General features: G+C 35.8%; 4 protein-coding genes across 4 annotated transcripts in view; 1 reads left to right on the top strand and 3 right to left on the bottom strand.

Annotated features, from left to right (window-relative positions):
* dcp2 (decapping mRNA 2) overlaps positions 1-4421 on the bottom strand; it is an 11227-nt gene extending 6806 nt beyond the window's left edge. Inside the window, exons 1-2 of the mRNA XM_073829411.1 lie at positions 4099-4421; positions 1369-1520 (exon numbers count right to left, since the gene is read on the bottom strand). Of these exons, the coding sequence (XP_073685512.1) occupies positions 1369-1520; positions 4099-4151 (205 nt within the window). The 5' untranslated portion in view covers positions 4152-4421. The remainder of the gene's footprint in view (positions 1-1368; positions 1521-4098) is intronic.
* A 998-nt stretch (positions 4422-5419) lies between these two features.
* reep5 (receptor accessory protein 5) lies at positions 5420-16146 on the top strand. The gene is made up of 5 exons (XM_073829412.1): positions 5420-5674; positions 5824-5917; positions 12550-12688; positions 15319-15487; positions 15632-16146. Exons 1-5 carry the CDS (start codon positions 5557-5559, stop codon positions 15679-15681), a joined length of 570 nt encoding a protein of 189 aa, XP_073685513.1. The 5' UTR covers positions 5420-5556; the 3' UTR covers positions 15682-16146.
* Positions 16147-17798: 1652 nt separating this feature from the next.
* On the bottom strand, positions 17799-54794 carry chd1 (chromodomain helicase DNA binding protein 1). Its single transcript, XM_073829762.1, has 37 exons — positions 54570-54794; positions 53036-53161; positions 52243-52435; positions 49194-49310; positions 49050-49102; positions 48805-48945; positions 47345-47610; positions 46939-47164; positions 46751-46851; positions 46486-46664; positions 46271-46395; positions 45174-45390; positions 45008-45097; positions 44075-44265; positions 43640-43828; positions 43337-43499; positions 40494-40646; positions 40330-40401; positions 39537-39686; positions 38212-38360; positions 37930-38026; positions 36536-36631; positions 36231-36407; positions 35907-36067; positions 34973-35014; positions 34757-34890; positions 33467-33605; positions 33105-33255; positions 32876-32998; positions 31622-31765; positions 30052-30318; positions 28387-28512; positions 24747-24925; positions 24549-24648; positions 24341-24392; positions 23049-23283; positions 17799-19328 (listed from the first exon to the last, which is right to left on the bottom strand). Exons 2-37 carry the CDS (start codon positions 53086-53088, stop codon positions 19040-19042), a joined length of 5340 nt encoding a protein of 1779 aa, XP_073685863.1. The 5' UTR covers positions 53089-53161; positions 54570-54794; the 3' UTR covers positions 17799-19039.
* Positions 54795-65157: 10363 nt separating this feature from the next.
* The window catches only part of macir (macrophage immunometabolism regulator), an 18894-nt gene continuing 11962 nt past the window's right edge, over positions 65158-72089 (bottom strand). Inside the window, exon 2 of the mRNA XM_073829937.1 lies at positions 65158-72089. This exon is cut by the window's right edge and continues 199 nt beyond it. Coding sequence (XP_073686038.1) covers positions 71649-72089 — 441 coding nt within the window. The 3' untranslated portion in view covers positions 65158-71648.

Below are 72089 nucleotides of genomic sequence, written 5' to 3'. Positions count from 1 at the left end.
CTCTGTAGAGGACACTAGGACTAAAAAATAAAAAGGCATGAATAGACATCAAAAAGACACCAATTTAAGGACCAATCAATTTTTAGGTTTCAGGATTTTGCTTTCATACCAAACTTTAAGGATGATTCTCAACTATGTTAAAAACATATAACAAAAATGATTTGATAAACCATTTTGTTTCATGCAGTATGTGTGTAAAAATTTCCATAAACTTTTTTTTTTTCCATTAAACACAGTGCATCTACTCCAGGGTGTCCGTGGGTCCTTAAAAAGTCTTAAAATGTATTAAATAACGATTTCCTAATAAAAGACCTTAAAATGTGGTAATGACTGTTTACAGTCTTGTTTGTAAATTCATATTAAAACACTAATCTTATAACATTATTTATATATTGTATATATAGAATTTGTTGAATTGTAATCATTTGAAATGAAAGGTGATGCATACATTTAAAGAGTAAAAAAAAGGCCTTTATAAAGGTAAATAAAAAATATGCAGATTTAAGTATGTAAAAGTTGAACACTGATGAAAATATTGCTTATAAAATATTTTTGTGTGGAATATTGTCTGTTGATGTGGAATGTTCACTGTATATTGTAGTAATAAATATCATTCATTTTAGTTTTGACATTAAACACATTAAATATTACATATACTGTAAGTATGTAATTGAATGTGTATTCACAGGTTTAGGTCTTAAATTTCATATAAGGTGGCATTAAAAAGGTCTTAAATGTTATCTGTAGAAACCCTGTATACACTGTATCTAATTTGCATATTAATTTGTGTTGCTGTTGGGACAGGATTAAAAAAATAACAATTGTCATAATGGGAGTAATAATTGGCCAGATTTTCAAAATAATATTAGATATTTCATAAGAATATTGAAATATTATTTATTTTCCTATTCAATTGTTATATCTCCCAAAAGAAAAACATTTTCCTGAGATGTTGCTTTAACAATTTGAAAAGTATTCAGATTTAAATGACAATTACAAAATATTATCATATTTCCATTAGGATGTACAATTTTCACTAAAGTTTTTTTTAGCCATCTTTAAAGACCAAGGAGAGAGTGTGGTTATGATCAAACGTCTAAACATTTGTTATCTCTAAAAAGTCCTGAATATGCTCTGCACATGACATCAAGGTCTTAAAACTGATGCAAGTTCTCATAGAACTCACTAAAATATAAATATTCCACTACAAAGGCAAAAGCTCCATAGCTGGGTCTCAGGGGGATATTTCCTTATACTGCAGAGCTGAAAATCTTTCCTAGGGCTATTGAACACTGACAACCTCAGTGCTCTCTCTGGCCCAAGTATGCTTTCATATAAGAGCATTATAAAAAGATCGCTTTAGGATATCAGCCTTGGCAAAGTCTCTTATCCCACACTGAGGTAATCCTGGTGAATTTTGCATGCAGAAGTCCAGGTAAAACCAATGGGCAAGCTCAATCTGGAAGCAAACTCTGATGGCATTGTCCCTCTCCTCGCTGGGGATGTGAAGAATAAAGCGACTACAAGAAAAAACACAGAAAACACAGTCACAAGTAGCACAGTTATATTTGTAGCAATATCCAAAAATACATTGTATGAGTCAAAAGTATTGATTTTTATTTTTATTCCTAAAAATCTATAGGATATTAAATAAAGATCATGTTCCATAAATATATTTAAATTTCCTACTGTAAATATATCTAAATTTAATTTTTGATTAGTAATATGCATGAAAAAGAACTTCATTTGGACAACTTTAAAGGCGTTTTTCTCAATATTTTGATTTTCTTGCACCCTCAGATTCTCGATTTTCAAATAGTTGTATATACACAACAAAATATTGTGCTATCCTAACAAATCACTGAAAATATTATTTAGCTTTCAGGTAACATATACAACTCAATAAAAAAAAAAAAGGATACTTATGGATGCTTAAGGATACACGTTTTCTGACAAACTCAATCAGATCTAAAAATAAGATACCATAAAAGGCAACAATAATCTGAACTCTAATTGTTTAACTAACAAAAAAATAATCTGACTATACAACAACAACAATAATAAACATTATTATTGTTATTATTAATACAAATTTTACTACCTTGCATTTATTTTGGCACTGCACATCCTCGGTTTCACTATGGTGTGAGGTCCAAAAATGTATTAGCGAAAACATTCAGTATTCAAGACCTTGTTCACTCTTATGGGAAAAAGTACTCTTTGGCTTTACTGACTATCCTGACAAAGAGGAACAGTACTTTTACTTAAAAAACACAATTGTATGGTTTTGCTGACTGAAATATGTATTAATATCAACAGTATTTGAGACTCTGTGAATAAGAAAGCTTTAAGAACTTTGAAAGTGTGTGAATTTTAGAATATATTTATTTGATTTTGTATCTACATACATGTATGTATCTGTACCCCTGGAAAATTCTGACTTAAAGTTACTTTTATTCAACCAGCAAGTTTTTTTTGACCTGGAAATGACACAAAAAAGATAAAGATGTACAAGAGGAAACATTGTGGAAAATAAATATTTCTCAGCTTTTATTTACATTTGAACAAAAAGTGGCATGTCCAAAATTATTCATACCCTTTGCAAACTGTCAGTCTATGGGGATATCCAAAGTTCTATACCATTCCAAATAGTCTGAGCTGTTCTAAAGCATCCTAATTAGCCTGATTCATTGGGAACAGCTGTTTTAATCAACTCAACAGGTGAAAAACAGAAGCTCTCTGCTGTTGGTTTGTGAACAGTCATGGCTAAGACAAAGGAGCTCAATGAGGACCTGCGGCTGCGCATTGTGGCTGCTCACAAGTCAGGAAAGGGCTATGAGACCATATCTAAATGGGTTGAAGTTCCAGTGGCTACAGTTTAAAGTATTATAAAAAAATCTCAGAGGACGTAGTCGGAAGACAAAAGTGACAGCTGTGCTGGTCAGGAGGATAGTGAGAGAGGTAAAAAAGAATCCAAGGATTTGATTATTGAGAAGGGTATGAATAATTTTGGACATGCCACTTTTTGTTCAAATGTAAATAAAAGCTGAGAATTTTTTTTTCCCCACAATGATGCCTCTTGTACATCGTCTTATTATCTATAGGGAGAAGCCTGTGTCATTTCCGGTCAAAAAGTAAATAAATTGCTGGTTTTAAAGCTTTCTTGAATACTGATGATATAAATACATATTTCAGTCAACAAAACCATAAAATTGTTTTTTTAATAGTTAATTTACACTTATGAATGTGAAATGTGGTAAATTTTGAAATTTGAAAATATTTTTTTTTTCCACAATGTACATCTTATTATCTTTTGGGAGAAGCCTGTGTCATTCCCAGCCAAAAAACAAACAAACAATAAAAGTAACTTTAAGTCAGAATTTGCCAGGGGTATGAGTAAATTCGGGCTTGACTGTATAATATATATTATATATATTATAAATATATAGTATTTTGTTTTTTTATGTTTAATACTTTCCTCCCTCTGGCAACTTTTTTTTTCTATTTTTCTAATCTATCTTTTTTCTTTTGATTTTTTGATAACATGTTATATGTTGTTGTTCCTTGAATAAAAAAAAAGGGGAAATCACATCCGGATGTGCAGTTGCGTGAATGTTGTTACAGGAAATGAGTGAGCAGTACCAAATAGAACACGGAAGTAGTTCTACAAATAGTCAACTGACCACGTAGTTCAAAATATTAGAACATGTGAACAGCAAAAAGCATTATCATCATAATAATTATCAGACTGTGAACTTTGGGAAATGTTATTAGTGATTTTTGGAGCGTAAACACCGCCTCCTTGGCACTGGTCCAAACCCGCAGCTGACTCCAAACGCGCATGTGAAACACAAATATCCTCAGGACGCGCCAAAGATGTACAAAACTGCAGCTGACTCGGAAGCTGCCTATAAGTTACTCTAAAGACTGTCTGCCTGTTAGCAGCTTCGTAGGTTTTGCAAAGTCCGTTAAATCGCCTTCTAACAAAGACAACCAACGTAACGAGCTATTCGACCACTCAACCCGATATAAATACACACCCCACTTATAGATACTTTTAAATAGACAGTCAAATGTAAAAGTACACTCTCGGTTTACCTGCAAAGGTCATCCAGCAGCCCGTTGGGAATCTCCCCTCTTTTTGTCTCCATGTTAAGGGTAAAAACATCCCGAACAAGCAAGACTAGTGAGTTAAAAACAGCGCAAAGCTACTACACTTGCGTGCTTCGCATTTATAATAAGTGGCTGAAGTACATGGTTCTGTACTAACAATAAAAGAGCAAGCAGTGCTGTGAATTTATATCGACGACGCTGATGCTAGCATGCTAACAAGCTAAAAATATAGCGCCGCGAATTCATGAACAAGAACAACTTCACAGTGGGCGGGATTCGATGCGTCAGTCAATGATAGAGCGCGTAAACGCTGCTCTGAGAACTCTTGACCAATCACATCGCTCGCTACCTAACGGACATCAAAGATAGGCCAATCACAGTGAAGTTCAGAGAGAGAGATTTAGGAGATTAGCAAGTTTGATTGATTGCATTATAACGATCGTGCGATACATTAATATGTGCTGCGTCGGAATTCGCCTACTATACTATGACCTATAAGTATGTACTCTTTATACTTTTGAGTTTGTAGCAAAATGGTAGGCAAGCTTTGGGACATACTACTTAGTTGCTTAGTTACCTGAATCCTGTCACTGTTTAAACTGCCCTGTCAATCATCGAAATTAACATTATCTACATTTCGTTCAATTTGGTTTCCTACCGTATTAGAGAGAAATGAAGAGGCACGTTCTTTCAGGAGTCTTTCATGCCGAGAACTCTGCTCATGAGTTTGCATAATTATGATAATTATGCATTTAAAAGTCTATCATTATACAAGTTCATAATGTTGCTGCACATAAAATATAACGCGGATAGCATTAAATAAATATTTTTTATCAGGTTACACAGGTTACACCCTTTCACAGCCTGTCCGTTGGTCGCGCATATCCGCCATATTTGTAGTTTTTTAACACTTTTTATGCGTGTTTGTAGTTCTAATCGAATCCTGGTTCACCGCGCAATGTGTTGTGGGCCATATTAGCCGTTATTAGAGTGTGCACTGATCCGCACTTCGAATTCCGAAGTTAAGTAGTAGACCATCCGGGAATCTTTGGAATACTTTTTTAAACATACTACGATTTGGGACATACTAATTCTATTTTCGAATACTATTTAGGACGGATAGTATGCGAATTGGGACGCAGCAGTTACAACTGTAAAAAAAAAAAAATATTACTGGGAATAATGAATTAGGCTTTTCGTAAAGGCAAAGCTACTATAATTTGATCACCACCTTGATTTAACTTTAAATAAAATTCTAAACAAATAAAAGCCTTTCTTTGGTGTCTGTCTGTTATACTCCGCTGTGAAGGGTGTGGTTGAGGAAGTGGTTCCTTGACGTCACACCCCCAGCGTGTAAGTCACAGAGAGAGCAGCGGGAGTTGAGCTGCTGTTCATGAATTTGATCTCATATTGCAATAAATCCATCATCGACACAGACAAATCATGGCGCAGGGGCTAAAACAACGCTTCGAGAAGTTTCTTAACGAGAAGAATCTCATGACGGACGTGCTGGCGAAGATCGAGGCGAGGACTGGAGTGAACAGATCCTACATCGCATATGGTGAGATGTTAACCAGGAACACATGTGTGCTGTAATGTCGGCCACATCAGATCAGGGAAAAAAACAGCTTGCCTTTTAACCAAGAATACGCTTTATATATATAATAGAGCGAATGACTGACAGATCTGATGTTGTCTTTTGTCTTGCAGCTGTCATCGCGTTCGTGGCGGTTTATCTGGTGATCGGATACGGCGCTTCTCTACTTTGCAATCTGATCGGATTCGTCTATCCTGCCTACATATCGTGAGTTTAAACTCTATTCTTTGTTTTATTTCTGGCATCACTCGCAGGTTATTACGTCATCTTCGCGGTTACAACGTATTGACGTCATCACAGCAGGAGGAAGTGGGCACTGAGAAAGAACTGCTTTCGAAACGTTGTTTTTGTTCATATGGTTATTATTAGAGATTATTTTGAACATTTGATATGTCATTATGCCATCTGTGCTGTTTCACAACAGTCATCATGAATAAGTAATATTCTCTTAAAGGAGTAGTTCACTTTCAGAACTAAAATTTGCAGATAATGTACTCACCTCTGTGTCTTCCATGATGTTCATATCTTTCTTTCTTCAGTTGTAAGGAAATTATGTTTTTTGAGTAAAACATTTTAGGATTTCTCTCTATATAATGGACTTCTATGGTGCCCACGAGTTTGAACTTCCCAAATGCAGCTCTAGACGATCACAGATGAATAAAGAAGGGTCATATCTAGCAAAACGATGGGTTATTTTCTAAAATAAAATTATAATTTATATACTTTTTAACCTCAAATGCTTGTCTTGTCTAGCTCGGAACTAGACAAATGTTTTTCTCAAAAAAAAAAAAAACACCATTTCCTTACGATTGAAGAAAGAAAGACATGAACATCTTGGATGACAAGGGGGTGAGTACTTTATCCGTAAATTTTTGTTCTGAAAGTGAACTACTCCTTTGAAGGAGTCATGTTCATGTATTTCATGAAATTATGTTTTTTGAGGAAAAAATTTCAGAATATCTCTCCATATAATGGACTTCTATGGTGCCCACGAGTTTGAACTTCCAAAATGCAGCTCTAGACGATCACAGATGAATAAAGAAGGGTCATATCTAGCAAAACGATGGGTTATTTTCTAAAATAAAATTATAATTTATATACTTTTTAACCTCAAATGCTTGTCTTGTCTAGCTCGGAACTAGACAAATGTTTTTCTCAAAAAAAAAAAAAAAACACCATTTCCTTACGATTGAAGAAAGAAAGACATGAACATCTTGGATGACAAGGGGGTGAGTACTTTATCCGTAAATTTTTGTTCTGAAAGTGAACTACTCCTTTGAAGGAGTCATGTTCATGTATTTCATGAAATTATGTTTTTTGAGGAAAAAATTTCAGAATATCTCTCCATATAATGGACTTCTATGGTGCCCCCGAGTTTGAACTTCCAAAATGCAGCTTCAAAGGGCTCTAAATGATCCCAGCCGAGGAAAGAAGGGTCTTATCTAGCAAAACGAGGGATTATTTTCTAAAAATTAAAATTTATATACTTTTTAAGCTCAAATGCTCAGTTTTTCTAGCTCGGCAAGACGAGTATTTGAGGTTAAGAAGTATAGAAATTGTCAATTTGTTTAGAAAATAACCAAATGTTTCGCTAGATAAGACCCTTCTTCCTCGGCTGGGATCGTTTAGAGCCCTTTGAAGCTGCATTTAAACTGCATTTAGGAAGTTCAAACTCGTGGGCACCATTGAACTCCATTATATGCAGAGAAATCCTGAAATGTTTTACTTTAAAAACACCATTTCTTTACGACTGAAGAAAGAAGGACATCAACATCTTGGATGACAAGTGGGTGAGAACATTATCTGTAAATTTTTGTTTTGAAAGTGAAGTACTCCTTTAAGGCTGCACATACAAGAATCATGTCATAACATAATTTTTAGCATCATATGGAAAATGAAAGTTCATATATATCATACGTACAGCACTTAAACAAATAATTCAACAAAATGTAAAGAACATGTGACCCTGGACCACAAAACCAGCCATAAGGCTAATTTTTTTTTTTTTTTTTTAAGTTGTTAGGATAGGACAATGTTTGGGCGAGATACAACTATTTGAAAATCTGGAATCTGAGGGTGCAAAAAAAAACAAATACTTAAATCACTTTTAAAGTCCAAATTAAGCTCTTAGCAATCATAGTACTAATCAGAAATTAAGTTTTGTTATATTTACAGTAGAAAATTTACAAAATATCTTCATGGAACATAATCTTTACTTAATATCGGTGCGGTGCCCCACGGTGCGGGGCAGCCGTGGCCTAATGGTTAGAGAGTCGGACTTGTAACCCAAAGGTTGCAGGTTCGAGTCTCAGGTCCGGCAGGGATTGTAGGTGGGGAGAGTGAATGTACAGCACTCTCTCCTCCCTCAATACCCACTGCCCACTGCTCCGGGTGTGTGTTCACTACTCTGTGTGCACTTGGATGGGTTAAATACAGAGCACAAATTCCTAGAATGGGTCACCATACTTGGCCTCACATCACCTCCTCCTGTCCTAAAGATTTTGCATAAAAGCATAAAAGCAAAATCTTTAATTTTGACCCATACAGTGTCTTTTTGGCTATTGCTACAAATATACCTATGCTACGTAAAACTGGTTTTGTGGTCCAGGGTCACATATAACCTTCTGGTAAATAACATAATTTGAATATAAATATATAATGTAATATTATGAATAAATAACAAATATAATATTCGTTTGTGTTTGGTTTACTGATCATGTAAGAACATTTATGGTGAAAAAGAACAAAAAAATCATGTTAAAGAATTCATAAAGGATCTGAAATTTCTTGTGTGTTTATTTTCTTTTGTAGTGTTAATGAGGTTATTCATGTGATATACAAATCAGTTTTAATTAAACAATAAAACGTTTTTTTTTTGTTATTAAACATCCAATACAAGATATCAGTACAACCAGACAAACACTGTATTTTTGCATTAAAAGTACTGCTGTCAAACAATTAATCGCATCCAAAACATAACATGTTTTTCTAAAATATACAAATGCATGTCTGTGTATTTATGTATACAATCAAAGCAACATTTATTCAGACACCTTTAACATTTCTCAGATTATTACAGTTTATTCGCTATATTTTTGCAAATGGTAATAAAATATGACAAGCGCTCAAAGTTAAACTGTCAGAACAAATTCATCTTCTTGATAATGTTAGAAAGGTAAGTGACAAAACATGGTCAGGTCAAAGTGTCAAATCAAATTTTTGGTTCCAAATTTTACTGGTAGTCCACTGTATGATGAATTTTTGGGTATAATATGTCACAGTTTACTTACATAAATGAACTATAGTGCCTTGTACCTATTAGTAAAAAATATCAACAGTTATATCTGGTGACTGAATAACCTTTGGCTTGACTGTATATGATATATATATATACATACACAGTACACACACATATTATGAATATGTGATTAATCACATCCAAAATAAAAGTAATTTTATATGCTTATAGCTTATATATACCTGTCTTTGTATAATGTATGCATTTGCATACAATATATTAACCATTTATATTCTAAAATTACAAAACAAATGTTTTCGACATCTAATACTGCACACATTTGTCCTGCAGTTGATTAAAAAACAATCAGTAAGTTTATTTAATAAATGTTAATGCTGATCAATCAGTCAACAATAAATCATCCCTAGTGCAATCATTTATAAAGATTCATTTAGAGCAAAACACCCCTGCTATCCTGATAATCCTGATCTGGATTTGTTGGCAACTGTTTTCTTTAGTAGAGAGAAAATGGACAAAGCGTGTTAACGTTTGTTATGTAAATCTGAAATCACACTCACAGTCTCTTGTTCTGAATATCTTGTTCATGGCTGTCCATCTGTTGAAAGTCCAGGCAACCAAAATGTTCACGCTTTAAAAAGTTAATAGAAACTATGAATGAAGTCTGCTGGAGAGACACAATGACTATATAACTATATAATAAACAAGACTAGTTTAGGTTGTTCCTCACATAGAAAGACTGATCAACGCACACACATAAAGCACACCAAACATTGTTGAAAGGAAGCCGAGATGTGTTTGCTTGGCACGCAGGAATCAGTGAGGTTTGTTGTTGCGTGTCAAGGATGCACGCTTTCACTTGTTATCTCACAAAAGAAAAACCTTTTCAGGAGACACTGAAAGCAGCTTCAGAGTTCAGCACATTAACACTGTAATGCATGTAATTATGAACAGGATTATAAGAGAAGATAAGAGTATAAATCCACCATCATGTACCATCGTCAGATGAAATGCTGATGGCAGTTTAGGGTTAAAGATGGCAAACCACAGAAGGCCGTGTGACTCATTCTTCTGCTCACTGAACTCCTTATGCTCACGAACCCAGATATCACACACAATATTAACCCTGTAAAACCCTTTGCTGAGGCCTCTAAATTATCAGCGTGATCAAAACTTTGCTGAAAAACCCGTTTTACATTATCTACTTCGGATAAAAAGCCTTGTTTAATACTTCAGATCATGCTTCATGTGTCTTTTAACTGTGAAATGTTTACTGGTTTTATAAAGTAAATGTAAGAATAACTTTGGGTCACACTTTATATTAGGTGGCCTTAACTATTATGTACTTGCATCAAAAATAAGTACAATGTACTTAATGTGGTCAAATTGCATTGCAAAACACTTTTGCTTCTATTAAGGTGGGATATGGGTAAGGTTAGGGGCAGGTTTGGTGGTATGGGTAGGTTTAGGGGTGGGTCAACAGTGGTAATTACAGAAATTAGTTACAAATGTAATTACATATAGGTTTTTTAAAAAAAGATAAGTACAATGTTAAAACATGTATGTACACAATAAGTACATTGTATCAAATTATTCATTTAAATGCATAGTAGTTAAGGCCACCTAATGTAAAGTGGGACCTAACTTGGATATTATTAGTAATATTTGAGATAATCATTTACTAGACTGAAGCAACTTTTTAAAAAAATTTATTTAATTTTTCATTCATTGAAATATGATTGAGGAAAATATCTCAATCATCATAGTATTGCATTGAATTATGTTTTGCCTCCCCACATTTGATGTAAGTAGTCTATTATACTGTTATAAACATTTAATTCACTTACATTAAACACTGAGAATATCATCTTACTTTTTGGCCATATAAATAGCAACATATGCATCAAACTTTGGTTGTTTTCTTTCTTGAGTATAAGCTCCATATTCGCATTATGTAGTACTACAGTGAGGGAAAATGATTCGATCCGCTGCTAATTTTGTACGTTTGCCCACTGACAAAGAAATGATCAGTCTATAATTTTAATGTTAGGTTTATTTTAACAATGAGAGACAGAATAACAACAACAAAAACAGAAAAATGCATTTCAAAAAAGTTATAATTAAATATGCATTTTAATGAGTGACATAAGTATTTGATCCACCATCAATCAGCAAGATTTCTGGCTCCCAGGTGTCTTTTATACAGGTAATAAACTGCGATTAAGAGCACTCTCTTAAAGGGAGAGCTGGTAATATCAATTTGTTACCTGTATAAAAGACACCTGTCCACAGAAACAACCAATCAATCAGATTCCAAACTCTCCACCATGGCCAAGACCAAAGAGCTGTGCAAAGATGTCAGAGACAAGATTGTAGACCTACACAAGGCTGGAATGGGCTACAAGACCATCACCAAGCATCTTGGTGAGAAGGTGGCAACAGTCGGTGTGATTATTCGCAAATGGAAGAAACACAAACTAGCTGTCAATCTCCTTCGGTCTGAGGCTCCATGCAAGATCTCACCTCGTGGAGTTTCAATGATCATGAGAACGGTGAGGAAACAGCCCAGAACTACACAGGAGGATCTTGTCAATGATCTCTAGGCAGCTGGGACCATAGTCACCAAGAAAACAATTGGTAACACACTACGCCATGAAGGACTGAAATCCTTCAGCGCCCGCAAGGTCCCCCTGCTCAAGAAAGCACATGTACAGACCACATGTGAACATCTGAATGATTGAGAGTAGAACTGGGTGAAAGTGTTGTGGTCAGATGAGACCAAAATCCAGCTCTTTGGTATCAACTCAACTCGCTGTGTTTGGAGGAGGAGCAATGCTGCCTATGACCCCAAGAACACCATCCCCACCGTCAAACATGGAGGTTGGAAGATTATGCTTTGGGGGTGTTTTTCTGCTAAAGGGACAGGACAACTGCACCACATCCTAGGGAGGATGGATTCAGCCAGGACATTGAAAATGGCTCGTGGATGGGTATTCCAGCATGACAATGATCCAAAACACACGGCCAAGGCAACAAAGGAGTGGTTTAAGAAGAAGCCTAGCCAGTCTCCAAACCTTAATCCCATAGAAAATCTGTGGTGAGAGCTGAAGCTTCAGGTTGCCAAACGTCAGCCTCAAAACCTTAATGGCTTGAGGATCTGCAGTGATGAGTGAAACAAAATCCCTCCTCAAATATAAGTACTTAGTAGTCATGTTTTGTAAAGGGTTCAAATACTTATTTCACTCATTATTTCACTCATTAAAATGCAAATCTCTCACTATTCAAATAAACCTATCATTAAAATTATAGACTTATCATTTCTTTGTCAGTGCGCAAACGTACAAAATCAGCAGGGGATCAAATAATTTGTTTCCTCTCTGTATATGGGCCAACAAAACAAAATAGTTTCGCTGGTCTTCTCACAAGACTAAGAGAAGCGGTTATCTAATGCACTAAATTAACAATCAGATCCTTTATCTTCTGTCTGTTATCCAACATTAGTAAATCTGAAATTACAGACAGTGTAGAGAAAGCAGACATCAGGCCATCATATCAGACTGTGTGACTGTTTGTGTATTTGCAGAATCAAAGCTATTGAGAGCGCAACCAAAGAGGATGACACCAAATGGCTGACCTACTGGGTGGTTTACGGCGTGTTCAGCGTCGCTGAGTTCTTCGCTGACATTTTCCTCTCCTGGTTCCCGTTCTACTTTTTGGGAAAGGTATTATACAATTAATGTTAAGTTATAGTTAAATGCATTTTGTTGTAATAAGAGCATGTTGTCAGTCATGTCAAGTTGATTTTGGTGCATTTTGAAAGTAACACTGGAAACTATATTTACCCTGTAATAATGCTCTCTTTTATTATTATTTTGTTTTTCATTTAATAAAAAATACAGACCATTTATTTACATTTTTTACTGGTGCATGAAAAGAAAGAGGGAATTTTGGCATGACATAGACCTTAATAAATAGTAAAACTATATTTTAACTATTGATAAACATCACAAATACAACAAATAAAAAGCATAACAGAAAATATTAGATTAAAGGACCAGTTGTCATTAAGTCAGTGCAGGGTCAGTATGAAGAAAACATTAATATTAAATCATAAATACACAAATGGCCTAAATACAAATTTAATTACCTGAAGGTGTTCCCAAAGTTGTTCACACGGTAAGCGTTCTTGCATTCAAAAAGTTTATATTTTAATTTATAGAATTTAATTCATTGAAGGTACAAATTGGGAAAAAAAAAAACATTTTTAAGTTTATAGACCAAAGGTCTCAAAAGTTAACACTAATGGAAAAGTGTATATTTGATCTGGTTGGTGTTGTTAGTATGTATTAGACCCAAGATCAGTAGTAAGTTGTACCCTAATAAGTGTGCCACACCGTTATTTTCCTATTAACAGTTTACAGGCGTAACTAAGTCTTTTGGAAATTAAATTTAAAGATGAACATGTTTTTTAACATTAGTAATTTTATTGACCTATTGAAATGTGTTGCACCTCTTTAGATTGAGGTTTACACTGTGCATAATTATTAGGCACGTTGATATTCTGGTCATATTTTTTTCCAAGTACATTTTACCAATTCCAAACCACATCAATCTTGAAAACTACTATTAATTTTGTATTTTATTATTTATAAGTGAGATATATATATATCTGTCCATGAAGTCTGGACGTGAAAAACTCCTTATATTCAGGTGTGCATAATTACGTTTTCTTTAACAGATAAAATGAGCCAAAAGAGAGATTTAACTTTGCTTGAAAAGTCCAAAATTATTAAATGCCCATGAGAAGGATGCAATACTAATGCAATACTGGAATTTGCAAGTTCTTCAAGTTAAGGCATGACCACTGGACAACGAAATGCTAGTTGGGTCTGCATGGTCAGAAAAACAGGTGGAGAGGAAAAGATGCATGTTAACTGCAAAAAATTAAGAATTAGGTGTGAAACCATCAGGAACCATTTAGTCTCCAGCGCCACCGTTGTCCAGAACTGCAACCTACCTGGAGTCTCCAGAAGTGCAATGTGTCAGCTTCTCAGAGAGTTCGCTTGGGTAAAATATACTAAAAAATGACCCTCACTTAATAAGAATAACATTCTGAAATGTTGTGTAATACATGAAGACTGTTTTATCATAGGCTTTATAGACAGATGAGTTAAGAGTGACTCTTGAAGGACCAGCACCACATCCTTTTAAACCACTCTTTCAAGAATTTATCCTCCAGAATCTGGCAGTAACTTTTAGGAATTAATTTTAGTCTATCTCTGCAAGACAGCCTTTTTAAGATATGAGACTAAAACATGAAGTCCCCAAACTTACTGGCAGATTCTAGAGGATAAATTCTTGAAAGAGCTGTATAAGAGGATCTCAACTCATCTGTCTATAAAGCCTATGAAAAACAGTCTTTATGTAACATTTCAAAATGTTATTCTTATTAATTGAGGGTCATTTTAGGATTTTTTCCCCCAAGCAAACTCTCCGAGAACCTGACACATTGCACTTCTGGAGTCTCCAGGTAGGTCTCAGTTCTGGAAAATGGTGGCAATGGAGATTAAATGGTTTCAGTCCTAATTCTTCACCTTAATTCTTAATTCTTTTGCAGTTAATGAGTCCTTACTTCTCCATCTGGTTTTTCCGACCATGCAGACTCAACGAGCATTTCGCTGTCCGGTGGTCATGCCTTAACTTTGCAAATTCTAGGATTTGGATTAGTATTGCATCCTTCTCATGAGCATTTAATAATTTTTGACTTTTCAGTCTGAGTTAAATCTCTTTTTTGGCTCATATTATCTGTTAAAGAAAATGTGACTAATAATCATACACACCTGAATATAAAGTTTTACTCTTCCAGCCTCTATGGATGATTATATATCACATAATGATTAAATACAAAATGAAGCCCTAAAAGAATAACAGTGTGAATGGATTTAAGACAAAACGTTATTTATATGTAAAATACTATTACACCGCCAAAATATCTAAAAATTCTTAAATCAAGAAGGATTTTCTAGACAAGTAAAAGTTATTGTCTTGTTTTCAGGAAAAACTAGTCAAAATTGAGTGAGTTTTTGCTTAGAACAAGCTAAATAATCTGCCAATGGGGTAAAAAAAACCAAGATTATTTTGCTTCTTTCAAGCAAAAACACTTAATTTTGTTGAAAACAAGACAATACTGTTTACTTGTCTAGAAAATCCTTCTTGGTGTAAGAATTTTTAGATATTTTGGCTGGAAAAAGACAAAATCTAAGTAAGAAAGACATTTTTTGCAGTGTGATGTGTTTGATTTTTGTATTATGAAGTAGACAGTAATGGTTTTGTTTCTCTTTTGGCTCGCTAGTGTGCTTTCTTGGTTTGGTGCATGTCTCCAACTCCATCAAACGGCTCCGTTCTGATCTACACAAGAATCATTCGGCCCTTCTTCCTGAAGAATGAAGCCAAGATCGACAATGTGGTGAAAGACATCAAAGATAAAGCATCAGATGCGGCAGACAAGTTTAGAGATGAAGGTGAAACCCAGATGCATTTCATGTTTTTGGAGGAATAGCAATCAAATGTGCATTTAAATATGTTGTAAGGCTTCTAGAATGGCTAGCATTTGTCATTTGAAGTTATGAACGGTTAATAATCCAGTGTTTTATTTTATCTTCCAGCCAAGAAGGCCACTGCCAACCTTATATTTGAGGAGAAAAAGACCTTCTAAAATCCACAGCCATTTCAACTGCTTCCTGTCCTGCAGGACGCCACTTGCCTGAATAAATGTTGCCTTTATATGCTCTTATTTTTTCAAACAACTGGAAGTGGGCTGATTATTGTTACTTCCTTAGCCTGTGCCTGTTTTTAAACCTGTGGCAGCCATATTAGATTACATCAGACAGCCAAGTTACGCTAGTTGTTTAAGCGGGTAAGACTTAGATCACGTCACAAGACGACGCTCACCCCGCAATGCTTCAGTCTCAGTAAACATCCTTATCCTATAGAGATCATAAGCCTTTGGCTTGTATAGGGTCATAAAATAGTTTATCCTGCATCTTGAGGTCATTTAACATAAGCGTTCTATGATATATTTATGTGTGATAAGATTTTGTTTTTGTCTGATAACATCAGTGGAGCTGTATGCATATGAATCATACATTTGATGTTGACTATTAAACAAACTATTGGAAGACATGGCCTTCTCTCAGTCTGTTTGGACTACAAGTGCATACTAAACGAGATGCTGTAAGTTGGGTTAAAGGAGTAGCTCACTTTTAGAACAAATGTACTCACCTCCTTGTCATCCAAGATGTTCATGTCTTTCTTTCTTCAGTTGTAAGGAAATTATGTTTAGTGAGGTAAACATTTCAGGATTTCTCTCCATATAATGGACTTCTATGGTGCCCTGAGTTTGAACTTCCAAAATACAGCTTCAAAGAGCTCCAAGTATATACTTTTTAACCTCAAAGGCTCATCTTGTCTAGCTCGGCAAGACAAGCATTTGAGATTAAAAAGTATACAAGTTGTAAATGTTTCTAGAAAATAACCGATCATTTCACTAGATAAGACTCTTCTTCCTCAACTGGGATCGTTTCGAGCCATTTGAAGCTGCATTTAAACTGCATTTTGGAAGTTTAAACTCGGAGGCACCATAGAAGTCCATTATATGGAGAGAAATCCTGAAATATTTTCCTCAAAAACACCATTGCCTTATGACTAAAGAGAAAAGAAAGACTGTAAATTTTTGTTCTGAAAGTCAACTACTCCTTTAAAGGAGTCATGTTCTTGTCTGTCTTTGTTCAGTCGTAAAGAAATTGTTTTTTTGAGGAAAACATTTCAGGATTTCTCTCCATATAATGGACTTTTATGGTGCCTCCGAGTGTGAACTTCCAAAATGCAGTTTAAATGGCTCTAAACGATCACAGCCGAGGAAGAAGGGTTTTATCTAGCAAACCGATTGGTTATTTTCAATTTTGACCTCAAATGCTCATCTTGTCTAGCTCTGTGTATTCCAGTTCAAGACAGTTCTGTCGGGAAAAAACCCTATTTCTTTTTTCTACCAACTTCAAAATCGTTCTACCTTTTTTTTTTTAAAAGGCCATTTGATCTTTGCATGTTCACTTTATAAACACTGGGTCGGTACTTCTGCAGCGATGTAGGGCGATTTTGAAGTGACCCAAACTTGGGGGCACCATAGAAGTCCATTATATGGAGAGAAATCCTGAAAAGTTTTCCTTAAAAAAAAAAAACAATTTCCTTATGACTGAAGAAACAAAGACATGAACATCTTGGACAAGGGGGTGAGTACATTTTCTGTAAATGTGTCTTTACTCCACTAGTGAAAGCATGCTGTGTGATCAGCGATATTTTCACTTCTGCCCATTTCTCTAACCACACAAGTCAACTTGTGCAAGAGGACAGAATACATACATTTGCAGTTGAGTCTGAAAGTGATAGTTCTCCTTTCTTTGGAGCAGAAGTGACAGTTTGTCTTCTATTCAAGTTTCTTTGAATTAAAATTTAATATACTGTATGTGACCCTGAACCACAAAACCAGTAATCATAAAATAATCCATAAGCTTTCTATTGATGTATGGTTTGTTAGGATTTGACAATATTTGACCATTCAAAAATCTGAGGGTGCAAAATAAATCTAAATACTGAGAAAAATCACCTTTTAAGTTCTTAGCAATGGATATTAATAATCAAAAATTAAGTTTGGATATATTTACGGTTCAACTCAATGGAACACAATCTTTCCTTAATATCTTACTGATTTTTGGCCTAACATCACCATTAGCAGTTTACCCAAAATGCATTGGCACAGACAAACAGCAACCCACCTCAGTCTCAAATGCTTCTTAATTGTAAATCTATTTTGAAAATGACTGCTTGAAAGCACAATTACATTAAAGCCAGATTACAGGTGAAAACAGTGATTTGAGTTTAATGACTTTATAAACAATTATATAAAACAATTACTTTAAAAATCCATGCATTTTCAGTGTAAATTTGGATTTGAAATATAGAAGGAGATCTATATACATCAGTACGTCCTGTAACAGCATTCTGACTTACTCGGGCCAGTCACCAGAAAAACACTCGGGCTGCATAGAAAATATTACATTATTGCCAACATTTATAGAAAACAAGAGGAAAGATTATCATGGAAATGTTCTAAGGAGAGCTCATAAGTGCCTCTAGCTATGATCGACCCTTTCATGTCTTTTTTCTTTGTTACACAGTTCATATTTTTTTGACATGATTCTGTTATAAAGTGAGGCCAGTTCACTTACAAATAGAGAGAAACCAAACGATCCTAGAGAATGAATATTTACCCCATTTCATGATTCAAAACTACCCAGATTAAGAAACGTCCAAAAAAAAAAAAAAAAGGAAAAGGAGAAAATAGCCTGAGTTGATGGGGAAATAGTTAAAAAAATACCAGCCTGAGAAAAGCCCATTTGATTTACTTTATACAATAATTTACAGTAGTACAATGTGAAAAAGTGACATTATCAGATGCGCACTAAAAATAGTCCAGATTATTTTACAGCCGAGACAGATTTAAATAATTCAAGCATGATGGAAAGAAAAAAAAAAAATTACAGATAAAAATTGGCAAAATGGTCACAAAACACTGTAAACGAGGTACTTTGGAAGGTGAACCCCAGTCCTTCAGGAACAGAAACCCCTTTATGTCCTCTCCACACGTTTGTAGCATCCTTTCACTCAACACTTCTTAAATAAGCTGCGTCGCGTTTATTTACGGATGTGTATGTCCGGATCCAGTGTCGCACGTGAGAGTGAAACATGGATTCGTCTGTTTCCAAGTAAAAAACAAAAAACAAAAAAAAAAAAAAAAAGGAAAGTAGTCAATTTATAAAAATAATAATTAAAAAAAATTACTCTGCAGCACCTACGAAAGAATGCAGCTAACTCTTAAATACAAAAATATGTGATCTGTGTTTCCTCCAAGGTGAGTAGGAAAGGGTGGCACTCCCAGAGCCCCAGTGCAGCGGCCAACAGTCCCCTAAGGCATTTCCTGTGTGTTTTGTGTGTCTATGGCTAATCGGAGAGGAGCGTTATGTCTTGCGGCCGCTCCAGACCTGTTCGGGTGTGCTTCTGTGGTCGGACGAGTACTCGAAGGGCGAGCGCTGGTCTCGGGGCGAGCGCGGCCGGTGCTCCATCTGCCAGTCCGAATGGTAGCGGTAGTCCCGGGACGATTTGTGATGCGTGTAGTCGGAGGCGGGCCGGTGCTCAGAGTGGAAGCGGTGTTCGGAGTGCGTCCTGTCCTTGGAGTTGCTTTCTGATCGGTGCTCTCGGCCGGAGCGGTGCTCGTCCAGCTTCCTGTGCTTGCTGTCGCTGTAGTATCTGCAAAATGAGTCATTTAGACACGTTACGATTGGAAATCAAGATGATACACATCCAATGACCTTTAACCCCTTAACTGTCACCGTCCACCCTGTGGGATGCCCAAGTTTACTTCACCATTTTACAAATAAATCCTAATCTAATCATGGCAAACTAGATATCGTTGGAAAGGTCTAAGGCTCTGTAATAGATATGACATTTTTTGTTTCAAATTATGTAGGAAAAATAATAGATTAATTTATGTCAAGAGTGCACCTCGAAAATCTACTTCATAACAGGAATTATCACACTTTAGAAATCATAAGAAATGATATATCAGTTGAAAACTTAATTTTACAGTCAGACATTGCATCAACATGGAAAATGTAGATCAAAGTCATATTACAAAATGTTTTTGTTCATGAATTATAAAAATGTAAGTTTTAATTCTTCATTTTCACATCACTGTTCAAAAATGGGAGTGACAGTTAAGGGGTTAAATCCTAAAACAAACAATCTGAAATTCAAAAATTGCTTAAAACATTTCGTATGTTTGATCTCAGACTGTTATTTATGCTTTTCTTAAATCAAGAAGGATTTGTAGACGAGAAAAAATTGTCTTGAAAAATGCAAAAAAAAATTCTGTTTGAAATCAGATTTTTTTGCTTACCCCATTGGCAGATTATTTAGCTTGTTTCAAGCAAAAACGCACTTATTTTTGATTCATTTTTCTGAAAACAAGACAATTTTTTCTGGTCTAAAAACTCCTTTTTGATTCAAGAATTTTTAGATATTTTGGCTGGAAACAAATCTAATTAAGAAAAGCATTTTTTTTTTTTTGCAGTGTGAACATTATTTGTTGTATATTTAAAATCCAAAACTTAGTTTTTTTTTAGTTTATTATATGTGACCCTGGACCACAAAACCTTAAGTTTTAAGTAGCACAGGTATATTTGTAGCAATAGCCAAAACTAAATTGTTTGGGCCAAAATTATTATTTTTTCTTATATGCCAAAAATTAGGATATTAAGTAAAGATCATGTTCCATGCAAATATTTTGTACATTTTCAACAATAAAAATATCAAAACTAAATTTTTGATTAGCAATATGCATTGCTAAGAACTTCATTTGAACAACTTTATAGGCGATTTGAGTATTTTGATTTTTTGCACCCTTAGATTGCAGATTTTTTCAAATAGTTGTATCTTGTCCTATCCTAACAAACCAGACATCAATGGAAAAAGCTTCTTTATTCAGGTTTTAAATGTATAAATCTCAATTTCAAAAAATTGACCCTTATGACTGGATTTGAGGTCCTGGGTCACATATTACAAATTCACTTTTAATGGTAAGGAAATTTAACCTTGCACATCTGGGAACTGCAGGAAAACCACTAGAACATCAGATGTAACTATAGCTATTGACTTCCATAGTGTGGAAAAAATGCACTGGAAGCCAATGGCTACCAGCAACTGCAGTGTAATGACCAACATTCTTCAAAATATCTACTTTGTTCAGCAGAAGAAAGAAACTCAAACAGGTTATGAACAAGTGTTGGAAACGAACAGAAATTCCTTCAAGGCAATCTGCCAATATTAAATGAAATTGAATATTTTACACGTAAGGGATAATGTACAGGCAGCCGGTAGTTATCGCAGAAATAAGCCCCGACAGTGTGATCAGGACTTGTCTTGTATCACACTGAAGGGGCTTATTTCTGCGATAACTACCGGCTGCCTGTACATTATCCCGCTTATTACACGGATACTTGCCACATAAGGAAAAAAACTGGACATGAATATGAATTTGAAACCTTTTATTGGCATATTTGTTTTAAATTAACATTTTTATCCTTCCGCGAAACGATATAGTACCACGTGACTAACCTTCAAACTATGTACGTTAGTAAGACAATTTAAATAGATTAATGTCGAAATTTTCCATTGTTAATGTGGTTGTCCAGTGTTTGTCACAAGATGGCGCCAAACGGTAATCTTTGTTGGCACGGAGGGATTTTAAACATACAAGTAGTACCGGCTATGCGTTATTACTTTGGAGCGGTGATTATTTGAAAAGAACGAACCTGCAAATATCTCAACTGACCAATCAGAATCAAGCATTCCAAAGAGCCGTGTAATAAATCATAACAAATAAGCTTTCCATTGATGCATGTATTTGTTAGGATAGGACAACATTTGGGCTGATATACAACTTTGAATATCTAGAATCTAAGGGTGCAAAAAAATCAAAATATTGAGAAAATCGTTTTTAAAGTTGTCCAAATGAAGTTCGTAGCAATGCATATTACTAATCAAAAATTAAGTTTTGATATATTTACGATAGATACAAAATATCTTCATGGAACATGATCTTTACTTAATTTCCTAATGATAATCCTAATGCATTTCTGGATATTGCTACAAATATATCCATGCCACTTAAGACTACTTTTGTGGTCCAGGGTCACATTATGCTTCTTGCATTCTAACTTAGTTAGGGGTGTAACGGTACGCTAAAATCGTATTCGGTTCGGTACAGTGTCTTGGAGAGCTCGGTTCGGTTCATTTTCGGTACAAAAAAATAAGAACTTACAAAATCTTTATTTTGAAAAGCTGCCAATACACAATAGAATTCTTGCATAAAATAAATAAAAGCCACACATTTGGGTGATATTTTACATAATGGTTGCAATAAATGTTGTTATTATTATACAAATTAGAGTGTTTATGAATGGTTATGGCGATTCATGTTACATTTGCATGTTGTATTTTATGAATGAAAGTAAAACTGGCCAGGTGAATCTCTTGTTTTATTTAATGTTATCACAGGATAGTTAAATATAGGCTGTGTGTGGGGAAAAAAAGTGCGTGAAATAAGACCACAAAAATCTGTTAATGTGTTAACGGTCTAAACATATGCATTTGGACTATATTTTTTAGATACATACGTTTATATGTATTTAAATTTGAAAGTAAAATAAATAATATTTATTTATGTTAAATCATAATCTGCGTGACCGTGACATTTGCTTTGATGACGTTCCAGGGCATTCCAAATGAGCGATTATTGTCAGCGAAGTCCACTTCAACGGATATACCGTGCTGAGGGAGTAGGGAGCAGTGAACACTGCGTAGGGACCCTGTCGATCGGAACACACCCAAAGAGTATTTGCGCACCTGAACCAAAGTCCTTTTGGTCTTTGCCTTAACTGTGCGTGTGTTACTGTGCGTCACTCAATAGCGTCCGTGCGGAAACTCGCCTAGGAACATTGTTCCGCTGCGCTTAATATCACGCTAATAATAAATTTACATTATTTAATGAAAAAAATATACCGAAACGGTACGCAAGTGGACCGAACCGAACAGGCCGTACCGAAACGGTTCAATACATCCCCGTGAACCGTTACACCCCTAAACTTAGTCCACACATAGCATTAATAAAGACATTTTTGGCAAGAAATAGCATAATCTGTTCTCACAACTGTTTCCATGTCATAGTTAAATCATGGTTAGGCTTTAGTCATTTTTTCCCTTGTTTAAATTTAACTAAAACAACGGAACAAATTAGTACAACATGGTCACAAAATGAAGGAACAAATTATTTTTTGACCTCGAAATTCTTTTTACCCCTGCATGCTTCATACAGATGAAGACAGTTGCATTTGTACCAGTGACGGTGTATGTGAAGGTTGCTAATGTCAAAACCACTTCTAGAGTGAACAGAAAAGCATGTGTACGGACCTGCTGTCCTGTCGTTCTCCTCTTTCTCTGTACTGGTCTCTCTCTCGCTCTCGGTGATCTTTGCCGTTGCTGAAAGAGGAGTAGGGTCTCTTCCTGGAATCGGAGCTCTTCCTGTATGAGTCTCCAGTGTGCCGATCTTTGCTGTGTTCGTGGTAGCGAGATGAGTGGTGTCTGTCAGAGCTGTAGCTGTCTCTGCTGCTGTCGTCCTGCTGTGACTCCTTTATCCGCTCAACATCTGCAAAAACAACAGCATTCAATGTCATAGATGAGCAGAAATCGGCCATTATCCACAGGGGTGGGAAAAAAAATAAAACAATAAATTGATTCTCAGATGCATCGCGATTCTCTCTTCAACGATTCAGAGCTTGTTTTTTTTTTCTCAATATGGCACATGTGCACGGTAGAGACGCGGCGAGCTTCATTGCACAGAATTTGCACTGTGAGACACGTGCGCATTGCTTGACAGTGTGTGCTTCCACCCGCTGTTTTATTTTAGATATGCTTTTATTTATGCCGGTTGGAATGCAGTACTATTAAACTTGGTTTATCCATCGGTTGTTGACTGGACAGAAGCAGATCTAAAATGAGAGCTCACAGAAGACATTCAAAAAGGGGTTTAAGCAGACTAATGGCAAGCCATTTTAACCTAAAATATATTAAGCATTAGTATTAGTACAATTCAATTAGACAGCTCTATAATCCAATTCCTACTAGTAACAATGCCAAGTAGAGAGCTCTTTAATTAAAGTCTTACTAGTAACAATTCCAATTACAGAGCTTTACAAATGAATTTTTACTAGTAAGAATTTCAATTAGAGAGCTCTACAATTGATTTATTACTAGTAACAACTCCATTTAGAGAGCTCTCTAATTCAAGAACTGAATTAGAGAGCTCTTTAATTCAATTACAGAGTTCTGCAATTAAACATATCTTTAATGTGTTTTTTTACTAGTAAAAATTGAATTGTAGAGCTCTGTAATTGCATTTTTACTAGTAATAATTAAATTATAGAGCCCTCTAATTGGCATTGTTACTAGTAAAAATGCAATTACAACGAGTAACGCTTTAGTATGTTTTAGGCTAAAATGGCTTGCCATCAACTAAATGATTACATAAGTGCAGAATATGTTACATCAGATTATCAAAATGTGACATTTACAAGGTCAAACAAACATGCAAGGCTTAATGAATCATTTACAGTTTAGAAAATATGGTGATTTTTACATTTTATGAAACTTTAACATCCATGCATATTATCACCAAATGAACACAAAATGGAGAGCAGACATACCTGCATGTTTAAAGCTTTGCGTATTTACAGTGCTAGTGTTCTGTTCCGCTGCCTGAAATGAAATAAACATCATAAACTTCAATTATAACATCCCAAACATAATGATTTAAATAGTTATATTTGGATGTTTTTGCTGGATTAACGCCAATTGCTTTATAATAATAAATGATCATAACAGAATCACCGAAAAAAAAGTGTCCATACATACCTGAGCATTTTCTTGCCTTTTCTTAATGGCGTGTTTATACAGCTTATGCAGTTTCCGTGCATCAAATTCCGTGAATTTTGAAACAAAGATCCACAGATTTCTGGAATTTGAGAATAAACGACGTATTGATAAACTCAATATTAACATATTTAACAATTACATATTCTGCGAACTAAGCTTGTGATAAAATGACCGTACTTCCTCCACTGTTTGATCAGTTCGGGGTTGGTGTACTCTCTCAGACACTCAGTGATGTGATCTCCTATTTTGATCAGGCATTGGCGCGTGTGCTCCAGCTGCTCGCGCTCAGACAGACCCTTCTCTGGGCGATCCAGCTGCTTGAGCGCTGCCTTCACTGGCCGCATGCGCTCCTTACACTGAAACACAAAGTCACAGATCTTCATTACAATGCAATCATCTCACATCAATGTTATTTATAAAATGAGAAGACAGCTCTGTGCAAAACTGAGATCTGGCAGCAAAAATTGAGTAGTTTGCATCTAATAACCATTTAAAGGAGTAGTTTACTTTCAGAACAAAAATCTTCTAAAAACATTTACAATTTATATACTTTTAAAAACGAGCATTTGAGGTAAAAAGTATATAAATTATCATTTTTTTAAAGAAAATAACCGATCGTTTTGCTAGATAAGACCCTTCTTTCCTCGGCTTGAATCGTTTAGAGTCCACTGAAGCTGCATTTAACCTGCATTTTGGAAGTTCAAACTCAGGGGCACCATAGAAGTCCACTATATGGAGAGAAATCCTGAAATATTTTCCTCAAAAACAATTTCCTTATGACTGAAGAAAGAAAGACATGAACATCTTGGATGACAAGAGGGTGAGCACATTATCTGTACATTTCTGTTCTGAAAGTGAACTACTCCACTAAGTGCAAGTACCCAGGAAGAACACTTGGTTACAAACAGTGTAAATTATTCGTCAACATTTTTTCACCGACAAAAATGAGACGATAATGAAACAAAAATTAGTTTTGAAAGACAAAAACTATGATAAAGATCTATTGATATTTTGTCAACTAATAAAAATGAGAGAGAGACAATTTAGGAAGATTTCATTCAGAATGAATCTGTTGCGCAGTTTGGAGGTTACAGTGCTCCAAAGTGCGACCATTTCCCTCGCATTTGCCACTGAAAATTACGAAAAAATATTTAGGAGCACCCGTGCGACTGACCCGATCAGCATATTTGTGTTTGAACTCATGGGAGCTTCAAAGGTTTCTACATGTTTTTGCAACAGTAATGCATCTTAGACATATCTCACAAATCTTTTAACAAACAAAGTGTAGAGAGAGTGTAAATTAAAGATTGATTGCAGTATAGAGAGCTTCGGTGATTATAATAGAGATCACGATGAACTAAGATGATTGACAGCTTTTAATGATCTTTAAGGGACTTTGTTAATGAGATATTGATTACAACAGTTAAATAAACATGAAGTTATTATTAAGTGACTTGCATTGTCTGACTATAACACTCTTGCCTGATTTTGCTCTATTTCGTCGTCAAAAATGGTCTGAAACAAGTCACAGCTGAGCCGCCGCGTATCTCCATTCAAACGCAGCGGTGTTTTGTTATGAATGAATGTGAGCTTTTAAATGAATCTAGTGAAATGATTCAATTTCCCATTCATAAAGACAGTCACTTGCTTTATTCCTGAATGAATCAGCTGTTCGAATGAATCAAATGAATGATATGATTCAGTGATTAAATCAGTGTCTTGCCACCACCTGCTGGCAGATCTTTTCAGTATTTAAAAAATTTAATATTTCTGTATTCAAAATGTTATATTTAAAACATTAATCTCAACATTTATTGCATTCATGCCACCTCTGAGCCTCATTAAACATGAAAAGGTAAAACAAAGGTAAAAACAAAATTCCCCTGTAAATAACTGAGTCGAATTTCACCTCGTAATGGGAAGGCTAATTTTTGATCAGATTTTTTGATTATGGATTAGAATGGGCTCCTAAAATTTTGACTGTGCTCCTAACTTTAAAGTTAGGAGCACAAGTGATTTTAACAAGAAAAGTAAGCATAGATCTCTGGGTTAGATGCGTACATACAAACTGTATCATAGCCTATTGATCTGTCCTGCAGGATAGATCATAAACATAAGCTGGCATACATTTGCTGCAAGTCTCATAAAATATTCAAAAACATCAATATCTGGGAGTAAGAGAAGAGCAGACATGGATAAATTTGACGACGCAAAAGAGAACTCAATTCGATCTGGTTTTTTGAGCACCTCTCACAGTAAGTTACTCTTTCACGTCTCATGAATGGAGAAATGCACAAAAATTGATCAAGTTTTGATGAGTATTTTTCGTAAACACAATCGATTACATCTTAGGTGAACGTAAACAATTGAGAGACTATCAGACGTGTATCAGTACAGTGCATTTATGCGTTCGGTTTTAAAGGGACAGCAGCCTAATTTAGTTGCTCTCTGTGGCACTGATGTTAATTAGGCAACAAAAGAAAGACAGAAAATCACTCACTGCTCTTGACGGAGTCACTTCAGTAGCCCTAATAAAGATTCATCTAAATGTATTTATATAAATAAATGTCTGCTTGAAGGAATGAAGGATGTGGTTAACAAGTTATAATGTATAATTAGCCTAGATGTTCTTGTTTCTTTTTGAGAAGTGGTTTCATTTAATTTTAATATAAAGGCATGTTGCGTGTCACAGCAGTTAAATCTGTGTCTATCATGATAAAACCTTAATATGAAACCTACATAATGAGTTTAGTCATTTTAGAGAAATGTTTAATAAATGCATTACACACGAACTAAACCCATTAGATTTTAGCCGACTAAATCTACTGTAGATTCAGTCGACTAAAACTAGACCAATACTAAAAACAATTCAGATAACTAAAACTAAATGGCATTTTTGTCAAAAGACTATGACATTGCTGTCACTAGGGTTGTAACGGGATACCGGTTTATTGCGATATTGACATGTACGATTATCATATCATGCATATTTACTTATCCACGGTTTTGAAAAAAAGAAAATGAAACCAGATCTCACCCGCGCTGCTGTGTATATGCTACTGCTTTCCACTTGACTGCTTAGACTCCACCCATAACGTTACCTGTACAGTACAGATTTTAATCTCCCGCCGAAAAAAAAAAAAAAGACAATCTGCAGTATGGGAATATTTTGGGTATCCGAAAAATGATCACGGGGTTGTCCTTGAAGATGGATATCCAGTTTGCAAGAAATGCGGACGAAGAGTGGCCGCAAAAGGAGGAAATACGTCGAACATGTTCTCCCATATTTGCAAACACCATCCCTCCGTGAAGATAAAGCTAAGTTAAGGCCGTATTTTTATTTTTTTTTTCATTAAAAAAAATTTGTTACAATAAACCATGTTCAACCAAAAAACATATCTCTTTTTATTCATTTAAGGGTCATTGTAGCTGATGATTATAATAATAATAATAATAATAATAGTTTAATACCGTATACCATGAAACCGCGAAACCGTGATACGTTCTGAGACGATTATCATACCGTGAAAATCTCATACCGTTACAACCCTAGCTGTCACAATTAACACTGGTTACAAAATCACTATATAGCTAACAATCAGTAAATTTTCTGAGGAAAGGTTTGGATTAGATGCAAATACGACCATGGTTTCACAGTACTTCAGAATGCACCCCATCAGCTTCCAGAGATATTATCCAAGGGGGAAGTTGATAAGAGTTATCTAACCACAGCTACTCGCTTAGTGACACCTTCCAGAATTTGTAAATAAGGCTTCAGCCTGAGAATTGGTCGTCTAGTGAGATGCCACAAACTCACCACGCTGAAGGTTTTCTGGTCCAGTTCCTCAGACTCCTCAGACAGTGGAATTGCGTCTCCTCCTGTGGGCGTGTGCACAGGGGTGTCTGCCTTCTTCTCCCGCACTTCTGCTTTCACCTCTACAGCCTGAAAATGCAGTCAACGGCTTTTGAATAATTCATGCAAATGTTCTACCCAGTAGTATATTTGAATAATGACAAAAATGTCTCTTGCAATCTTTGGCAAGTGACTCCTGAGGGCCCATTAGCTGGCATTAGACTATTTGTGTCAGTGTGTCGCATTAATTGCCTATTTTTTATAAAATCCGTCACACTCATTGATTCAGAATAGAAAAAGAGGGACTGACTGAAATTCTTGGACACTCCAGACCAATTGTCAATGTACAGTTTGCTAAAATAACATATACAGTTTATACATCGACTGCTATGAAAAGCATTAAAGAGCTATGATTATTAAAACGGTCATAGAATAACGCCTAATGAAAGACTGAGAGCATGCATGTTTGAATAAGCGAGACGGAGCAATGCAAAAGTGGACATTCCATAAAAAATATAGGTAACACTTTAGAATAGGTAACACTTATTCACTATTAACTATGACTTATTAGCATGCATATTACTAGAATATTGGCCATTTATTAGTACTAATTAAGCACATATTAATGCCTTATTCTACATCCCTAATCCTACCCAATACCTAAACCTAACAACTACCTTACTAACTATTAATAAGCAGCTAATTAGGAATTTATTGAAGGAAAAGTCGTAATTAATAGTGAACAAGTGTTACCTATTCTAAAGTGTTACCAAAATATAAATAAAAATCAGATAATTGGATCTAAGCTTGACTTAAAATGCATCTCTGATTTCCAAAAATGCTGTCAATAGGTTTTTAAAATAAGGGCAAAATTAACCTCTCTAGCATATTTTGGATTTTGACATATCTGAATTTACAACAGTGCCCAACTCACATACACTGGAGTAAATTGAAAAAATGGTCTCGTTTCACAGAAAATACCCAAAATTTTAACACATGGGTAGAATAATTTTAATTGTATTTTTTCATAATTTAATGATAAACACAAATAAATCAAATTCTGATATTTTTAAGTTTAAGTTTTTAATTGAAAGTCCCATCATCCTGCAGAAGTATTTTTAAGTTATTGAGATTTGTTTGAATGGAGGCAATATGTCCTCCTCCTTTAAAACAGTGCCCTACTCACATCCATTGGAGTAAATTGATAAAAATTGTCTAATTTCACAAAAAAAAAAAAAAAAAAAAAAAAAAAATATTGGAATTATTTGTTTTTATTTAAGTTTTTAATTGAAAGTCCGTTTTTTTTAAGATCTGTTTGGCCCATCATCCTGCAGAACATTTCTTTTGTTTTCACTAGGTGCCAGTCAAAGTTTTTGTAACTTTTTTATGTTATTGAGATTTATTTGAATGGAGGCAATATGAGCATAGTTTCATTTTAAAGAGAACCTAATCTAAGTCCTGCTATATAGTTTGTGGCCACTTTTAGTAATCGGAGCAGGAATGTGACGTACATGTTTATTTGTTTGCAGAAGTTATTTCTATTGTGACGCAATTCCTATACGGTTTGGGTATTATGAGTTTAAGGGGTTAAGAGTGTGTGAGAGTTGTATCATTATGAGCAATAAAGACCTTCTCCTCAAGAGTCTCTTCTTCAGGCTCTGACTTTATCTCCTCTTTTGGTTCCCTCTCTTTGCTGTCCCGACCCTCCTCTTTCTTCTCCTTCTTGATTTCTTTTTTGACCACTTTCTCCGTTATGTCCTTCTCTTCGGGCTCTTTATCCTCAGGCTCGTCCTCTTCAGAATCCTCATCTTCGTCGTCCTCCTCCTCCTCCTCCTCCTTTACCGTCTGCTCTGGCACTCGTGCTCTTCTGTTGGCCGGCTTAACTGGAGGAGTTTCCTGTAAGAACACAAAAAAATATTTAGCACAGGAGTCTAAGACTTTTTCAAAGTTGTCAAACTGTATTTTTAAAATATAACTTAGATGACTATTTACAATGTCCCACTACTTCTTGACAAACCATTTTGTTCCTATAACTTCATGAAATGGCTTATGGTCAGGGAGTATCAGACCACGTTCACACTTGGTATTAAGATCTGTCCTCAGGCTTGAGTGGATGCATTTCTGACCACATTGCCTAAGTGCACATCTTACAGCAAAAGTCACCAGCAGATTTGCATTCAGAGCATCCCATCGTGAGAAACCACACTGTAAAGGCTTTACTGCTCTTTTTACTGACGATGTACCTTGTGAAAGTGCATTCTCAGCATGTACTAGCATGAAGAACAAATATAGAGAGACTGCACATGCAAAATGAGTAAAAAACAAAAAAGGAGTTACTATAGTATAAGCGAGTAAGAAGTGTACACAGAAGGATGTTAAATGTCTGGGATGTAAGGCTTTATGCCACTGTATACTGTTAGGGAACCACTGTTTTAGCACATTGTTTCGGCATGACAGCCTCAAAAAGCTTTCAATAACCTTTAGCCAGAAAGGTTTGGACATAATGTCAAGTTTGATGATAATGCAATAAATTTAAAAGACAGTGGTTCAACCGTTTTCACTCTAATTATAGGAATACAAAATTATAGGAATATTAAAATGTATTATATTTCATTTAAATCAAAACCATTTAATTTCATAGTTTCAGAATCAAGGACTTATCAAAGTTCAGTAATGAATTTATATAACTTCTACTTGTTTATAATTATAGGGTAAGTTTTCAAAATGATTTAACTCACAAACAATATATTCAATTTTTCTGAGTTTTTAAGATCTGACTAATGTCCATGACTTTAGAAATAGAAATTCCTTTACATCCAGGTTTTCTACAACCACAAGTACTCTGGCTCCTAAATTTACTAAATACTCCTAAATACACCTTTTGGTGTAAAAAGGCTTTTACATTTGCCAAAAATGTAACTTTTTATATTAAAAACAAACAAGCAAACCCTGCCCAGATTTAAAAAGTAACGCAAAAGTAATGTAACGCATTACTTTTCATAAAAAGTAACTGAGTAATTGTAATTAGTTACTTCTTCAGGGAGTAACTCAATATTGTAATGCATTACTTTTAAAAGTAACTTTCCTCAACACTGCTTGTAAGTGCGCTGAAGCCCTCGTGGTTAAAAATCACTGCTCTGATTTTGACATAGTAGGCTTTTCTAAAATGAAATACCAGCACTATCACTGCAACACAAACCTTTTCCTCTTCCTCCTTCTCATCCTCTTCTTCAGAGCTCTTATCTGATGGCGGTGCAGAGGACAGACTGTTTGTCACGTCATCCATCTTCGGTTTTACAGCTTTATTTTTCTTGCCCCGTGGTTTTCTCTTGCGTGAATTTGCCTTTAGAGCAGAAAAGACAGAAAATCAGTGATCATGTCGTATGATCAATAAATCTCTGAACATCAAATGAAAATGTATGATCAGTGGTGTATAAAGTACCTGAAAGCCATACTTAAGTCCAGATATCTTACCAGAAAACGACTTTGGTAAAAGTTGAAGTCACCATTTAGAATATTACTCGAGTAAAAGTCTTTAAGTATGTGACATCATAAGTACAATTATATTTTATAATCCTAAATGTATTTAAATATTGAAAGTAAAAGTATTTTGCAATTACAAGTTTATATCATCCATTTCTGAGAAAAAACATCCGAATTATCAGTTTATATTGCAATTCTGACTTTATTTCTCACAATTGTGAGTTTATATCACCCAACTCAGAGAAAAAAAAAAAGAAAAAAAAAGAATTTAGTTTTTTTAATCACGCAATTAAAAAGCCAAAAAAAAGGCCAGAATTTCCTGAAAGTCAGAATTGCGAGATACAAACTCAAATTTGCGAGAGAAAAAAAAAAGTCAGAATTGCGAGATAGAATTCACAATTCTGACTTATTATCAGTTTATAAACATTGTGTTATAAAAAGGTGAAGGAAAGAAAACTAAATTTCAATGCAAATGCAAAATTGTTTTTGAGAGTAAGGCAATAATTTTGTGAGCAAACACTTTCTAGATAGAACGCAACACTATTGTGAGATGATTTTTTTTTTCTTCATATATTTTCAAAATTAAGAAAAAAAGCTTTTTTTCTCACAGTTGTGAGTTTACATCTCGCAATTCTGACTGAGATCTTCTGACTTCTGACTATTTTGTAGTGAATAACGAATATGCTTCGGGAAATGTATTGGAGTAAAAGTATACATTTTAATTAGGAAATGTAGTGGAGTAAAAGAAGCCTGAAAAATCAAAACTCAAGTACAGATACTCCCAAAAAATACTTAAGTACTGTAACAAAGTATTACTCGCTACACTGAGGTGCTCAAAAACAATGTTATTGTTGTAAGTTATAATTTAACCACTTCACAGAATCCCGCTTGTTGCTTACGTCAGCTATTAACGAACCAAATAATGTTTTGTAGTAATCTTTGAGGATTGTGTTTAATCTGCATGACTCACTGTGCCGGCCTGTTTCTGTGCTTCCTTCTTGGCGAGGTCTTTGCTCAGTAATTTGATGAGGTAGTCAGCTCGTGTCTGCAACTGTTTGGCCTGTGGCTTCTTGTCGGGATCATCTGGAAGGAGCTGCAACCAGCAACAATTTGTCATTTAAATGCTATGCATGATCACTAAAACAACAGCGTAATGGCATATCAATCAAACACCACTGTTTCTCCGTGCGTTTCTGCACCTTGTGTGTGAGGTTGAGGTCTGGGTCCATCTTGATCATCTCCCAGCTGCCATATCCATACTCATAAATTCCGATAAGCAGGCTGGAGTCGTCCTCTTTACCCCAGTCAATGTCGAAATGAGCTGCCTTTGAGTGGCATGGGATTATATACCTGTAAACGTTCAAAACAAAACAGATTTTAACAAATTTTTCTGCCTTTTCAAAGTATAAAATGACAAAGCGGCATAATGCAGTGCCTTTGTGGCTTTTTTAAAACTACTAAAAGTGTTATGCTGCTATGGCAATGCTAAGAAAAAAGCAAAACTAAAATTGTCAAAATCAGACTAGGGTTGCATGAATTCCAATGCACTAATGTTAATTACCTCTTCCTCTCCTCAGGGTCAGCAGGAATGGCCTTGTGTAATGGTGCAAGCTCCTCCTCATGAGAGATCACCAGTTTAGCATTAACCTGAACCCCTGAGATCCTGAAGGTGGGTCCTTTCACCTTCCCTCGCCTGCCTCCTAATATAAACAAACAGAGAATACAATCAAGCTTTTCTCTTACTCATGCCATTTAATGACATCCAAAATGTTGTAACTGCTCCCCTGCAATTGAAGGATTAGTTCACTTCCAGAACAAAAATCTACAGATAATTCACTCACCACTTTGCCATCCAAAAGTTCATGTCTTTCTTTCTTCAGTCATAAAGAAATTGTTTTTTGAGGAAAACATTTCAGGAATTATCTCCATATAGTGAACTTCTATGGCTCCCACGAGTTTGAACTTCCAAAATGCAGCTTCAAAGGGCTCCAGGGTGTTTTCCAGTGAAACTATCGTCATTTTTGAAACAAATTGACAATTTATATACATTTTAACCTCAAATGCTCGTCTTGTCTGGTCTCTGCCATGCGCATGTGGAGTCTGTGTAATCAGGGTCAATACAGTTAGGGTATGTCAAAAAACTCCCAACTTCAAAATAGCTTTAAATCGCTGTTTTACCTTATTTATATGTTTTTTTGTAAAGGGTGTTTGATTTTCTTTACATTTTTACTTTGTAAACACTGGGTCAGTACTTCTGCAGCGATGTAGGATGATTTTGAAGTTTGGGGGGAAAAACGAGATAGGAGTTTTTCAACATACACTAACTGTCTTGAACCGGAAATAAACAGTTCACGCAGACATAGACAAGACAATCGTTTGAGGTTAGAAAGTATATAAATAGCGAATTTGTCGAAAATGACCAATTGTTTCACTTGATAAGACCCTTCTTCCTCGACTGGAATCGTTTAGAGTCCTCCGAATCTGCGTTTAAACTGTATTTTGGAAGTTCAAACTTGGGAAACCATAGAAAACAACTATGTGGAGAGAAATCCTGAAATGTTTTCCTCATGAAACAATTTCTTACGACTGAAGAAAGAAAGACATGAACGTCTTGGATGACAAGGGGGTGAGAACATTATCTGTAAATTTAAGAACTACTCCTTTAAATGTTAAGGTAAACTCATCAAGGGTGGAAAAGGATGACAACCCAGAGGCAAGAATGTCTCGCAACAGTTTATGTGGAATGAGTGAAATGCACAAAACTCAACCCAACCACAATTTAATGTCCTCCAGGCTATAGTATATACAGACACCTCAGTAATCAGTCAGTGTAATTTTGTTCTGCTCTTGCCTGAGGTTCGTTCGGGTCCACAGGGGTTCTCCCTTAGCGTTTTCAAACAGCCATTATGTACAGTCTCAGCCAGACGCCGCAGATCATGCTCTGATTTATCCACCAACTCAGCATCACGTGCGATAGCATCAAGCCTGAAATACAAAGACGGTCACATCAATGACAGAGACCAAAGCGCAACCGTTACATATGAAGCTATGAAAAACAGATACATACCTTTCTAAAGGGCCACCAAACTTTTTATAACTTTTGATAAACCTGCGTGGGGAAAAAAGGTGATAGTAAACAGTATTCATACAAAATTAAGTCATTTTACATTTAGACGAGACACTGCAGGTGAATAGGGTAAAAAATTAACTAATAGTTATCACCTTAGTTACCCAGTTGATTGATTACATTGATAATTGCAAACATTGTTTGTATTACAAGTTTTCTAAAATGTTAAGTTTAAATATTCAAATGGCACACTGTTTAATAAAATATGTGCTAATTTGCATACATTTCTAGTACAAAAATCTAAACACCAGATAAAATCAGTTTTAAAGTAGTCAAATGTTTTTACAGAGGGATTTTTGGGTAATCTCATATTGTCATGACATAATTCAGAAAACAATGTATTTTTGGGGAGGAAATGTATAAAATCAAGCAAATTATATGAACAAATCCCTCTGTAAAAACCTTCAGGATATAGACTGGAATAAAAATGTAAAGTTTGGTGTGTGTAAATGCTACTGAAGTGGGGATTTATGGCTCAGTGTAGAGGAAAAAAATATTTAAAGAAAACTGCCTTTAAAAATACGCATTGTTATTGTATCTATTGACACAAATAGATAAAGTGCTATGAAATAAAGACTTCACTGTGTCTTTTGGATGTTTTCTTTCCACTAGTCTGAAAAAAACACTTTATGAAACACCAAAAAGCCCAAAATCTCTATCTTGACAGGTGCAGTGTCTCAGTTTTAAAGTATAATCTTGAATTACTGTCTTAAAACATATTAAGGTTACTTATATATGTATATATATTTTGTCTGAAGAAAAAAAATAACACATTTCACAGTGAAATCTCACTAGAATATTCAAAAGTTAAACATGCTTTTTTCAGAGATTTTCACCTCTAGTGTTGAATTTGCTAAACTGAGCACAGCTTTACCTGCGTATCTCAGCATCTGTGAAACCTTTAATGTTCTCTCTTGGAATAGTTCGAGGTCTTCCTCGTTTCTTGGGCCTCTTTCTGTCAGAGACAGAATCGCTGTCTGAACCAGAGTATCGTCTGTTCCGGCTACGTCTGCCCTCGTTTCCATTAAAGTTGATCTGTCATCACAAAAAAAGGACATGAAAACAGTACAAAGAATTAGGTGTGCATGTTAGTTTGTCTCATTTATCTTTTATAGACAAGCAGAACAATCAACTAATTTTATATAATGAATTTAGTTCATGATGTAACCCAAGCATTTGACATGTATAACTGGCTAACCTGTTTTGCACATTTCCTCATGCGGGGCAGTAAATAGATCTCTGCTAGCTCTTTTTGTCTCTCCTCTTCCTCGAGTCTCCTCCGCTGCTCCTCTGGGATAATGTCATCCCAATTCCTACCATCCCTCTCGGTGTCCATGTCAATTTCCTCTTCATCCATCATGGAGAAATTTGCCACCTGCAAGATGAAGCAAGCATTGTTTAATTGTGTTAATCTTGTGACTGACAGCCTCTGGAGTAGATCCTCCACAGATGTGAAAGATTACTGATGTCAGAAGTATTTGCAGTGAGGTTTAAAGTGTATACCTTAAATTGTGAGAGGAGCTCTTCTCCTACAGTCGACGGTCCAGGATCGTTCTCTCTGGTCTCTGCTCTCTTCAGGATTTCGTCAATATCCATCTCCTATCAGATCAACAAACATGTCAAAACATAAGTTGCTGCATAGAAGTCCATGACGATACACTGACAAGCATGCTTGTGTTAAATAGGGGTGGGCAATATTCGGTATACAGTCATTTCAGGGCTCTAAGGTGCGACCATTTCATTCGCATTTGCATTTGCATGAAAAAATATTTAGGAGCACCATGTGCGACTGACCCGATCAGAATATTTGTGTTATAAGGAGAGCTTCAAAGGTTTCTAAGTGTTTTTGCAACATTGAGTAATGCATCACAGACAGATCTCACAAATCCTTCCATAAACAAAGTATAGAGAGTGTAATTAAGAGATTGATAGTACAGTAGAGAGCTGCGTTGATTATAATAGAGCTTTGTGATATCGCAAACTAAGATGAGTGACAGCTTTTAATCATTTATAAGGGAGTTTGTAAATAAGATTGATTTAATACAGCAGTTAAATAAACAAGTAGTTAATATTAAGTGACTTACATTGTCTGACTATAACACTATTGCTTGGCTTTGCTGGTTTCCTCATGAAAAGTAGTCTAAAACAAGTCACAACTGAGCCGCTGCGCATCGCCACTCAAACACAGCTGTGTTTCGTTTATGAATGAACGTGTGTTTTTAAATGAATCTAGTGAAATGATTCAATTTCCCATTCATAAACACAGTCACTTGCTTTATTACTGAATGAACCATCCGCTCAAATTAATCAAATGAATGATATGATTCAGTAATTAAATCAGTGTCTTGTCGCCACCTGCTGGCAGATCTTTTCATATTTCTGTATTCAAAATTTTATATTTAAAACATCAATCTCAATATGAATTTATGAATTTGATTGAACTCATGCCACCTCTGAGCCTCATTAAACATATGAAAAGGTAAAAAAGTTAAACTAAATTCCCCTGTAAATCACTTTAAGGAGTCAAATATCACCTCGTAATGGGAAGGCTAACTTTTTAATAAGATATTTTGATTATTGTTTAGAAAGTGCTCCTAAAATTTTGACTGTCCTCCTAAATTATTTTAGGAGCACAAGGAAAGTAGGCGTAGAGCCCTGCATTTGTGCATAATATCAAATGATATCAAAATCAAACCATTTCAAAATCATATTTCTTGCCACCAATTTCAATATCGTGTGTAAATTAAATGTAGATTTATTCCTAAATTTACAGAAGTGATTCAGTCAAAAGCAGTAAGATTTTCTCTCTTTTGTTGATTAACACTAACACAGACAGCACTGCTTTTAAGACCACCTGCACAGTACATCGCCCACCCCTAGTGTTAAACCCCACAGACCTGAGGTTCCTGCTCCTCTCCTTCTGGCTCTTTAAAAAGTTCTTCAGCACCAAACTTCAGGATGGCTGACAGTTCCTCCTTGTTGAATGGAGTGGAACTACAGACGAATCAAACAATAATAACCCATTATTATTTATATGTACTCACTATAAACATAACAGATTTTTTTTTGGCTGAAAAATATATATTACATTAATCAACCACAATCAATTTTGTGATTATAGAAGTTTCAATAATACAAAAATTATGAATTATAAAAAAGGTCAAGATAGGTAGCTGTACCTGGAAGGAGCAGCCCCCGTGTCAAGGACGGTCTTTCCAGTGGTGTCCATCCTCTGAATCACGAGATGGTCCAACACCATTTTTTTCTTGGCTCTCTCAATAATGTCCTCCTCAACCGAGCCCTTCGTCACCAGACGGTATATATTCACCTGAAAGAGAAGATGTAACAAACTTTTACAGTAATGGACTAGATTAAATATAAAAGGATAAATCTATAGAGACAGAGGGGGGAGGAAACCATCCAACGCTCTCCATTGACTTTGTATTGCGGGAAGTGGACTCCGTCATTTTTTTTGACTTAGAACAAAAAAAACAGAACAATGTCTAAAAGCTGCTATGTGACAAGGTGTACAGTAAACAATCTAAAAAAAACACAGAACTACATTTTTATAAGCTGTTGATCCAAAAAACTAGTGTTTAAGGATGCAAATTTGTAGTTGTAGATGTCAGGGTATTTCACATCGGGCCATTCAGCTGGATAATTTTTCCAACAAAAGGAAGGTAAGGAAAAGGAGCACTGACATAGATCGACAAAATGTCGTTTCTCAGTATATATCCTTCTTTCAGGTTTACATAGGGTGGTGAAATAATCCTTTGACATGGTTAAAAATAATCAATGTTTACTGTCGCCGTTAAATTTCCCTCCATCAGACATAGATCTTAGAGTAATGACACATTGCGCTCTACTTTTGTGTCCTTAAACGCTTGTTTTTTTAGGTCAACAGCTTATAAAAACGTAGTTCTGTGTTTTTTAGCTTGTTAACTGTACACCTTGTCACATAGCAGCTTTTAGACATTGTTCTGTTTTTTGTTACGAGTCAAAAATCACAAGGAGGCAGCTTCCCGCAGTCCAAAGTCAATGGAGAGCGTTGGATTGTTTTCAGATTATAATGCATCTCTCTCTGTCTCTATAGATTAATTCATGCAAATAAACAAGTTACGATGTATTATTCGTTTTATAGTGCACCTTTAAGCATTTAAAAAGTTGCAGTGCACAATTGAATTTCCACAAAACAATATTTGAACAATTCAAGAAAAAAAATAAATCATCTGGTTTTAATAAGACAAGCCGTAGAATAATGATTTTTCACTAGTACTACTAATAATATTCATTTCACTACTATTATTATTATTATACACTCAGAAGTGGTGACGTGATGTCAACATGTGATGAGTAAGTCAATTCAGTCAGTCAAAAGACTGTCCATAATTGCCATATATTGGTATTTGAAGTGCAATAGTTTATTCTTTTTACTAATATATTACTTATGTAACATATGATGGTTTCACTGCTTGTAGTATGTGGAGTTAATGTAGAGGCTGACCTGTTTTTTCTGACCAATCCTGTGAGCTCTAGCCTGGGCCTGCAGGTCATTCTGAGGGTTCCAGTCAGAGTCAAAAATGACCACTGTATCCGCAGAGGCCAGGTTGATGCCCAGACCACCTGCTCGCGTGGACAACAGGAAGCAGAAATCCTGCAAAGAGACAATTGCAAACATTCAGCAGTTAAACTTAATTATTTGCCATTCAATGACAGACTGTGAGGCTAAATCCTAATGTATTATTTTAATAAATGTGACCCTGGACCACAAAACCAGTCATAAGGTTAAATTTGACAAAACTGAGATTTATATATCATATGAGAGCTCAATAAATAAGCTTTCCATTGATGTATGGTTTGTTAGGATAGGACAATATTTGGCCGAGATACAGCTATTTGAAATCAGAAATCTGAGGATACAAAAAAATCAAAAAGACTGAGAAAATCACCTTTAAAGTTGTCCAAATTAGGTTCTTAACAATGCATATTACAAATCAAAAATTACATTTTGATATGTTTACAGTAGGAATTTTACAAAAAATCTTCATGGAACATGAACTTTACTTAATTTCTTAATGATTTTTGGCATAAAAGAAAATTTTTGATTTTTGACCCATACAATGTATTTTTGGCTATTGCTACAAATATACCCCAGCGACTTAAGACTGGTTTTGTGGTCCAGGGTCACAAATATGCTGCAAAATAATTTAATCAAATCAAACAGTGACCTCACAATGCATCGCAATGATAATGCAATCAACACCGTAACAAATAAAAACCAGTGATTTCACACAAACCTCAGAGCCCTCTGCATTGAAATGATCTAATGCCTGCTTCCTCATCTCACCCTTAATGGACCCGTCCAGTCTCTATAAAAACAAATACACCCATAAGTCACACCTGAGTCACAAACAATGCATTTAACTTCTGATTACTTGCAGTGAGTGAGTCGCGCCATCACCTGGAATAAGAACTGCCGGTACTTCAGGTACTCAGCTAGGATGTCCAGCATCCGAACCATCTGGGAGAAGATAAGCACACGGTGCCCTCGTTCCTTCAGCCGAACCAGCAGTTTATCCAGAAGAATCAGCTTCCCACTGCTGCGAATAAGGTGCTGCAGAAAATATTTCAGTTCAGTCTGTGGTTATATGCAGGATGAGCTTCTCCTCCAACAAGATCCTTACTTGCCCTTAGGCATGTGCCGGTATCAAAGTTTCATGCTGCGATTAATTGATTGAGCTTTTATCACGGTATACGGTATTATCACAATATTTTAATTGCTCAGGAGAAATGGATGGAGTGGTGGTGGTGGTGGGGGAGGGAACAACTTGCATTAAAAAAACAACTTGCATTACAATAGGTGTAATTGCGATTGTCAAAACATTTGGTAACTAAACAGAATTTTACACAATTTTCATGATTTCAATTCTTGGGATTTGATTTCAATCTTGATTCAATATTGACTCTTTGGATAAAAATTAGGTAGGCTACAGTAGATAGCCAACATATAAATTTTTCTCAAGAAAAAAAATATATATCTCACATAATGCTGTAAACAGACAGAGAGCCCTGTTAGCTGGTATTATTAAAGGTTAAAAATTAACAAATTAAATTAAATACAATTTGGCTTTCATTATAATAACAATTATGACAAGTAAAAATATAATACAAATGTAATATAGTGCATATATTTAGCAAAATACTCCTCTCTATAGCTATTTTTTTTCTAGTCAACTAAGGTAAATGTAACGTTCTGTGACATAATTGTTCACCTGCAGTTTTATTGACCTTTTTCCGTGGTTGAAAAACACTGATCGAAATTATGTAGGCATATCTTTCGGTAAGTTGTACTGTATCTTTAAATAAAAAGTAACAGATGATCGGTTTACTTGAACTGAAGCGCTACAGCGATCGGTCACGTCACATTTACAAGCACCAAAACGGTATTTATTGTCTGAATTTCGGAATAAAATGGACAGAACCTGAGAGCTGAGAATTTTTTTAATATCAAAAGTAACCTGCTCTGTTCTAGTAGTCTGTCGGTCTCCATGTTCTCTTTGCTCCGTGATTTTTCTCTGTGTGAGAAAATGGATGCGTGGCGTGAGAGTGTGTGAGAAGTGTAAATTGCGTGAGTCTCGCGGTGAATGCGTAGAGTTGGCAGCCCTGCTTTTAGAAGGGGGATAAATCGTCGGCAGTGTTCCTCCTTCCGCCATGCTTCTTCTCCATGTGAGGATTGTTTACATTAGACTAGAGTGCGCACTGCGCCGCATGCACACAGTGCTTCTACATGTGGGGATTGTTTACATTCAGAGTGCGCACGTGTTTCGCGCAGCATATACACCGTGTTTGTTTAAGCGGTTGACGGAAAATAAGCTAATGCGCGTTCTATAAATATAAATTCTGATCTATTATTTTTCACGGTATTTTGAAGTGCCCACGATAACAATATCGTGCATATTCATTACCGCGATTTATTGCATTACCGAATACCGGCACATGTCTACTTGCCCTTTAACTGAACCCCCTAAAGCGCAAGTTTTTCCTAATACATTTATTAATATTCTGCCACATTGGTTTTTCTGGGATCTTGATTAGTGACAGTTAGTGAGAAATTATAATTTGGATTAGAGTCTGATTTTTTTCTTTAAATATATTAATTTATTTTTTCAAATACTTTCATGTCATCCTATGCCATCTTGAAATTTTTGGACCTCCAGTATTTGAACCAATGGACCGCCAGAAACACAGCCTTAAAGTGACAATTTCGCAAATGCACAAAAAAACATTTTATTTGTGCACAGAAAAGCACTAACTTTTTTTAATATAGACGTTAACATATAGACCTCATGGTAGCTCAAATGGTCACTTTAGGGGCTTTGGACAGCTGATAATGTAAAAAATTTAGAATTTGAGAAAAAAAAAAAAAAAAGATATAGTGCTTAAGGTGTGAGACAACGAATTAAGCAATAAATCACATCTTTTGCATGTTTATATTTTATCCAAACCATGTGAGACCATTTGTAGAATTTTTTTTTTTTTTTGCTGTGAAAATATTAGGGCTGTCAAGCGATTAATCACATCCAAAATAAAAGTGTGTGTGTGTGTGTGTATATATATATATATATATATATATATATATATTTAAACAATCTTACTCTTCTCATTCCTCATTCTGCTCAATACCGGTGATGTCAGTTCCCTAAACTATGCTATAATGGAATATTTCACATCCAGAGATGAAGAATCAGATAAAGTCACTAAAGAGGAGGAGTCTGATGACAGTTTGTTATATAAACAGTGCTCAAACAGTTGCGCTGTGCTATCTTTACAAAATGTAAACTACAACTACAAGGTACATTATTTGTGCCATTTAAACTTACAAGGGGTGATCAAAAGTTCAGAGACTATGCCCATGATAAACAACAGTAAACATACGTTAGTCTGTTTGTGTAATGATGCTGCATAGCGCTCATGACTTGCCAGACAGGTCTTGTAAAACCCGTGAAGCGAAAGTAAAACCTGTCTCACTTTAAACCTGTTTTTCGCAAAATTCCATTCCTGAAAATCATAGCCATAATTTCTATGGCTATGGTACAGTATATATACACATTTTTTAAATATATACACACACACACACACGTGTATTTATATATACCTAAATGTACAGCACACTCACATGATATAAACAAACTATTTTTTAGATGCAATTAATCATTTGACTGCCCTAGAAAAAAAAAAAAACTAAATAAATAAATATAAACATACATGCATACATACATATAATTAATTGATTGATTAACACACCTGTAGGCCTTCTTGTCTGTTGTAGAACTCGTTGTCCTCAGGCGATTTAATGAGGTAGCAGTGGTTACAGCATTTCTTCAACTCCATCATGACGTTGAGGAAGCCTGACCTGCTTCCTTTAGTGCCTTTACTCAGGGCTTTATAGTTTCTTGTCAATATCCACCTAAAAAATGGATTTAATTGTAAAATTTGACATGAGTGGATTTTTCTTTACATGTTAGAATGAACACATCTTGTAAAAATGTTTGTGCAGTCTTTCTATTGTACTCATTACATTACTCTAAATGTTGCAGGTTCTCTTACTTGTAGTACTGTTTTTGCACAGCGCTCATCTCCACCCTGAGGATCTGCTCTACCTTGGCAGGCAGTGATTTCTCCACATCCTTCTTCACTCTGCGCAGCAGGAAGGGCTCCAGCTCCTTATGAAGGCTGGTGTATCCAGAGTCTCTGCCTTTGCCATGTTCTTCTTCAAACAGCTCCCAAGAGTGAAATCTACCAACATGCCAGCTTACATCAGCCCTTCATTCAGTGACATCTGACTATACCATTGTAATAAACTAAGACAGGAACATGGTTAACTCTTCTCTCTAGGGTACTCAGCTTTGACGGTTGTCAACAAACCACAAAGCGTTACAAAAGCTACCAAAATACCACATGAAAGTTCACTTGCATATGTTAGTACTGCTACAATAAAGCCTGTGGCTACATACTGAACTGAAACAACACGAGTACACCTACTTTTCAGGCATAATAAAATGTAGCAGAGACCAGAGCTCTTTGAGTGAGTTCTGGAGGGGTGTGCCAGTGATCAGGAGTCTGTGGTTGGACTTGAACTCAATCATAGTCTTGTAGAGGAGAGAGTCGTCGTTCTTCAGCCGATGGGCCTCGTCTACACCAATAAACGCCCAGCTTACATTTCCTAAAAATGACTGCAAGAGAAAATACAACTATGAGCTCTCTGTTCTGGTAAACTACACAGTCTTTTCTCTTTTACATAGATATTATTAAAGAATTAGTTCACTCGCCCCCTTGTCATCCAAGATGTCCGTGTCTTTGTTTCTTCAGATGTGAAGAAATAGTTTGAGGAAAACATTTCAGGATTTCTCCAAAACGCAGTTTAAAGGGCTCTAAACAACCCCAGCCGAGGAAAAAGGTTCTTATCCAGTGAAACGATCAGTTATTTTCGAAACAAATTGACAATTTATATACTGTTTAACCTCAAACGCTCGTCTTGTCTAGCTCTGCGATGCGCATGTGTAATCTGTGTGATCCGGGTCAATACAGTTAGGATATGTCCAAAAACTCCCATCTTGTTTTTGTCTTTAACTTCAAAATCGTCCTACATGTGCATCACAGAGACAAGACAAGACAAGCATTGGAGGTTAAAAAAATATATAAATTGTCAATTTATTGCAAAAATAACCGATTGTTTCACTAGATAAGATCCTTCTTCCTCAGCTGGGATTGTTTAGAGCCCTTTAAAGCTGTTTAAACTCCATTTTGGGAGTTCAAACTTGAGGGCACCATAGAAGTCCACTATTTGGAGAGAAACCCTAAAATTTTTTTACGACATGAACATCTTGGATGACAAGGGGGTGAGTACATTATCTGTAAATTTTTGTCCTGGAAATGAACTAATCCTTTAAACTCAGCTTTTGGCTCAAGCCGTACCTTATCCTTCAGGAGAATTTCATATGTAGTAAGCAGAACGTTGAACTTCAGTCGTTTGGTCTGCGGATGCATCCATTCATGTGTCCGGATCTAAAAAGAAAAAAACAGATTGGTGTTACACTTCTGTGCACAAGAAATCTAGGATCAGCATTATTTAAAATCATACCATGTTCCTGCTGTTGATGTCTCCCAGGTACACCACAACATTAATCTGAGGAGCCCAGAGCTGGATCTCCCTCTGCCAGGACGTGAGGGTAGACAGAGGCACCACCAGAAGGAAAGGCCCATAAAGCTGGTGCTCATGGAACAAGTAATTGAGGAAGCTGATAGTCTGGATGGTTTTGCCCAGACCCATCTCATCTGCCAGGATACAACTGTTTCCTCTGGGAAAGCAGAAGAATATGAGTGATGAAGATGACGAAATTATATGGATTAGGGCTGCTTGGTCATGGCAAAAATCATAATCACGATTATTTTGATCAACATTGTAATCACCATTATTTAACATGATTATGACAGGGTCCAAAACTTTATATTACTGATTCATTTAAAGATAGCAATACAACAGAAAAAAAAAAAAAAATTGTGGACTGTATGCAAGTCTAAAGTAGTCTAACAGCCTACTACATAAATTAAATGTAATTATTTGAATGTAAAATAAAACAGGGTCTTCTTTGTGCAAATTAAACATGCTTCGTTTCTTATTAAAACTACAAAAGTCAAAAGCATTGAGTGATTTTTTTGCATTTTTACGTTTTATTAATATTAAGCACAGAGACGGCAGAAAGAATATTATTTGTTGCTGCTTTAAGAGCCACACAGATCCAATATACTTTTACACAGGTATTTTCATTCTCAATGGTTTATGATCATTTAAGACTGACAAGGGTTTGCATGAATAATCACCAAGCGCCTTATTTGAAATATTCTAGCGTGTATTTGACCATTTAGGTGCGCACCTTGAGCTAAAAGATAACTTTACATGTCCGTGTTCTGCTCGCTTTTTAAAACACAAAGAAACATTTATAAATCAAGCACGTCCCATTTTATGAAAGTCATGATTTTGCTGATTTGCATGTGAAATTAACCTTTTATGGAGGAGCGAAAGTGCACCACTGGAGGCGGACAGGGTGCAATAATGGTTTCCTCTCAATTACTGTATTTTCATGATCATTTGAAGGCGAAATCAAAATCGAAACTGAATTTCGATTGATTGCACAGCCCTAATATGGATGCTCTATAAATGAAACCAAGCTGACATACTTGCACCAAGAATGGGCCATCCAGTTCAGACCCTCCAACTGATAGTCTCTCAGCTCCAATCCATCCGCACCAATATAGTGAGGCTGCTTCTTCATGGGTACAAACCGTGGCCTCTGCTTTAAAACCTACAGAAAATCAAACATTTAATTGGTTGGAACACAACCGGTTTCATTTGCTTAGATGTCCATTCATGGTGCTGACTACAGAGCTGTTACCTTGCAGTCTCTGTAGGGAATGGTTTTGCACTGATTCCGACTCATGTATTCATCAATGCACTTTTGAAACTTCCTGGCAATAAGAGCACCGTCTTCCCAACTGCACTCGGAGTACGGCAGCCCTTGCCATTTACAAAGGTAATCTGGATAACCTGCGGCAGACTTCTGATTTGAATGTCCTGCGAGATCCAAACAACAGTGAAGGTAAATAAACGCTTCCAACAACTGAATGAAACAAAGACAATGGAAGGCAGGATCCCCTTACCAATAATTCTTTCCACAAGCTGATATTGCGAATGCAAGTCATCCATGAGTTCCTGCTGACAGTTGAAGTACTCCACATCCTCAGGTGAGGCAGCTTTAAGCCTATGGGCAGCATTGCAAAAAAAGATTAGGATCTAAAGGCATGTTGACTCTAGGAAATTACTGGTGGGTATCTTTTAGGATTCATACCATTTCTTTTTCTCCTGTTCTTTTTTCTTAAAGTTGTCCAGCTTCTTCATGCCCTTCACGTTCTGTTGTTTGAGTGTCTCCTCAGTCTCCCAGGTGTTGTGAATGTGGGACCAGTTCTTCCATTTCATCAAGTATTGCACCTCTCCTGGATGTCTGTTGGGGTCAAAGTTGGCGTTGGGGTCTCCATCTGCCTCTACTGCATACACTGTGGTTACGGCCCCCGTTGCTATTAAAGAACAAGACAACACCTTAAGATATAATGTCTTCTACATTATTCTCCCAAGCTGACAGTTTTGGCACATCTTGCTCTGCCTTGAGAGAGACAGACTGAACAGCCGAATAGCTGTCAAGTGCAAAAATTTGCACAATGCTATGTTTTGTGCACTATTTCTTTCTTTTTTCTCACCTCCTTTCCGGCCAATCCTAATTTCCATAACTCTCTCCAGTGTCTCAAACTCGTCTTCCTCTGGTGGTGGGACGTCCTCTCCACACACCTCCACCAGGTCATCTGAATCAGTCTTCAGTTCCTCATCTTCTTTGTAGCTCACGTTGACTGTGGCCTGCCGCCGAGGTCCCGCTAGAGCTTTTTTATAATCGTCCTCTTCATCTGAGGAGGAGTGGGAGGGCTTCTTCTTGGGAGCTTTGTTATTCCTTCCATTCCTGGCATTGGACCTGAGAGATGAGCAGAGACTAGTTCAGTAACAGAAAAATAAAAATAGCCACAGGCACCAGTCATTAGGGTCAAGGTAAAGTGAACTCTTGCAATGACAAAAATTTGGTATGTGCCCCCTTAAATAATTCCACTGCCCAAGTGCACTATGCTTTTGTCACAAGTATGCGCAGAAAATATGCAGGTAAAAAAAAAAAAGGAAAAAAGTTCTATTAAAAAAAGGAGGTTAAGTAGGTATTAAAATCAATTACTCATCATTACTCAATTGACCTTTGAAAAAATTTAACAAATCAAAATCATTCTAAAAAGATTAAGTAAATTTAGATATTTTGAAAAGGAACTGCATAATGTGGATTTTCATGCTAAATAAAACGAAATACTCAAACTCAAAATCTTAATTGACCTTTGAAAAATGTAACAAATCAAAATCCTCCTGAAAAGGTAAAGTAAATTCAGATATTTAAAAAAGGAACTGCATAATGTGGATTTTTTGGATGCTAAAAAAACTAAAAACTTTTATGACTAAGTAAAAAAACAAAAAACAAAACAATTGTTGACAATTAGTATTTACCCATCAAAATATCAAACCAAAATTCTGCAGTGTGCCGAATTTTGTGAGAATCGGCAAAAAGGTGACAGTCATAAGGTTAAATTTCACAAAACTGAGATGTATACATCATATGAAAGCTCAATAAATAAGCTTTCTATTGTTATATAGTTTGTTAGGATAGGACAATATTTGGCCGAGATACATCTATTTGAAAATCTGGAATCTAAGGGTGCAAAAAAATCAAAATACTGAGAAAATCACCTTTAAAGTTCTCCAAATTAAGTTAATGCATATTACTAATAAAAAATTACATTTTGACATATTTACAGTAGGAATTTTACAAAATATCTTCATGGAACATGATCTTTACTTAATTTCCTAATGATTTTTGGCATAAAAGAAAAATCTATAATTTTGACCCATACAATGTATTTTTGGCTATTGCTACAAATAGCCAAAAGACTGGTTTTGTGGTCCAGGGTCACAAATGTGTGTTTTTTTAATTAAAGAAAGTATTAATAGAAAAGTGAATTATGATTTAATATTGACTTTGGAAAAAAAAAAAAAAAAAAAAAACGCTAAACAATGGAAGAATTATGAAAAATATCTTGCATAAGTAAACTAAGACTAAGATGTAAAACTGTACTTGTTTGAAGGTTTCCTGCTCTTGACTTTATGACTGGGCTCATAGTCTGACACTGACTCGTCACTGTTCACTTCCTCCGCTGCTGAAGAGTCAGACGAGCCACTTCCTGATCCAGAGCCCGAGTCAGAGTCAGAACCAGACCTACACACAGAACACCGGAGTAAATGCTAAATGCAGAACGAGAGCGTAATCTCATGCGATGTACCAAAGCAGATGGTTTCCAAACCAAACAAATATTCACTCACCCTTTACTCCTGCTCTTTGACTCATCATCTGACTCATCACTACTGGAAGAGTCCTGCAGGTAAGAGCATAACACAGACTTATAAACCTTGCAAATCTGTGATCATCGTTATGGAATTCATTTTCACAGTAAGAGCAAGCAGTACCTCGTCTGAGCCAGTGTTTGAGGAGCTCTGCTGCTGGAGCTGCTGCTGTTGAAGCTGTTGTTTCCTGAGCATGGCTGACCTTTGCACTGTCAGGATACTGGGATTGGACTTCCAAAACTACGAGGAGTTATAACAGGGACATTTTTAAACACTTAGACACAAAGGCTCTGTTACAAAATCGTGTGAAGTGCCTACTTAGAGTTTCCCATTAGTTATACTCTGGCGCCTGCTATGGTCTAATCTGTCCCGCCAGTTTCACAACAAACCGAAAACATTTGACACTTCTCATAACAACCTAAAACGCCTCTTAACAGTGTGTTTTGTGCCATTGCTTTGGCAAAGCAAGCATCTGTCACGAAAACTAAAATCAAAAGCACAATATGGTTAGTGCCCTTAAATTGCATGAAGTGGCAGTTTATTTAAATAGATATATAGTCTGTTACATGCTTCAAAGTGCACAATTTTTGTCTGCAAGGTAAGCATGTTTGCAAGGTAACTGCATCCTATGTATTATGTAAATGTAATGTTTATTTAATGCATGTTGACATATCAGGTGCTTTGGCAGAAATGTAGCTATATCGAATGAGCGAAGTGCAATAATTCAGAAAATTCTGAAATTCGTTACTGAAATTGCTTTACAATTCTACATGCAACACAAGAAATGGGATAACATGTGATTGTATATAAACATAAAAAGTTTCTTATTTTAACAGGATAAAGAAATGCCATTAATGAATGTTCCTGTAGAACATTCTACCTCTTTTCAGTTAAAGGAGTAGCTCACTTTCAGAACAGAACTTTACAGATAATGTACCCCCTTGTCATCCAAGATGTTCATGTCTTTCTTTCTTCAGTTGTAAAGACATTATGTTTTTTAAGGAAAGATTTCAGGATTTCTCTCCATATAATGGACTTCTATGGTGCCCCCATTTGAACTTCAAAATGCAGCTTCAAAGGGCTCTAAACGATCCCAAACAAGGAAGAAGGGTCTTATCTAGTAAAACGATGGGTTATTTCCTAAAAACACTTTATATACTTTTAATCTCTACACAGAGTACACAGAGCTACACTGTAAACAAAATCTGTAGAAATTACAGTATTACTGGCAGCTGGTTGCCAGTAACTTACTGTAGATTTAAATTTATGCTATTTACTGGCAACAGTTTGTTCAAAGTTAATTGAACATTAAACATTAACAAGTGTTTATCTTTACAGAATAAAACTAAAATAATAGCCTCATGCAAAGCATTCTGGGAACCAAAATCTGAAGGAAAAAAACAGAAAAAGGTTGATGAAGGTTTCTGGTTCCCAGAATGCTTTGCAGTAGGTTGTTATTTTATAGTTTTATTCTGTAAAGACAAAGACTTGTTAATGTTCAATGTTCATTTAACTTTGAACAAACTGTTGCCAGTAAATAACATAAATTAAAAATCTACAGTAAGTTACTGGCAACCAGCTGCAGAATTACAGCAAATTTTTTACAGTGTAGACAAGACGAGCATTTGAGGTTAAAAAGTATATAAATTGTAATTTATTTTTAGAAAATAGCCAATCGTAAATGTTTAGAGGTGATAAGGACCTGTTCAGTTAATAGTAGACATCAACTGATCCAATTTAAGGTTGTCCATCGCTTGCATTACACTAAAGCCAAGCTGCATCAAATTTTTCCCTCTGTGTCGCCTATGTGTGATAGGTGCAAAGTGACAGAAGACACAACTTCTCATGCTTTATGGATTTGTCCTCTGTTGCATACATTTTGGTCAAGTATATTTGACTGGTATCCTAAAGCTTATAATAGTCCGTTACCACCTGATGCAGAACTTGCTATTCTTGGTTTCTCACAATACACTTCTATCCTTCCAGAGGCACTCCAGCAGTTTTTAACTTTGGGTATGACTGTGGCTAAGAGACTTTTGCTCAAGAACTGGAAGTCACCTTTACCCCTTCGTTCCAAATGTGGATTACAGATATGATTTTGGTTATACAGATAGAAAGACTGAGATTTTTGAGAACTTACTCCATTGAAAAATTTTCCAGCATTTGGGGGTTTATTTCTTGAGCACTTCCTCTGAGACTTAAATTGTCAAAAATTATCTCTTTTTTGGCACTCTAACTGGTCATTTTACAGCTTCTAGGTTCTCCTTTTTTTTCTCTCTCTCCCTTTAAATCTGTAATGCTATATCGTTACTGTTGCACTGTTTATAGATTCATAGTGTGACTTTTGTCCGAGACAGAATTGTGTGTTTTGTGTGTGTGCTGTGTTTAAAACTGAAAAATTCAATAAAATAAAATATAAAAAAAAGAAAGAAAATAACCAATCGTTTCGCTAGATGAGACCTTTCTTTCCTCGGCTGTGATCATTTAGAGCACTGGTCTCAAACTCAATTCCTGGAGGGCCACAGCTCTGCGCAGTTTAGCTCCAACCCTAATCAAACACACCTGATCCAGCTAATCGAGGTCTTCAGGATTACTAGAAACTTCCAAGCAGGTGTGAGTTGGAGTTGGTTGGAGCTAAACTCTACAGAGCTGCAGCCCTCCAGGAATTGAGTTTGAGACCTCTGGTTTAGAGCTGAATTTTGGAAGTTCAAACTCAGGGGCACCATAGACGTCCATTATATGAAGATAAATCCTGTAATGTTTGCCTCTAAAAACATTTTTTTTTTTACGACTGAAGAAAGGAAGACATGAACATCTTGGATAAAAAGGGGGTGAGTACATTATCTGTAAAAAAAATTTTTTGAAAGTGAACTACTCTTAACATTTAATTTGTGTCTTTGTTTTTCTTTACCTTCATCTATAATTTAATCTGTCACTTTCTTTTAACTCTCACTGTTCTATAACGTGATGTTTATATTGCAAACCCTGTATAGTGCGTGTATAGTGTAATGTACAGCCTCCGTACTACATTTATATTGGTTTCACTTTGTACACTGTTTGGAGAACAATATTTGGCAGGATGTCTAACAACGAGGTCAATTTTGAATTCATGTGGACTTTAAAGCGTTAAATTAGCACTGATAAATTTACACAAAAGCTTTATGAAGCTTACCGCTGCTCCGTCGAGTTTGTTGTCTTGATCATTCTTTTCCTTGGATTTCTCAGAGTCTGAGTCCGATTGGCTTCCAGAATCCGAGCCGCTTCCTGAGTCACTGCTCCCTGATTGGCTACTGCTTGAACTGCTACTGCTTGAACTGGAGCCCGAGCCAGAACCGGATCCTGACCCAGACTCATCATCTGAATTACTGAGACACACAAACATGTAGATGGATCAAACGGATGAGTCAAAAAACAAACAAACATAGGATTTACAATTTACCCCAAAATGTTTCTCTCATAATTTACTCCCTATGAAGTTCCAAACATATGTTTTTTTCTTTATTATTGTTTATACATTAAAACATGTAAACAGAGGAACAGACTCAGAGCTACTGCTAACTAAAGTAACAATTATTGTGACATACAAATCAACCCTTTAAATCCCAAAAAGCATCATGTTGATAGTATGTGTGAACAAACAGCTTGAGGAGGTTAGAATGCTCTGATGTAAAACGTCTGCTGTCAAACATCCTGTCAACATCAAGATGCAAGTGGTACATCAAACATAATTGGATTTGATCATAATTTTTAAACTGTCTGCACTTAAGTTTTTTCTGAAGCCGGACAGTATGACTAAACATTCAGTTTTTCAGTATGGAAAATGAAGCTTAGATATTCTAGCTAAAATCATCTCTTTCACAGAAAAATATAAAATGGGTTACAACAAGATGACTCAGAGTAAACGTCACAATTTTCGTTTCTAGGCAAACTATTACTTTAATATGTTTTTAAAGCACTCTGATTACCTGGACTCTCCACTGCTGTTGCTTACACTTTCATCCTCACTGCGTCCATCCATCGCAAACAAATATTAAAGATTAGTCCCTGATGAGATCCTTGCAGTCTGTGCGCGCCACTTCAGAGCAGCTCACCTAAAAAAGAAAAAGTTGTGATTAGAAATGAAATAGTTTTAATCAAAGTGACTTATGTCTGACAGTAAACATTTCTGCCTAATGTCTAAGACAACAGTGTAAAGAAGTCTGAAAGTCTGAGAAACTGAGGTGTAGACAAAACATTACTGCTGAAACAACAAAACAGCTGATATTCAGAAATATTACACTATTTAAAAAAACATCTGTGTTGTTTGTCATTGCATCCACAGTCGCAGGAATGCATATGTGTGTTGGAAAAGCATTTGTTTGCATATACACGGTGTTTTATTAGTTTATTCTTCAATAGTGAAGTAAACTGTTTCTTAGAGAGGATTACTTCTCTACTTCCCCTCAAAACATCACACCAATAAACGATATAACTGGCTAAATTTACTTCAGCGGCAAACCAGAGGTTTGGATCCCACGTACAATAAACATGAATCGTACAGAACTCTTATGTAAAGCAAAATATTTAGCACAGCTTAATGAATGAGAGTAATCAGTGAGATATTGACCGCAAAGGCCTCTAGGGTTCAGGCCTAAAAAGCCGCGGACTTTCCTAAACTCAGCGTCGACCTGAAGCAGCGCCATGCTCGGGCACAGACGAGCAATGTCGCGGGGTCACCATTACATCCCGGAGTGTTTACAAAAACTTATCTTTAAGCGTACCCAGTCTTCAAATGATGTTTCACACCATAACACCACATTTCAAGACTATGTTTTGATCGTTCGCCCCACTAATAGCACTGGATTGGCGGTACATTTCAAATCTTTCATCAGTCTCTTTCTGTTGTAGCCGGACAGGCTAACTTAGCTTAGCATGCTAACCCACAGCTAACGTTAAGAGAGAAGCGTGTGTTAGCTGTTTGGCTACCGGTCGCTAACACAGTCCCGCTATTGGAGTGCACTAACACATAATCTACATTAGATTAACAATATAGTAATCTTCAAACCATATTTCTCGAGAATCCTTCCGGTTTAACATATTATTTGTTTGTTTATCCATTTACCTCGCGTGCTAAGCTAAATGAGCAGCCTCACTCAATTTGAGTTAGATTTTTATGGGACATTCTGCTCTGAATTGATCTGGCTCGTCTTAAGCACTCAAAACAATCAGTTATACTAATAAACTTGTCGGGTTTGTCTGATTATCAGAGGTTCCGACTGAATTTGGTCTGTTTTTAGTGTAATATTGTCTGGTCATCATGCTGTTGTTGATTCCCGCACTGCGCTTCTGTAGATCCGCCGCTCAGTTTGTTTTCATTAGCCCTTAAAACTGACAAAACACCATCGCGAAGAGCACACAAGACATCTACCATTGAATACCCATCCAGGATTGGTTTCTCAGCGAGGTCAGTGCCGTTGTACACAAGAGTGCAGTCATATTGAAGGTGTTTTTATCTGTTACCTGTCTGCCCCTGCGCTGCTTTCGGGCTCTTTCTGCCGATAGCCGCTGTCGCTCGAGAACTCCACTGAAACAGTCTTATACTTTATTCTGAGAGGTGAGTTTCTGAGTTTTCCCCTCCACGGTCGAGAGTGCCTCGGGTTTAGACTCTAAGCAGTTTTTTGTATTCCATGTGCCGGGAAAACAGATGCGATAGCAGGCATATTTCAGCTGTAAATCCTACACCAGCCGGCCTCCGCCATGACGCTCTCGAGCACAGAGAGAGAAACCCCGGGCTGTGACGTCACCACGGCCGCACTCCCGCTAAACAGCACAATCAATATTTTGATTCTGAGGAACCCAGCCGTAGGGCTGCTCGATGCCGAAATTTTGGAATAGATTCCGATTCCTGGTTCTAGAATCGATTGGACATGACATGTCTAAAATGACAAAATTAGCAAACACTGAAACAAAATAAACAGAACTTTAACAACAACAACATACAGAGACCTCGTGGCGTAGCTGTCAGTCAGATGCGCTCTCTGCGTTTTCTCTCATTTGCTGATAGAACGGTTAGAAATATCATTTATTTAAGATGTAAATAATATCAAGGCCCTCGATCACGTCATGATCTATTCTGTCGTGCAGCGCTCAAAATTGTGGACAACAGGAGCCAGTTCCCCCATAAAAAAAACTTCGGAATCGTTTTTCTAACTGGTTAATTTAAATAATCTATCCAAACGATTTTTTTGTGGAAACGAATCAGACTTATAATAACTATTAGCGAGCAAGAGGCAAATTGCATGCGTCATTAAAGTTTAGAAATGACTCGTTTTCATTGGTGACCGAGATATGCAGCCTTCCGTTTAAGAGGCACGCACTTATTTATAAGTTTTGCTGAAATGAAAACGGCTCTGAACGAGGAGTCGATTCCCCTTAATGGGGTCGATTCCAAACGTTGGAATCGACTCTCGATTCCCAATGCCTCGGAATCGATTCTTTTTGGAATCGATTCTCAGCCCTACACAGCCGTAGTAAACCCCTTTGCCGTGAAGATGCTTCTCTAAACAAATTATATGTATGTTTTATGTAAAGTAAGCAAAGCTTTCATCTAATACGCCCAAGTAGCCCATTCTTTGTCTGTATCTGTGGTGTATAAAGTACCTGAAAGTCATACTTAAGTAAAAGTACAGATATCTTACTAGAAAAAGACTCTGGTAGAAGTTGAAGTCACCATTTAGAATATTACTGCAGTAAAAGTCTTAAAGTATGTGATATTTATTGTACTTAAGTACAAAAAGTATTTTTTTAATCCTAAATGTACTCAACTATTGAAAGTAAAAGTACAAGTACAAGTAAATGCGAGCTTTTATCATCCATTTCTGAGAAAAAGCGTCTGAATGATCAGTTTATATTGAAATTCTGACTATTTCTCACAAGTGTGAGTTTATATCACCCAATTCAGAGAAAAAGGTCAGATTTGTGAGATTCAAACTTGCATTTGTGAGGAAAAAAAGTCAGATTTGTGAGATACAAACTAGAAAACAGAATTGTGAGGGAAATTATTTATCACAATTGCGAGTTTAAATCATCAATTTCTGAGAGAAAAAAGTCATAATTCTGAGTTTAATTTTTCGCAGTTCTTTATTTATATCACCCAATTCAGAGAAAATAAGTCACAATTGGGAGATACAAACTTGCATTTGTGAGGAAAAAAGTCAGATTTGTGAGATACAAACTAGAAAACAGAATTGCAATTATTTCTCACAATTGCAAGTTTATATCATCAATTTCTGAGAAAAAAGTCATAATTCTGAGTTTATATCTCGCATTTCTGACGTCATTTCTCACAGTTGCATGTTTATATCACCCAATTCAGAGACAAAAAGTCAGATTTGTGAGATACAAACTCGCAATTGCGAGAAAACAGAATTGAGAGATCCAAACTTGCATTTGTGAGGAAAATTATTTCTAACATTTGCGAGTTCATTTCATCAATTTCTGAGAAAAAAAAGTCATAATTCTGAGTTTATATCTCGCAATTCTGACTTTATTTCTCACAGTTGCAAGTTTATATCACCCAATTCGGAGAAAAAAGTCAGAATTGAGTTATTTTATCACGCAGTTTGGGGGAAAAAAGCCAGAATTTCCTGAAAAGAAGTCAGAATTGCGAGATACAAACTCGCATTTGCGAGAAAAAATGCCAGAATTGTAAATTTGATTTCGCAATTCTGACATTTATCTCAGAAAAAATAATTGCGAGATGAAATTCACAATTCTTACTATTATGAGTTCATAAACTTTGTATTTTTGTGAGCAAACACTTTCTAGATAGAACGCAATACTTTTGTGAGATATTTTTTTCATATAGTTTTGTACAATTAATAATTAAAAAAAACTTTTTTCTCACAGTTACGAGTTTACATCTCGCAATTCTGACTGAGATCCTGACTTCAGACTATTTTGTAGTGAATAACGAATATGCTTCAGGAAATATATCAGAGTAAAAGTATACATTTTAATTAGGAAATGTAGTGGAGTAAAAGTAAAAGTAGGCTGAAAAATAAAATAAAAATAAAAATACTTAAGTACTGTAACAAAGTATTATTACTTTGTTACATTACCACTGGTCTATTTATTGATTTGTTTTTTTTGTTTTGTAATTATAGTGTTCATATATTTGATTACTTTACATTTTCTTATTTAGCAATAAAAAACAACAGCAATCTTGACATTTTTTTTTTTTTTTGTATTTGGTTATCTGCAGTTGGTTATTAATATGACAGACTTTTAAGAGCACCTTACACTTTAATTTTTAGACAAAAAGAGTGTAATAATGCTACAGTAAAACCGGTAGTTTGTCAAAAGTTTATGTACATCTTGCTGAATCTGCAAAATGTTAATTATTTTACCAAAATAAGAGGGATCATACAAAATGCATGTTACTTTTTATTTAGTACTGACCCGAATAATATATTTCACACCAACATTTACATACAGTCCACAAGAGAAAATAATAGTTGAATTAATAAAAATTACCTTGTTCAGAAGCTTACATACAGAATACTGTGTTGTTACCTGAATGATTCACAGCTGTGTTTTTGTTTGTTTAGTGATAGTTGTTCATCATGAGTCTCTTGTTTGTCCTGAACAGTTAAACTGCCAGCTGTTCTTCAGAAAAATCCTTCAGGTCCCACAAATTCTTTGGTTTTTCAGCATTGTTGTGTATTTGAACCCTTTCCAACAATGACTGTATGATTTTGAGATCCATCTTTTCACACTGAGGACAACTGAGGGACTCATATGCAACTATTACAGAAGGTTCAAACACTCGTGATGATCCAGAAGAAAACAATGCATTAAAAGCCGGGGAGTGAAAATATTTTAACAGAATGAAGATGTGCACATTTTTCTTATTTTGCCTAAATATTATATTTTTCATTTAGCACTGCCCTTCGGAAGCTAATAATAATATTTGCACATGTCCTGCGTGATATTACTGCGCCTGCTGTGTCCATATTACGGCAGCAAACTTCCTTGACTATTACGCCGGAATGGGAGTGTAGTTCCTAATCTTATCGGCCTAGAAAATCACAGCTTTACATTTTCCACCGGTATTATTACACAATATACCTACAGAAGAGTCAAGTAGATTATACTTAATTTCATACTTCAATTATACTTAAACAATATGCATGCAAAAACTTGCAGTAAATAAAATGAAATAACTTTACTTATAGTTTTTTTTTTTCAGTGTAGTGGTCCTAACAGAAACTTTTTATTATAGTCTTGCTAGAGTTACTACTGAAACTAGGATCTGACTCCAAATCACACCAAGATTACTGACTTTTATGACCCTTAAGGAACATGTGTATTTTTCAATTACGATATTGTAGGATTGCAGAAAATATATGTGACCCTGGACCACAAAACCAGTCATAGGGGTCAATTTAAAAAAAAAAAAAGAGATATCTGAAAGCCGAATGAATAAGCTTTCCATTGATGTATTGTTAGGATAAGACGATATTCGGCTGATAAACAACTATTAGAAAATCTGGAATCTGAAGGTGCAAAAAAATCTAAATACTGAGAAAATTGTCTTTAAAGTTGTCCAAATGAAGTTCTTAGCAATGCATATTACTAATCAAAAATTAAGTTGTGATGTATTTATGGTAGGAAATTTACTAAATCTCTTCATGGAACATGATCTTTACTTGATAGTCTAATGATTTTCAATAATTTTGACCCATACAATGTATTTTTGGCTATTGCTACAAATATACCCGTGCTACTTAGGACTGGTTTTGTGGTCCAGGCTCACACACACACACACACACACACACACACACACATATATATATATATATATATGTGTGTGTGTGTTTATTGAACATTGATGCATCACTGAAAAAAATGATTCATTGAATTTACTAAATGAAGTAAATTTACTTATTGTTTTTTTTATTTTTTCAGTGTAGTGGTCCTAATAGAAACTTCTTATTATAGTCTTGCTGATATTGCAAGACTAATGCAGAATTATGCAGATTCTTACTGTCATGCCTGTCAAACTCTATTTGCATCTTGAATATTAAAATGATGACGAAAAAAAAACATGGAAAGACAGACAGAAGTGATTATAGGGTCACATTACGTGCAAGGCCTCTGCACACTATTGCCATTCACAAATCACGCCAGTCACATCATTTGTCCTACATTTCATTTGGTTTTTGCTAATGTTCCTTTAAGGAAGCCCTTATAAAGTCAGAAGTGTTATATTGCAGCACATCATTCAACAATCAGTTTATTTAAGTTTAATTTCTTACATTCTGCACAAGACTAATTTAGAAATCATTTTTTGTTGACACACTACTTACAACAAGATTGACATTAGCAGCGAAAGATGCATCAGAAATAAGTGGAAACAAATGTAGTTTCTCTTTAAGATTAAAAACACCCAAATTAAGATTTGAATACAGCAACTGGTGGAGCACATCTGATCTGATCTGGAAGCTGGATTCAGTGCAGGTGGAATAATAGCTCAAAGCAGACCTTGTTTTGAGTGAACCATTTGTATTTCTGACCATTCAGATCATAAAGATCAAGTCAGGAATGGTCTGATATTAGACCCAGAGCTTTCAGTAGTCATGTCAAAGCAATAACTTTTAACTTACCATCTTAAAAAAATAGTGCAAGGAAAAAATATATTGCAGTAGCCTGGTTTCTCTAAGTCTTGACTGGAAACATCTAACTCTTGCAATATTGATCAAGATGATAAGTTAGAGATGATAAGATAAAGTTATTGCTTTGACATGTCACATGACCACTGAAACTAAGGTCTGACTCCAAATCACACCAAGATTACTGACTTTTATGCCCCCTAGATAGTGGGGCTAAAGGCACACCCAGTGGTGTAATGTAACAAAGTAATAATACTTCGTTATTTTTCAGCCTACTTTTACTTTTACTCCACTACATTTCCTGATTAAAATGTATACTTTTACTCCGATACATTTTCCCAAGCATATTCCTTACTTACTACAAAATAGTCAGAAGTCAGCATCTCAGTCAGAATTGCGAGATGTAAACTTACAACTGTGTTGTTAAGAAGGCTTCAGGGCGTCCAAGAAAGTCCAGCAAGCGCCAGGATGGTCTCCTAAAGAGGATTGAGCTGCGGGATCGGAGTGCCACCAGTGCAGAGCTTGCTCAGGAATGGCAGCAGGCAGGTGTGAGCGCATCTGAACACACAGTGAGGCCAAGACTTTTGGAAGATGGCCTGGTGTCAAGAAGGGCAGCAAAGAAGCCACTTCTCTCCAAAAAAAAACATCAGGGACAGATTGATCTTCTGCAAAAAAGTATGGCGAATGGACTGCTGAGGACTGGGGCAAAGTCATATTCTCCGATGAAGCCTCTTTCCGATTGTTTGGGGCATCTGGAAAAAGGCTTGTCCGGAGAAGAAAAGGTGAGCGCTACCATCAGTCCTGTGTCATGCCAACAGTAAAGCATCCTGAGACCATTCATGTGTGGGGTTGCTTCTCATCCAAGGGAGTGGGCTCACTCACAATTTTGCCCAAAAACACAGCCATGAATAAAGAATGGTACCAAAACACCCTCCAACAGCAACTTCTTCCAACAATCCAACAACAGTTTGGTGAAGAACAATGCATTTTCCAGCACGATGGAGCACCGTGCCATAAGGCAAAAGTGATAACTAAGTGGCTCGGGGACCAAAACGTTGAGATTTTGGGTCCATGGCCTGGAAACTCCCCAGATCTTCATCCCATTGAGAACTTGTGGTCAATCCTCAAGAGGCGGGTGGACAAACAAAAACCCACTAATTCTGTCAAACTCCAAGAAGTGATTATGAAAGAATGGGTTGCTATCAGTCAGGATTTGGCCCAGAAGTTGATTGAGAGCATGCCCAGTCCAATTGCAGAGGTCCTGAAAAAGAAGGACCATCACTGCAAATACTGACAAATGTCATGTAATTGTCGATAAAAGCCTTTGAAACGTATGAAGTGCTTGTAATTATATTTCAGTACATCACAGAAACAACTGAAACAAAGATCTAAAAGCAGTTTAGCAGCAAACTGTGTGAAAACTAATATTTGTGTCATTCTCAAAACTTTTGGCCACGACTGTACAATGTATTTTGGCTATTGCTACAAGCCTAATATACCCATGCTACTTAAGACATATACTTATGTATATGTTTTATTGAACACTGATGCATCACTGAAAAAACTTATGATTTTCTTTAAGGTAAGTGGTTGCAATCAATTTATTTTAGATGTATTTAAATAAAAAAATGTTGAAAGTTAGTAAACTAAATTTGCTTAATTAAATGTAGCTAAAACAAATTGGTTGCAACCACTTACCTTAAAAAAATGTAAATTCAGTAAATCATATTTTTGTCATTGTGCATTATGTGGGAAAATAAATCATAAAAGTGGTTTGCTTAAGAAATATATATAAATATATGAGGTGGTAATTGGGGTAAAAGGCTCACCAGAATAAGAAAAAAGGCACTCAAGTACTTATTCAAATACTTAAATAGATAAAGTAATGTTTTGAATAATATCTTGTTCAAAACCATCACTTTAGCAACATTCATACAGTTATATTTATTTTTATTAAAATGTTTTAAAATACAGAAATTAAGTAAAGATTCTAAAAGCTTAGAAGGATATCCCATTATAATTTAATATAGCTCAACAGTATATATGATATATGATATGACACGATCTCTAATTATCTTTTATTATCTCTATTTATTCTAAGATTGACACCTAAGTTAATTAACTATTATTATCTAACAATATCAAGTCAACAAATGTACAATTATCATTATTCGCTATCATGTTAATTATTGTGCCCTTATCCTCAACAGCTGGGGCTACTATACTTTTAAATTATTTTATTATTGAAAAACTATTGATTTAATTGAACAAAAGTGGAAATCATTTGCAAGACCTTTTGTCTCTTCATTTCAGTGATTCAGTTTGATTTCTTGACCCCTCCAGCAATGGATATTCAAACCAATAATTAAAATAGGTTTTGAATTAAATTAAATCGTTAACCTATTTTTAATTATACATACTTCTGTCATCCTGCAGACCTCTAGAAAGTTAGCTGAGGCCCTCTAGTGGACCCCAAGGACCCTCAAGGCTGACTTGAGTCTTTCTTAAAAACATCTGGGAAGGCGTTTGCACTTGGTTTCACAATATGAAGAGGCTAAATGTAAATAAGGCCATATTCCAGATCCTCAGTGCACTAACATAACTCACTTATTTATATTTATGCATTTGACAGATGCTTTTATCCTAAGTGACTTCGATCCAGTGGTGTATAAAGTACCTGAAAGCCATACTACAGTAAAAGTGCAGATATCTTACCAGAAAACGGCTTTGGTAGAAGTTGAAGTCACCATTTAGAACATTACTGGAGTAAAAGTCTTATGTAATATTTATTGTACTTAAGTACAAAAAGTATTTTTTTAAATTTTAAATGTACTCAACTATTGAAAGTAAAAGTACAAGTAAATGCAATTTTTTTCGCAATTGCGATTTTATGTCATACATTTCTGAGAAAAAACGTCTGAATTATCAGTTTATATTGCAATTCTGATATTATTTCTCACAATTGTGAGTTTATATCACCCAATTAAGAGAAAAAAGTCAGAATTGCGAGATACAAACTTGCATTTGTGAGGAAAATTATTTCTCACAATTGCCAGTTTATATCATCAGTTTCTGAGAAAAAAAAAACATAATTCTGAGTTTATATCTCGCAATTCTGACTTTATTTCTAGCAATTTCAAGTTTATATCACCCAATTCAGAGAAAAAAGTCAGAATTGAGTTTTTTATCATACAATTCTAGGAAAAAAAGCCAGAATTTCCTGAAAAGAAGTCAGAATTGCAAGATACAAACTCGCATTTGTGAGCAATTCTGACTTTTTATCTCAGAAAAAAAGTCTGAATTGCGAGATAAAGTTCACAACTGACTTATGAGTTTATAAACTTTGTGTTTGCTCACAAAAACTGTTGTGACGGAAATAAAGAGGTGAAAGAAAGAAAACTAAATTTCAATGCAAATGCAAAAATTTTTGAGGGAAAGTCAATATTTCTGTGAGCAAACACTTTCTAATTAGAATGCAATACTTTTGTGAGATTTTTTTTCTTACAGTTTTTCAAAATTAAGAAAAAAGTTTTTTTTCTCACAGTTGTGAGTTTACATCTCGCAATTCTGACTGAGATGCTGACTTCTGACTATTTTGTAGTAAGTAAGGAATATGCTTGGGGAAATGTATCGGAGTAAAAGTATACATTTTAATCAGGAAATGTAGTGGAGTAAAAGTAGGTTGAAAAATAAAAACTCAAGTAAAGTATACTCCCAAAAATAAAGTATTATTACTTTGTTACATTACACCACTGCTTAGATCTTCATGTTTCATTTGACAATCATTTCCTGGCAACACAATGCAAAAAACACACAATGCAAAGAACAGTGTTTTATTAATATCAAATGAAACTCAAACGTCAACAAAAACAAGAGTTAAACTTTGACACTGCAGAGGGTAAAAGAACATTTTAAGCATTAAAAATGTTGAGAATAGAAGATAACATAACAATATTACATGTGCATTCAAGTATTCTAAGACAAACTAAGACATGCCTTCTGAATAAATCATGTTCTGTCTTACTGAAGGCACTGCAGCCAGTAGTGGTTTCTAATGCATTTTTATTCATTATAAGAGATTAAAATCTACATGTACTGAAATCAATTAGTTTGCATCCCTCTAGGCAGGAGCACTTTTTAAATTATTACTATTATTATTATTATTACATTTTTGATGAGAATACAACAGTTTAACTTTTCAGTGCGTGACAGGTCTTCAAGCTTAAGACCCTTATTGGCTCTGAAATATCACAGAGGGTGTATGAATAGATTTCTTGGATAGAATTTCACTATTTCAAAAAAAAAGAATTCAAATTAAAAATAACAAATTAAAATAGAGCTGCAAGCAGCAATTAAGGGGCCAAGCACACTAGAGGCAAAATGAGGAGCTAAGCATGGCATTGAGCACCAGACCAAGTGCAACAATGAGTAAAGGAAGCCATTTTAAGATTATTTTTCTGTCATTTTGACTAAAATAATGTTGAACCCCTAGTAATATGATTTAATGGCTTATCACCAACAGGTGGTGCTGTTATCAAACCGATGTGGTGTGTTTAGTGTTTAAGTTTGGAGTCATTATGTCAAAGCTTTGCAGAGATAAAGCCTCAAATAAAGCCTAAAATTGTAACCTCATCTATCAACATGAAATCCATAACTTTTTGTCAGCACAGTCTGAAGATGATCTGATTTAATTTTGGTGAAAATCGGACGAATGGTCTAGGACGAGTTCGAAAAAGTACGTTTTCAACATAAATCAAATTGGCGGACAGGAAGTTTGGCCAATTATGTTATAATTGGTATCTGTGTTATTGGCATGACCCAAGGAATATTATATATATATATATATATATATATATATATATATTTATTTATATATATATATATATATATATATATATATATACACACACCACTTTCATTATAATAGGCCAATGCATTTAATAGTTATTAACATTTTTGGAAAATTCATAATTAATGATTAATGACTGTTACTCTTGACCAATAGGTGGCGCTGTTAACATTGATCTGGTGTGATCAGTGTGAGGTGACAATGGTACATAAAAAATGTGGTCCAAATATATCAAAGCATAGCAACGAAATCCATAACTTTTTGTCAGCATGGTCTGAAGATGATCCAAGTCCAGTTTGGTGAAAATCAGACCAACGGTCTAGGAGGAGTTTGAAAAAGTAGGTTTATTACAATAATCAAAATGGGGGACAGTAACTTCGGCCAATTTTGGCATAATTGGTATCAATGTTCTCAGCATGACCCAAGGAATATTTTGAGATCACTTTCATTACAATAATCCATGTTCATCAGAAGTTATTAACATTTTTTTTAAATTTCCACCAAACGTTTTAAGTACCGTTAGGGCATGGTGTCGAAGACACACTGAGTTTCATAATGATACGTTACTGCGTTCATAAAATGCAGCCCAAAATGGCTGACATGGAAAAATTGGATATGGATTGGATAAATTGGCAAAAATAGTTTAATCTATCAACATAAAATGTATAACTTTTTATCAGCACAGTCTGAGGATGATCTGACTCGATTTTGGTGAAAATTGGACAAATGGTCTAGGATGAGTTCGAAAAAGTAGGATTTTAGCATAAATCAATATGGCAGACAGGACATGTTGTCGGATGAGAAGGGAAAATTGGATATGGTTCGACTCGGCATGCTCCTCCTAACCAGACCAGTTTTGAGATTTTTGGTCGAACCATTGAGAAGTTAGAAACAAAAATAGCCATTTTTCATATCTCATGACCACTAGGTGGCACTGTGCCAAAACACTGCAGGTAGCCTCAGGTCATGCTTGTTATAACACACACCAAGTTTGGTCTCAATACGCCAAACTGTTGCAGAGATATAGCCTCACATCCATTTTTGTGTGCTTTTCGTAGAATTTATTGGCGTGTTATTCGAGAACAATTTGCCTAATCAATTTGAATTCCATAACTTTTTGTCAGCATGGTCTGAAGATGATCCGTGACAAATTCTGTGAAAATCTGATCAACGGAAAAAGTAGGTTTTCTACAATAATCAAAATGGCGGACAGTAAGTTCGGCCAATTTTGGCATAATTGGTATCAATGTTCTCATCATGACCCAAGGAATATTTTGAGATTACTTTCATTACAATAATCCATGTTCATCAGAAGTTATTAACATTTTAAAATTTTCCACCAAATATATCTGCAGGGCATGGTGCCGAAGACATACTGAGTTTCATAATGATACGTCAAGTTTGTAAAATACAGCATTTGATGACAAAAGTCAAAATGGCTGACGCGAAAATGGCTGACACGGGAAAATTGGATATGGTTCGACTCAGCATGCCCAGTTTTCAAATTTTTGGCCAAACCACTGAGAAGTTAGAAGCCAAAAGAGCCATTTTTCATAACTCCTGACCACTAGGTGGCACTGTGACAAAACACTGCAGGTAGCCTCAGGTCATGCTTATTATAACACACACCAAGTTTGGTCTCAATACGCCAAACCGTTGCAGAGATATAGCCTCACATCCATTTTTGCATGTTTTTCGTAGAATTTGTTGGTGCATTATTCAAGAATGTTTTTTTTGACTAATCAACTTGAATTCTATGACTTTGTCAGCATGGTCTAAAGATGATCCGAGTCAAATTTGGTGACAATCGGACCAACAGTCTAGGAGGAGTTTGAAAAAGTTCGTTTTCTGCAATAATCAAAATGGCGGACAGGACGTTCAGCCAATTTTGGCATAATTGGTATCAATCTTCTCAGCATGGCTCAAGGAATATTTTAAGATCAATTTCATTACAATAAGCCATGTTCATCAGAAGTTATTAGCATTTTTTTTTTAATTTTCACCAAACGTTTTAAGTACCGTCAGTGCACGTTATTCAAGAACGATTTGAGCCAATTTTGGTGAAAATCAGACAAACCGTCTAGGACGAGTTAAAAAAAAAGTCAGAAAATCAGAAAAAACTAAACCTTATGATTTTTAAATGTGCCTTATGGTTGAGAAGTTATGAGCATAAACATGAGTGAAAATTTGGACAAGTGGTGGCACTAGAGAGTTTGAGCTAGAGACTCCAAATTTGCTGTGGTTTATGTTGAGACTGTCCTCTATCAGTGTGCCAAATTTCACAACTTTCCCGCAAGCGGTTCTATGGGCTGCCATAGAAAAAAATAGAAGAATGTTAACAGATACAATAGGTTTCTTTGCACTTTTGGTGCTTGGCCCCTAATAAAAAAAAATCTATCCCTAAAAAAAACAGTTAATAGCATAGATACCCTGAAACACATGGAGAAGTAGAAACGCCTTACAGCTTTTTTAAAAATGTTTTTCTTAAATCTCGTATCAGTGAAAGAAAGTTTTGGTAGTCTGGACACGACTGGGTCAGACATAAAGTGAAGAATGACTGACTGCTGTCCAAAAGAGATGTAAATAGGAATCAGATTCAGTGAAGTACACTAGTACAGATTCATTGATGTTGGTGAACTGATCATTTCAATTATGAGTAGTAAAATCGCCTATTATTTTTAAATATAGTAAATAGACTGAAACAGGCTTGATCATTTTCACTTGATATTAGGCATTGTATATTCACTGCTGTGAAGATAAATAATAAATCACACTGTTCCAATAATGTCACTAATTCATTTTTTTTAACAGTGGTCCAATAGATTTATAGCACATAAACATGAACACTATGTAGTTAGGAAATCAAACTACAACAAAACTATTAATCAAACTATTAATGAAATAAAAAAAGAACTTTGTGAATACTGTAACATCACCAACACATCACAATTAATAAATATATCAAATGAATGAATCTAAGGTGCTTTTTAGAGCATATTCCACCGATGGTTAGATGAATGAATGAAACGCTCAAATAATACGGCAGTTCAACTAGATTAGATAGGTAGGTGTTAAACAACCTAGAAACAAAAACCACAAATGCAGTACGGGTGAAATCTAGTAATTCAGTTCAAAGCATTAATCTGAACTGAGGAGGAAGATTTAGAAGAAAAAAAGATGCACGAGGGGTTCAACTAAAGGGTTAGGAGAAAGAGTTTTGAAAAGATCCACGATTGACATGACAAAATAATATCTTCCATGATGATTAAGACATTAAAAAGCCACATGTTGTCAAAATTAAGAGACATAAGATCCCATAAACTGATACTAGTGCTTCTTGTGTAAAACCATGACAGATTGTCTGCTGTTCAAAATATATGAATCAAGTTCCCCCTGGACTTTGGTTTTTATAGCAATGTTATCTACTGTGTGCATTGTGAAGGGGAAAAGGCGTATTGACGGAACACAAACATTAATAAATGAAATGATCCGGTGAGTCTCGTGTAAAACATTGACTAGAGAAATGAAAAGGCCATTAATGGTTTCTCTATGCTTATGTTAAGTTTGGGTTCTCCAGAGATAAGCCTCTCTCGCACAAAGCCTATCAGAGTCTGTTTTTAACAACATCCGGATTGTGTAACAGTCGAGATCCTCACCTGACACAAGGTACTAAAGTTAGCAGAATAACACCAGCGGATGATCGGATGTGAAGGGAGAACGTAAGACTAAATGCAGTACAGCCAGACTCACACAACATTTCCAAAGGTCTAAGATCTTTTTGCACACACTCACAACTCACATATAACAGTAGGAATTAAGCGATTAAGCCACACCATTTATTGCTAATCTTGAAAAACTTCACTATGAATGTATCCCCCGTAACACACACTTTTACAATGATTTGTTGTGAATATAAAGGAATAGTAGTCATGTCATTATTTACTCACTCTCATGCCGTTTTTTCAAACTGAAAAAGGAGTGGAAAACATGTTGATTTAATGCAGTCCTTTTTATACAGTTTCAGGAGAAAATCTTTTTGCAATTATAGCCTCACATCCATTTTTGTGTGCTTTTCAAATAATTAGTTTGCGCCTTATACAAGACTAATCAACTTGAATTCCATCACTTTTTGCCAGCATGGTCTGAAGATACTCGACAGAGGAGTTCGACAAAGTAGGTTTTCTACAATAATCGAAATGGCGGGCAATCTATGGCATTCGGACAATTTTGGCAAAATTGCCATCAATGTTTTTGGCATGACCCGAGGAATATTTTGAGATCACTTTCATTACAATAAGCCATGTTCATCAGAAGTTATTAGCATTTTTTTAAATTTCCACCAAACGTTTTAAATACTGTCAGGGCATGGTGCCAAAGACACATACTGCGTTTCGTAACGATACGCCAATGCGGTTGTACAATATAGCATTTTATGACAAAATTCTAAATGGCTGATGCCCAAAATGGCTGACATGGGAAAACTCAATATGGTTCGACTCGGCATGCTCCTCCTAACAAGATCAGTTTTGAGATTTTTGGCCAAACCATTGAGAAGTTATAAGCAAAAATAGCAATTTTTCATATCTCCTGACCACTAGGTGGCACTGTGTCAAAACACTGCAGGTAGCCTCAGGTCATGCTTCTTATAACACACACCAAGTTTGGTCTCATTACGCCAAACTGTTGTGGAGATATAGCAATACATATATAGCCATATATCTATTCTATTAATTAAAATTTATATTAAAAAAAGCTCCAGGTTTGATATGCTTGTTTGCAGGGCTGCACAATTTAGCCATGTAGTTAGATTGTTTTATTGACCACATATCAATATGACAATATAACACACTATATTATTAATAAAAAAAGATTATATAAATGAAATATTATCCAAAAAAAAAATCTGTGTTACATTTCATATTTATGGCTGTCTTCGTTTCTTCACGAATGAGAATGCATCAAGCTTTTATTTTGGCAAAAAACTGGAGGTTATGCATGAAAACACTGGATCACGAGCTGATTGTGTGTAAATGAACACAGTGCCGAATTTCACTAAATGCAATGCATACATTTATTGAATTAAATTGCAGTCTTTTGCGATTTCTCATTTACACTACACTCTTAAAAATAAAGGTGCTTCACGATGCAATCGAAGAACCTTTTTTGTCTAAATGGTTCCTTAAAGAACCTTTAACCTCTGAAGAACCTTTCTGTTTCACCAAAGGTTTTTTGTGGCGAAAGAAGGTTCTTTAGATCATAAAAAGGTAAGAAAGAGATGGTTCTTTGTGCAACCAAAAACGGTTCTTCTATGGCATCGCTGTGAAGAACCTTTTAAAGCAGCTTTATTTTTAAGAGTGTAAGCCATGATTATTTTAGTCATACTGTACAACAATAATTTCTGGTTTTGCATTATTGTAAGGGATAGGTTTAGGGTTGGGGTAGGTGTAGACTAATTTAAACTAATTTATTTTTAGTTTCCGGCTGCAGCTGTATGAACCAAATTTTATTCACCGCAGTTCTGACTTGAAATGAGTGATGTTTTATTAACAAACGCGAATGTGATGTAAAAACGCAATCGCAAGCATGCCGCTTTAGCTTGTTTTTCAATCTCCCATCTTTCAGCTCTTTCATCAAGACTTGTTTTTCACGGGATTCGTACCCAAGGATTCTGCGTCCTAAATCCAATTCCGTGCCGGCTGAGCAACAAAGCAAACTTTTTACATCCGGAAAGCGAAACATATGGAGCTTGTAATCATAACTGTGTACAAAAATGATTACAAGTGCTGCCTTTTTTACCGCCTCTAGTGTTCATTTCAGTTGGAAACTGCAGTTACCTGTGAAAAAGTGACAAAGTTCCCACAGGTACGGTTTCGCCATGTACACAAAGCTATGGCTTCAGCAGACTTTGGACCAAATTTACTAACAGTTTGCGCCAATGCTCTCTTTTGGCGATAAAAACTACTATTAGGATTTTGTGGCTGTCCTTACTGCATATGCATTTGCTTTTCAGATGCAACATTTATGAGAGGAGAGTATTTAAATAAACATGATTCACTAAGGTTTGCGATAAGCAATAATCAAACCCCAAACAAAAGCTTAAGCCATTTTGAGCTGCTCTTGGTAGACTGCATTGGTCATTATGAAAATGAGCTGTGTCTGTGTTCTTTAATGTGCTTGTTGTCATTAGATCAACTGCAGAACTTTCCACTCCCATCTGCGCTTTTATGGGATTACACTCTTAAAAATAAAGGTGCTTCACGATGTCATAGAAGAACCTTTTTTGTTTAAATGGTTCCATAAAGAACCTTTAACATCTGAAGAACCTTTCTGTTTCACAAAAGGTTCTTTGTGGCGAAAGAAGGTTCTTCAGATCATAAAAAGATCACAGAAAGAGAAGAACCTTGACTGAATGGTTCTTTGTGGAACAAAAAATGGTTCTTCTATGGCATTTCAGTGAAGAACCTTTTAAAGCACCTTTATTTACCTCTCATGCAATCTTTGTATGAAAAGAGCTCCTTTGTGTTCAGTCCGAAACAACATGAGGGTGAGTAGAGAATGAAAGAATCTGTCTTTTTGAATAACCTACTCCTGTAGTTTACCCCTAACTGGGCGTCATGGTGCTGCTTCATCACACCTCTGGTTAACAAACAAGATTAGTGTACTATGGATGCCTTAAGCCCAAAGTATACTTTGCTTTAGTATGCGTACGCTAGCATATGCGTATAGTCAAATGTGCATTTGAAGGTAGTGTAACACATGCACTCTAGAAAGCTTCATCTTTGTCCAGTGTCTGCTGTGTTTTACTGTTGGAAGTAGTTATAACCGATGGGTTTGTTGTTGTTCCGTCTCTTTAGTCTGTTTTCTACTGTGAAACAATGGCCTGGGCAAGTGCTGCCACCTTGTGGAACAACTGATTAGTGCAAAACAAATTCACGGAGCGTAGTGCGTGTAAAAACCAAGTATACTTTGGGCTTCAGTGGGGAACTATCTATAATCAGAGTGGTAAAAATCAAGGCCCTACATCACAGCCAGACAACTGTGGGCGGGTGAACGTTGAAATGGCGGGTTTGTGAGAGCTCATGTCTTGTTGCGGGTGAACACGCGCTCGCCCCGCAAATTGAGATGCTGTAGCTGGTACTGCAGCACTTCAGTGTCCGCCGGCTCCCTGAGGCTCATCTTGTCCAGGTTGAGGTAGTCCAGGGACTTGGAGTACACCCGCTTGCCCTTCAACAGGCAGAGGGGCAGGGGCCCGTGTAAAGCCTTGCTGGGCTCCCCGCTCACCATGGATTTCAAGCAGCCGTCGCCTGAGCTGGGCATGCGCCGCCTCCTGCGTCCGTTGATGGCTGGGATGTCGTACGGTTGGTAGTAACGGCTTTTGGTTTTGTAAATCCGCGAGGCTCGGTGCAGGCTTAAATCCACAGGCTTTTTGATGGGGCTGGGCAAGGCCTCTGTGTTGCTGTTGTCAGGACTAGACCACTTATGGGCTAATTTGAGCAGCTCCTCACCAGTGGTGAAGCC

The sequence above is a fragment of the Garra rufa genome, chromosome 23 (assembly GCF_049309525.1).
Source record: "Garra rufa chromosome 23, GarRuf1.0, whole genome shotgun sequence".
NCBI classification, from domain to species: domain Eukaryota; kingdom Metazoa; phylum Chordata; class Actinopteri; order Cypriniformes; family Cyprinidae; genus Garra; species Garra rufa.
This window is presented reverse-complemented; position numbering and strand designations above follow the sequence as displayed.

Excerpts from the sequence above, each read along its gene's own strand:
- reep5 (XM_073829412.1), top strand. The coding sequence starts at position 5,557 with ATGGCGCAGGGGCTAAAACAACGCTTCGAGAAGTTTCTTAACGAGAAG. Across the intron at positions 5,675-5,823 it reads CAGATCCTACATCGCATATG|CTGTCATCGCGTTCGTGGCG; the intron begins GTGAGATGTTAA and ends TTTGTCTTGCAG. Across the intron at positions 12,689-15,318 it reads CGTTCTACTTTTTGGGAAAG|TGTGCTTTCTTGGTTTGGTG; the intron begins GTATTATACAAT and ends TTGGCTCGCTAG.
- chd1 (XM_073829762.1), bottom strand. The coding sequence starts at position 53,088 with ATGGATGGACGCAGTGAGGATGAAAGTGTAAGCAACAGCAGTGGAGAG. Across the intron at positions 48,946-49,049 it reads TCAAAGAGCAGGAGTAAAGG|GTCTGGTTCTGACTCTGACT; the intron begins GTGAGTGAATAT and ends TTCTGTGTGTAG. Across the intron at positions 43,500-43,639 it reads GTGCAAAAACAGTACTACAA|GTGGATATTGACAAGAAACT; the intron begins GTAAGAGAACCT and ends TCCATTTTTTAG.